The sequence below is a fragment of the Muntiacus reevesi genome, chromosome 9 (assembly GCF_963930625.1).
Source record: "Muntiacus reevesi chromosome 9, mMunRee1.1, whole genome shotgun sequence".
NCBI classification, from domain to species: Eukaryota; Metazoa; Chordata; class Mammalia; order Artiodactyla; family Cervidae; genus Muntiacus; species Muntiacus reevesi.
Genome location: NC_089257.1, coordinates 88,835,066 through 88,907,154, shown reverse-complemented (window position 1 = coordinate 88,907,154; position 72,089 = coordinate 88,835,066).

The following is a 72,089-nucleotide window of genomic DNA, read 5'->3' as shown; positions in this document are numbered from 1 at the left end:
GTACATGTGACACATGATACAAATACTGAGATTGGGGGTCATCCTGGAGACTGGAGAAATGTAACCACAGGTGCAGATTCTGAGGACGGGGTCACCTTGGAGACTGTTGACATGTGACATCAGGTGCTTCATCTTGGTGGTAGATCATTCTGGAGATTCTGGACATGTGACCCCAGGAACAGAGTCTGAGAGGGGGTCATCCTTGAGATCGTGGGGTTTTGACCCAGGTACAGCATGTTGGATAATGTGCACATTTGACACCATGTACAGTCTCTGGGAGGTGAGTTCACCCTGTTGACTATGGATATGTGACCCAAGGTGTGACTCTGGAGACTATGGATATGTGACCCAAGGTGTGACTCTGGATACTATGGATATTTCTCACCCAAACCAGGTCTGGGGATGGGGATCACACTGGAGGCTGTAGATATGTGACCCCAGGTGCAGGGTCTGCAAGAGGTACACCCTGGAGCCTGTGGATATGTGACCCTGGGTGCAGGATCTGGGTGCTTGGGTCACCCTGGAGACTGTGGTCATGTGAGCCCCAGTGTGGGGTTTTGGATGAGTCACCCTGGAGACTGTGGATAAGTGACTCCAGGTGCAGGGTCTGCAAGGGAGTAACCTGGAAACTGTGATTGTGACTCCAGGTGAAAGGTCTGGGAAGTGACGACACACAGCAGACTGTGGACATGTGATCCCCATTACAGGGTCATGGAGAGGGTAACCCTGGCTAACAGGGACATGGGAAACCGGGTTCAATGTGTGGGAGGTGAGGTAACCCTTAGACTATGGAAGTGTGACCCCAGGTACAGGTTCTGGGAATTGGGTCCATCCTTAAAACTGTGGATGCTTCACACCAGTAGCTTCTGGGAGGTGGGGTCACCCTGAAGACTCTGGACATGTGACCACAAGTTCAAGTTCTTGGAGGTGGACTCGACATGGAAATAGTGGACTTGTGACCCCAGGTACAGGATCTTGAGGGTGGAGTCATCCTGGAGGCTATGGATTTGTGACACCAGGTATAGATTTTGGAGGGTTCACACTGAAGACTCTGGATGTATGTTTCCCCTGCAGGAGAGCTCCAGTGAACCTAGGTCTGTCTGAAAAATTCTTGGATCATGTGGGGAAACACCCTGTGTGTTAATCTGGACACCCAGGTTCAAATTTGCATATTTTTCTCGGGTGGCCCTAAAGCGGTGTGACCTATCCACATCTTGAAAATCCGTCCAATTGCCATTTTCTTACTTTTGACAGAGCTAACTTTGTTCCACCCCTGGGGTTTCTGAAGCACATGGGATGCTCACAACTCCTATCTTTGGGCCTATTTACAGTGGAATGTCACCTCACAGAGGTGACCACAGTAAGGGACCCAGCACTCTGAGACATATTCCCACAGTCTGCTTCCTCATGGGCAGTACCAGTATCACCTAGACATGTGTTTGAAAGGTGGGAAAATGCACCAAGACACATGACGCGGACTCTCGAATTTAGGTCCTCTGAGCAGAACTGGAGGGTTCATGTCTTAGGAGCTAAAGAGTTCCTGCAAGAGAGAGGTTTGAAAACACACTCTCTGTGGATGCCTTTCCTTCCTTGAAGAAATATAGGTTTCCCAGTATCCTGCGAACTGAGAGTCACACAGTGCTTGAAAAGTTTTCGCTTAGACATGAGTTTTCAATGGTAATTTCCACTTGGGGCTGTAGCCAAACAGAGGGGTCCCACACTCACTGGGAAAGGTAAAGCAATATCTAAATGTCTGTTCCATCCCATTTTCTCTGTAGGAGAGCTCTAGTGTAAGTCTGTCTGGAAAATTCTTGGATCCTTTGGGGACACACCCTGTTTGTGAACCAGGATACCAGAATGAGGAGGCACAATTCGTGTTTCTCTCTGTGGGCCTTAAAGCAGTGTGGCCTAGCAACAGCTTGAAAATCCATCCAATTGCTCTTTTCTTGATTCTGAAAGAGCTTGATTTGCTCCATCCTTTTTGATTTCTGAAGCAAGTGGGTGAATTGCAACTCCCAACTGTGGGCCTTTTTACACTGGAATGCCACCTCGCAGAAGTGAGTATAGTGAGGGACCTAGCCCTCTTGGACACACTCTCGCAGCCTGCTTCCTCATGTGCAGTATCGGTATAACCTAGGAATGGCTTTGCAAGGCTTGGAAAGTGCAGGGAGACACATGGCCTTGACTCTGGAATTTAGTTCCTCTGAGCAGTACTGGAGGCCTCCCATCTGGGAAGCTAAACAGTTCCTGCAAGATAGAGGGTTGAGAATACACTCTCTTTGGATGCCTTTCTTTCCTTGAAGGAAGATATCTTTCCCTGCATTCTGTGAACTGAGAGTCACACACTGCTTGAAAAGTGCTTGCTTGGAGGTCATCTTTCAGGAGCACTTTCTCCTTGAGTCTGTGAAAATAGGCAGGGGCAAACCAACTTTCAATGTCTGTTCCATCCCATTTTCCCAGCAGAAGAGGTCTAGTGAGCCTAGTTCTGTGGAAAATTCTTGGATCCTGCCGGGACACACCCTGTGTTTGAACCTGGATACCTGACCTACAGGGCACAATTCGCATTTTTCTCTCAGGGGGCCCTAAAGTGGTTCAGCCTAACAACAGCTTGAAAATCTGTCCAACTGCTATTTTCTTACCTCTGACAGAGCTAGCTTTACTCTACCTTTTGGGGTTTCTGAAGCAAGCAGGTGGCTCACACCTTGTAGCTTTGAGCCTGTCACTGGAATGTCACCTCACACAGTTGACCACAGTAAGGCACTCAGCCCTTTTGGACACGCTCCTGCTGCCAGCTTTCTCATGGTCAGTACCGTTATGACCTAGGAATGTGTTTGCCAGACTCAGAAATTACAGAGAGACACACGGCCCTGACTCAGGAATTTAGGTCCTCTCAGCAGACCTGCTGGTCTCATGTTTTAGAAGCTCAAAATTTCCTGCAAGACAGAGGTTTGAAAACACACTCTCTGTGGATGTCTTTCCTTCCTCAAAGGAAGATAGCTTTCTTCACATTCTGCGACCTGAGAGTCACACTCTGCTTGGAAAGTGTTTGCTTGGAAGTCTGTTTTCAGTGGCAATATCTCCTTGAGGCTGTGATCATAGGTAGGGGTCCCACACTCACAGGGAAAGGCAAAGCAACCTCCAAATGGCTGTTCCAACCAGTTTTCTCTGTAGAAGAACTCTAGGGAACAAAGGTCTGTCTGGAAATTTCTTGAATCACGAGGGGACACATCCCGTGTGTGAACCTGAATACCGGGCCTAGGGTGCACAATTTGTAATTTTCTCTCTGGGTGCCATAAAGAGGTGTGGCTAGTAATTGCTTGAAAATCCATCCAATTACTTTTTTCTTACTTCTGACAGTGCAACCTTTGGCCCACCACTCAGGATTTCTGAAGCAAGCTGGTGGCTCACAACTCCTAGCCACGTATCGATTTGCCATGGAAAGTTACCTCATCTAGGTAAGCACAGTATGGTACTCAGCACTCTCAGACACACACCTGAAGCCTGTTTTCTCATGAGCAGTCCTGGCATTACTGAGAATTGTGTCTACAAAGCTCAGAAAATGCTCAAAAACACACTGCCTTTGCTCTGAAATGTAGGTCCTCTGTACCAACCTAGAGGCCTCACATCTTAGTATCTAGACAGATCCTTAATATCTAGAGAGCCTGTTTCCTCATGGACAGTCCTGGTATGACCAAGAAATGTGTTTACAAAGCTCAAAAAGTGCAGGAAAACACATTGCCCTGACTCTGGAAGTGAGGTCCTCTGGGCAAATATGGAGAATTCACATCTTTGAAGCTAGACAGTTCCTAATAGATAGTCTTGAAAACCCACTGTCTATAAATACATTTCCTTCCTCAATGGAACATAGGTTTCCAGCAATCCATGTCCATAGAATCACATACTGCTTGAAAACACTTGTTGGAAGTCATTTTTCATTAGCAATTGCTCCTGATAGTGTGACCATAGGGAAGCCCACCAAACTCACAGGAAAAGGAAAAGCAACATCCAAAGGTCAGTTCCATCATGTTTTCTCTGTAGTGGAGATTCAGTGTGCCTAGGTCTGTCTGGAAAATTCTTGGATCCTGAGTGGACATATCCTGGGTGTGAACATGGACAGTGGACCTTGGTGGCAAAATACACATTTCTCTCTCAGTTGGCCAAAAACAGTACAGCATAACAACTACCTGGAAATGCATTTAGCTTCTGGTTTCTTACTTCTGGCAGTGATCGCTTGGTACACTCTGGGATTTCTGAAACAAGTAAGCAGCTAGCAACTCGTAGCCACTGGCCCATTTACAGTGGAATGCTACATCATCTTGGTAAGTGCAGCATGGCACTCAGCAATCTCAGAAACCCTCCTGCAGCCTGTTTTTTCTTTTTTTTAAATTTTTTTTATTTTTTTTTCCAGTGGGTTTTGTCATACATTGATATGAATCAGCTATAGAGTTACACGTATTCCCCATCCCGATCCCCCCTCCCACCTCCATCTCCACCCAATTCCTCTGGGTCTTCCCAGCCCACCAGGCCCGAGCACTTGACTCATGCATCCCACCTGGGCTGGTGATCTGTTTCACCATAGAAAATATAAATGCTGTTCTTTCGAAACATCCCACCCTCACCTTCTCCCACTGTCAGAAGTTAAAAAAAAAAAGCAATTTTATGGATTTTCTAACAGTTGCAAATTTGGCCATCAAGGTTCGGTATCCACTGTCAGATCTCAGGAGGTGTCTCTGCTGTATCTACCCATATTTCACAAAGACTTAGGCTCACTGGCTGCTCCTATAGAGAAAATGTGATGGAACAGATGTTTGGATCTTGGATTGCCTTACCCTGTGAGTGTGGGGGACATCCTTACTGTCACAACATCACAAGAAATTGTTACTGAAAAATGACCTGCAAGCAAACGGTTTCAAGCAATGTGTGACTCTCAGTTCACAGAATATTGGGAAAGTACTGTTTCTTCGAGGAAGGAAGGGTATCAACAGAGAGTGTGTTTTCAGGCCTCTATCTATGAAGAACTCTCTTGATTCTAACAAGAGAGCCCTCCAGCCTTCCCAGAGAACCGAACTTCCAGAGTCAGGGCAGTGTCTTCCCTGCCCTGTAAATGCTTTGTAAACATATTCCTAGGTCACACCGGGACTGTCCATGAGGACACAAACTGTGGGAGTGTGTCTGAGTATACAGAGGGACCATTATGTGCTTACTTAGATAAGGTGACATCCCACTGGAAATAGGCAATCACCATCTGCAGTGATTTTGGAGTCCCCAAAAATAAAGTGTGACACTGTTTCTACTATTTCCCCATCTATTTTTCATGAAGTGATGGGACCAGATGCCATGATCTTAGTTTTCTGAATGTTGAACTTTAAGCCAACTTTTTCACTCTCCTCTTTCACTTTCATCAAGAGGCTTTTAAGTTCCTCTTCACTTTCTTCCATAAGGGTGGTGTCATCTGCATATCTGAGGTAATTGATGTTTCTCCTGGCAGTCTTGATTCCAGCTTGTCCTTCTTCCAACCCAGTGTTTCTCATGATGTACTCAGCATATAAGTTAAATAAGCAGGGTGACAATATACAGCCTTGACGTACTCCTTTTCCAATTTGGAACCAATCTGTTGTTCCATGTCCAGTTCTAACTGTTGCTTCCTGACCTGCACATAGGTTTCTCAAGAGACAGGTCAGGTGATCTGGTAGTCCCATCTTTTTCAGAATTTTCTACAGTTTATGGTGATACACACAGTCAAAGGCTTTGGCATAGTCAATAAAGCAGAAATAGATGTTTTTCTGGGACTCTCTTGGTTTTTCAATGATCCAGCAGATGTTGGCAGTTTGAACTCTGGTTCCTTTGCCTTTTCTAAAACCAGCTTGAACATCTGGAAGTTCACGGTTCATGTATTGCTGAAGCCTGGCTTGGAGAATTTTGAGCATTACTTTACTAGTGTGTGAGATGAGTGCAATTGTGCAGTAGTTTGAGCATGCTTTGCTATTGCCTTTCTTTGGAATTGGAATGAAAACTGACCTTTTCCAGTCCTGTGGCCACTTCTGAGTTTTCCAAATTTGCTGACCTATTGAGTACAGCACTTTCACAGCATCATCTTTTAGGATTTGAAATAGCTTAACTGGAATTCCATCACCTCCACTAGCTTTGTTCGTAGTGATGCTTTCTAAGGCCCACTTGACCTCATATTCCAGGATGTCTGGCTCTAGGTGACTGATCACGCCATCGTAATTATCTGGGCCATGAAGATTTTTTGGTACAGTCCTTCTGTGTATTCTTGCCACCTCTTCTTAATAGCTTCTGCTTCTGTTAGAGCGATAGCATTTCTGTCCTTTATTGAACCCAATCTTCACATGGAATGTTCCCTTGGTATCTCTAATTTTCTTAAAGAGATCTCTAGTCTTTCCCATTCTGTTGTTTTTCTCTTTTTCTTTGCATTGATCAGAGTAAGGCTTTCTTGTCTCTCCTTGCTATTCTTTGGAACTCTGCATTCAAATGGTGCGGGCTGTGATGGACCATGCAGAAGCATGGTCATGAGAAGCTACCTCTCGCCCAAGGTCAGAGGCAGTGGCTGAGGGGAGCCACCCCATGTCCGAGGCCAGGGGCAGCGGCCGAGTGGAGCTACCTCACGCCTGACATCAGGGGAGGTGGCTGAGATGAGCTACCCCATGCCAAGGTCAGGGGCTGTGGCCAAGAGGAGCAATCCCACGTCCAAAGAGCAGCAGCTGCACGGGTGCAGGAGGACCGAGAGGAGCTACTCCACATTCAAGGTCAGGAGGGGTGGCCTGAGGAGATACCCATTGTCCAAGGTAAGGAGGAGTGGCTGCGCTTTGCTGGAGCAGCTGTAAAGAGATACCCCATGTCCAACGTAAGAGAAACTCAAGTAAGATGGTAGGTGTTGTGAGAGGGCATCAAAGGGCAGACACTGAAATCATAATCACAGAAAACTAGCCAATCTGATCACGTGGACCATAACCTTGTCTAACTCAATGAAACTAAGCCATGCCGTGTGGAGCCATCCAAGATGGACAGATCATGATGGACAGGTCTGACAGAATGTGGTCCACTGGAGAAGGGAATGGCAAACCACTTCAATATTCTTGCCTTGAGGACCCCATGAACAGTATGAAAAGGCAAAATGATAGGATACTGAAAGAGGAACTCCCCAGGTCAGTAGGTGCCCAATATCCTACTGGAGCTCAGTGGAGAAATAACTCCAGAAAGAACGAAGGGATGGAGCCAAAGCAAAAACAATACCCAGTTGTGGATGTGACTGGTGACAGAAGCAAGGTCCGATGCTGTAAAGAGCAATATCACATAGGAACCTGGAATGTTAGGTCCATGAATCACGGCAAATTGGAAGTGGTCAAACAGGAGATGGCAAAAGCGAATGTCGACATTCTAGGAATCAGCAAATTACAATGGACAGAAATGGGTGAATTTAACTCAGATGACCATTAAATCTACTACTGTGGGCAGGAACCCCTTAAAAGAAATGGAGTAGCCATCATGGTCAACAACAGAGTCCAAAATATGGTACTTGGATGCAATCTCAGAAAGTGTAGGGAAATACAATGTTCTGACGCTGGAATTTGGGTCCTCAGGGCAAACCTGGAAGTCTCACATCTTTGAGTCTATACAGTTTGTGATACACAGAGGCCTGATAAAACACTCTCTGTTGATGCCTTACCTTCCTGGATGGAACATAATTTTCCCAGCTTTTTGTGTGCTCAGAGTCACACACTACTTGAAAACGCTTGTTGGAAGTAATTTTTCAGTAGCAACTTCCCCTGATGTTGTGACCTTAGGGAAGACCGCCACACTCACAGGAAAAGGCAAAGGATCATCCAGACGTCTGCTCAATCACGTTTTCTTGATAGGAGTGATCCATTCAACCTAACTGTCTAGAATACTCATGGATACTGTTCCTACACATCCTATGTTTGAACCTGGATACTGGACCTTGGCAGCAAAATTTGCATTTTTTTTCTCAGTTGGCCCTGAAATGGTTAGAATAGTTACTGCCTGAAAATGCGTCTAATTGCTGTTTTCTTACTTCTGACAGTGATAGTGTTGGTGCACGCTTTGGGATTTATGAATCAAGCAGGAGGCCCTCCACTCCAAGCCACTGGCCCCTTTCCAGGGAGACGTCATCTCATCTAGGTTAGCACAATATGTCACCCAGCACTCTGAGACACACTCTTGCAGCCTGACTTTTCATGGTCAGATCTGGTATGACATAGGAATGTGTTTACAAATCTCAGAAAGTGGTGGGAAACACACTGCCCTGACTCTGGTATTTAGGTCCTCTGAGAATCTTGGAGGACTCACATGTTTGAATCTAGACAGTTCATGACAGGTAGAGGCCTGATAACATATTCTCTCGAGATGCCTTTCCTTCCTCAAAGGAATATAACTTTCTCAGCATTCTGTGTGCTGAGTGTCACACACTGCTTGAAAACGCTTGTTGGAGGTCATTTTTCATTAGCAATTTCCCCTGGAGGTGTGACTGTAAGGAAGGCACCACACTCACAGGTAAATTCAAAAGCACTTCCAAACATCTGTTCGATCACGTTTTCTTGGTAGGGGCCATCCATTCAACGGAAGTCTATCTAGAAAATTCGTGGACACTGCGGGGAAACACCTATGTTTGAATCTGGATACCAGACTTTGGTGTTAAAATATGCATTTTTCTCTCACTTGGCCCTAAAACAGTGCAGCCGAGCAACTGCTTGAAATTCCATCTGAATGCTGTTTTCTTACTTCTGACAATGCTAGCTTTGGTTCACCCATTGGGATTTCTGAAGCACGTGAATGACTTGTAACTCCTAGCTGCAGGCCCATTTCCAGTGGAATGACACCTCATCTATGTGAGCACACTATTTCACCCAGCACACTCTGATACACTCCCTCAGCATCCTTCCTTAGGAGCAGACCTGGTATGACCTAGGAATGCATTTAGAAGTCTCAGAAAGTGCAGCAAGACACACTGTCCTGTCTCTGGAACTTAGGTCCTTTAAGCAGGCCTGAGCTCTCACATCTTAGAATCTGAACAGTTCCTGCTATAAAAAGCACACTCTTTGTTGATGCCTTTCCTTCATTGAAGGAACATAACTTTCCCAATATACTGTGTGCTGAGAGTCACACACTGCTTGAAAACGTTTGCTTGCAGTTCATTTTTCAGTCACAATTTCCCCTGAGACTGTGACAGTAGGGAAGTGCCCACAATCACAAGACAGGCAAGCAAGCATCCAAATGCCTGCTCCATCACGTTTTCTCTGTTAGAGAGGTCCAGTGAACCCAGGTCTATCTGGAAAAGTTTGGATCCTGTGGGGTCACATCCTGAGTGTGAATCTGAATACAGGGAAAAATTCACCTTTTTCTCTCAGTTGGCACTAAAAGAGTTTGGCATAGCAACTGCTTGAATATCCATTCAGTACTTGTTTTCTTATTTCTGACAGTGACAGATTTGGTCCACCCATGTAACTTCTGAAGCAAGCAGTCCACTTGCCACTTCTATCTGGTGGTCCCTTTCCTGTGAAATGTCACATAATGTAGGTAGCACCACATGGCACCCAGCTCTCTCAGACACACTCTGACAGCCTATTTCCTCATTGGCAGGCCTCACTGGCATATGACTTAGGAATGTATTTACAAGGCTCAGAGATTGTATGGAAACATATGCCCTGACTCGGGATGTTAGGTCATCTGGGCAAGACTGGAGGTCTCACGTCTTACAATCTAGACAGTTCCTAATAGATAGAGGCCTGGAAACACACTCTCTGTTGATTCCTTTCCTTACTCAAAAGGTCATTGCTTTCCCAACATTTTAGGGCCAACCTAGAGGAAAATGCAAATTTTCCCACCAAGGTCCATTACCCAGGTTCACACGCAGGATGTGTCCCCACAGCACTGAAGAATTTTCAAGACAGACCTAGGCTAACCCTAACCCTAACCCTAGGATCTCTCCTACAGAGAAACATGATGGAACAGACGTTTGGATGATGTTTTGCCTTTTCCTGTGAGTGTGGTGGACTTCCCTATGGTCAAACCATCAAGGGAAATTGCTACCGAAAAATGACTTCCAGGCAAGCATTTTCAAGCAGTATGTGACTCTCAGCACACAGAATGCTGGGAAAGCTATGTTCACTGGAGGAAGGAAAGGCATCAATAAAGAGTGTGTTTTCAGACCTCTATCTATCAGGATCTGTCTATATTCTAAGATGTGAGATCTCCAGGCTTGTCCAGAGGACCCATCTTCCAGAGTCTGGGCAGTGTTTCCCTGCAAATTCTGAGCCTTGTAAGCATATTCCAAGATCACTCAGGAATGACCATGATGAAACAGGCTATGGAAGAGTGTCCATGTGTGCTGTGTGTCATTCTGTCCTTACCAAATGAACTGACATTCCACTGGAAATGGGCCAGGGACTAGGAGTTATGAACCGCTTGTTGCTTCAGACATCCAGAAAGGTGGAACAAAGCTATCATTGTCAGAAGTAAGAAAACAGGTATTAAATGAAATTTCAAGCAGCTGTTAGGCCACAACGTTTTAAGCCCAATGGAGAGGATAATACAAATTTTGCCACCAAGATCCGCTATCAAGATTCACATTCAGGATGTATCCCTGCAGTGTCCAAGAATTTTCCAGATAGGACTAGGCTCACTGTATCTCACCTACATAGCAAACGTGATGGAACAGACATTTGAATGTGGTTCCCTTTTACTGTGTTTGTGGGGCTTTCCCTCCAGTCACATCTTCAGGGGAAATTCTTAGTGATAAATGACCTCCAAGCAAGTGTGTGACACTCAGGGAGCAGAATGTTGGGAAAACAATGTTCCTTCAAGGAAAGAAAGGCATCAGCAGAGAATGAATTTTCAGTCCTTTATCTATCAATAATTGTCTAGATTCTAAGATGTGAGACTTCCAGTCTTACCCTGAGGAACTAACTTGCAGAGTCAGGGCAGTGTGTTTCCCTGCACTAGCCCAAGCTTTTAACCACCTTCCTACATCATCCCAGAACTGCCCACGAGGAAACAGGCTGCAGGAATGTGTTCAGACTACTGGGTGCCATACTGTTGTTACCCAGGTGAGGTGACATTCCATTGAAAATAGGCCATCAGCAGCACTTGCGAGCCGCCTTCTTGCTTCTGAAATCCCAAAGGTGGGTCAAAAGCGATCACTGTCAGAAGTAAAAAAAAAAAAAAAAAAACAAAAAAAAAAAAAACCAAAAAAAGCAATTGTATGGATTTTCTAGCAGTTGCAAATTTGGCCATCAAGGTCCGGTATCCACTGTCAGACTCAGGAGGTGTCTCTGCTGTATCTATCCATATTTCACAAGGATCTAGGCTCACTGGCTGCTCCTATAGAGAAAATGTGATGGAACAGATGTTTGGATCTTGGATTGCCTTACCTGTGAGTGTGGGGGACATCCTTACTGTCACAACATCACAAGAAACTGCTCCTGAAAAATGACCCGCAAGCAAACAGTTTCAAGCAATGTGTGACTCTCAGTTCACAGAATACTGGGAAAGGACTGTTTCTTCGAGGAAGGAAGGGTATCAACAGTTAGTGTGTTTTCAGGCCTCTATGAAGAACTGTCTTGATTCTAACAAGAGAGCCGTCCAGCCTTCCCAGAGAACCAAAATTCCAGAGTCAGGGCAGTGCCTTCCCTGCCCTTTAAATGCTTTGTAAACATATTCCTAGGTCACAAAGGGACTGTACATGAGGACGCAAACTGTGGGAATGTGTCTGAGTATACAGAGGGTCCATTATGTGCTTACTTAGATAAGATGACATTACACTGGAAATAGGCCCGTGACTAGGAGTGTGATCTGCTTGCTTGCTTCAGAAATCCCAAAGGGTGAACCAAAGTTATTGCTCTTCAAAGTAAGAAAACAGCAATTAGATGGATTTTCAAGCAGGTGCCAGGCCACACATTTTTACGACAAACCGAAAGAAAAATGTGAATTGTGACACCAGTTTCGGTATCCAGGTTCACACTTAGGATGTGGTCCTGCAGTATACACGATTTTCTAGACAGACCTATGTTCTCTGGATCACTCCTAGAGACAAAATGTGATGCAACAGAAGTTTGGATGTTGGTTTGCCTTTTCCAGTGAGTGTGGGGGCCTTCCCTAAGGTTACAATGTCAGAGGAAGTTTCTACTGAAAAATGACCTCCAAAGAGCGTTTTCAAGCAGTGTGTGACTCTCAGCACAGAGAATGCAGGGAAAAGTATGTTTCTTCAAGGAAGAAAAGGCATCAACAGAGAGTGTGTTATTAAGCCTATATCTATTAGGGACTGTCTAGAATCTAACATTGGTCTCCGGGCTTGTCCAGGGGACCTAACTACCAGAGTCAAGGCACTGTTTTTCCTGCACTTTCCAAGCCTCCCAAAGACATCCTAGCTCATATAGGGACTGCCCATGAGGAAACAGACTGTAGGAGAGTGTCTGAGATTGTATGGTACCAATACTGTGCTTACCTAGACGAGATGACATTCCCCTGGGAATGGGCCAGAGGTTAGGAGTGGTGAGTCGCCTGCTTGATTCAGAAATCCCAAAGGATGGACCAAAGCTATCATTGTCAGAAGGAAGAAAACAGCAATTGGATGGATTTCCAAGCAGTTGCAAGTCCGTAGCATTTTCCCAAATCAAGAGAAAAAATGTTATTTTTGCCCCCAAAATCCAGTATCCATGTCCAGACTCAGGATGTCTCCATGTAGTATCCACAAAATTTCCAGACAGAACTAGTCTCAGTGGATCGATCCTACTGAGAAAATGTGATGGAACAGATGTTTGGATGCTAATTTGTCTTTCTCTATGAATGGGGAGTGCGGCATCCCCATGGTCACACCATCAGGGGAAAGTGCTACTGAAAAATGACCTCCATGCCAGCACATTCAAGCCGTGTGTGTCTCTCTGCACACAAAATGTTTGGAAAGTTATGTTCCTTCAAGAAAAGAAATGCATCAACAGAGAGTGCTTTCAGCCCTCTATCTATCAGGAACTGCCTACATTCTAAGTCGTGAGACCTTCAGGCTTTCCTAGGGATCCTAACACCCAGAGTCAGGACAGTGTGCCTTGTAAACACTTTCCAAGTATATACTGGGACTGCTCCTGAAGAAACAGGCTGCACGAGTGTATCCGAGTGTGTTGGGAGGCATACTGTGCTTACTTGTATGAGGTGCCAATACAGTGGAAATCGGCTAGTGGCTGGAGTGGTGAGCAACCTGCTTGCTTCAGAAATTCCAAAGGGTGGACAAACCTTATCCCTGTCAAAAGTAAGAAAACAGCAATTGGATGGATTTTCAAGGATTTGCTACGCTGCACCATTTTAGAACCAATGTGGTCCCAAAATGAGTGTGGGAGATAAAAATGAAAATTTTGCCACCAAGTTCATATATACAAGTTCACACTCATGATATGTCCCCACAATACCCACGAATTTTCCAGACAGACCTAGGCTCACTTGATCGCACCTAAAGACAAAATGTGATGGAGTACATGTTTGGATGTTGGTTTGCCTTTCCCCGTAAGTGTGGGAGCCTTCCCTACCATTGCACCTTCAGGGGAATTTTCTACTGACCAATGACCTACAAGCAAGTGTTTTCAAGCACCGTGTGACTCTCAGCACACAGAATGTTGGGAAAGCTATGTTCCTTCGAGGAAGGAAAGGCATCCATACGGAGTGTATTTTTAGGCCTCTATCTATCAGGAACTGTCTAGAACCCAAGGCATGAGACTTCAAGTCTTTCCCAGGGTCCTAATTTCCAGAGTTAGGGCACTGTGTTTCCCTGCACCTTCCAAGGCTTTAAACACATTCCTTATTCAAACTGGGACTGCCCATGAGGAAACAGGATGCAGGAGTATGTCTGAGAGGGCTGGGTGCCATACAGTGCTTAACTAGATGAGGTGACATTCCACTGGAAATGGGCCAGCAGATAGTAGTAGCGAGCCGCCTGCTTGCTTTAGAAATCTCAAAGGTTTGACCAATATTATCACTGTCATTATTAAGAAGAGAGCAATTGGATGGATTTTCAGGCAGTTACTAAGGCCACACTCTTTTAGATCCAACTGACAAAAATTGCTAATTTTGCCAACAAATTCAAGGATGCAGATTCACACTCAGTATGTGTCCCTGTAGTATCCGAGAATTTTCCAGACAGACAGAGGGTCATTGGATCTCTCCTAAAGAGAAAACTTGATAGAACAGATATTTGGTTGGTTGTTTTCTTTTTCCTGTGAGTTTGGGGGTCTTCCCTACAGTAACACAGTCATGGGAAATTGTTACTGAAAAATCACCTTCAAGCAAGGATTTTCAACCAGTGTGTTACTCTCATCACACAGAAACCTGAAATAACTATGCTACTTCAATGCATGAAAGACATAAAAGAGGGTGTTTTTCAGGCATCTATCTATCAGGAACTATCTAAAGTCTAAAATATGAGAACTCCAGGTTTACACACAGGCCCTAATTTCCAAAGTCATAGCCAGTATGTTTCATTGCATTTTCAGAGCCTTATGAACACATTCCTGGCTCCTATTGGGTCTGATTCAGAGGAAACAGGCTGTGAAATTGTCTAAGAGTGCTGAGAGCCATACTGTTGTTACCTAGATTATTTGACATTTTAATGGAAATGATCCAGCCCAATGGGGTTGCAAGCCACCTGCTTGTGTCAGAAATCTGAAAGATTTGACCAAACCTATTGATGTCAGAAGTAGGAAAATATCAATTGGATGGATTATCAGGCAGCTGCCAGCGCACATCCTGTTAGTGCCAAAAGAGAGACAATGCTAATTTTGCCAAGAAGGTCAAATATTCAGGTTCACAGTCAGTATGTTTCCCTTGCAGTATCCAAGAAAATTCCAGAGAGACCTGGGACCATTGGATCCTTCTGACAGAGAAAAATTGATGGAAGAGACATTTTGATGTTTGCTTGCTTTTCCCTGTGAGTGTGGGAGCCTTCCCTACTGTAAAACACGTGAGGGGAAATTTTTACTTAAAAATGATTTACAGGCAAGGGTTTCCACTTAGCGGGTTACTCTCAGGGGTTACCTGTGTTCACTCGTGGAATGAGCAGCAATGAATAGGGTGCTCTTCAGGCATCTCTCTTTCCATGACTGCTGTCTGGATTCTAAGATGTGAGAAGACCATGCTTCCACAGATGCCCTAAATTCCAGAGACACAGCCAGTAAGTTTCCCTGAACTTTCCATGGTTCATGAGCACAGTATTCTATCTTACTGGGACTCCTCATGAGGAAAGAGTCTGGAGGAGTGTGTCTGACACAGCTGAGTGCCATACTGTTTTTAAGTAGTTTAATTGGCATTCCAGTGGAAATGATCTTGCCACAAGGAGTTGCACGCTGCCTGCTTGCTTCAGAAATTCCAGTGTTTTGACCAAAGCTATTGCTGTCATTAGTGGGAAAAGAGCAATTGTACTGATTTTCAAGGAGTTGCTAAACCCCAGCCTACTGTGGCCAACACAGAGAAAATTCTAATTCGCCAACAAGGTCCAGAATCCAGGTTCACACTGAGCATGTGTCCAAGCACTATCCAAGAATTTTCCAGACAGACTTAGGATCACTGGATCCCTCCTAAAGGGGACTTCATGGAACAGATGTTTTGACATTTGTTTACTTTTCTCTGTCAGTGTGGGGGCATTTCCCATGGTAACACAGGGGAGGGGAAATTGTTACTTCAAAATGACCTCCAGGCAAGAATTTCCAAGCAGTCTGTCACTCTCAGCAAACATAATGCTGTGAAACCTATGTTTCTTTGATGAATGAAAGGCAAAAAATAAAAAAGAGTGTATTTCAGATATCTATCAGAAACTGTCTAGATTCTAAAATGTTAAAACTCCAGATTTGCACAGAGCACCTAATTTTCAGAGTCACAGCCAGTATGTTTCCTCACATTTCTGATACTAGCGAACCCATTCCTAGGTCATCCTGGGACTGTCTATGAAGAAACAAGCTGTAGGAGTGTGTCTGAGAGTGCTGAGGGTTACCTAATGAGTTTACCTGCCATTGGAAATGATCCAGTGGCAAGGAATTGAAAGTCCCATATTTGCTGCAGAAATCCAAGAGGTCTGACCAAAGATATTGCTGTCACAAGTAAGAAAACAGCAACTGGATGGATCTTCAGGCAGTTGCTACTCTGCACCATTTCAGGACCACCTGAAAGGAAATGCTGATTTAGCCAACAAGGTCCAGGATCCAGCTTCACACTCAATATGTGTCCATGCAGTATCCAAGCATTTTCCAGACAGACCTAGGATCACTGGATCTCTCCTACAGAGAAAACCTGATGGAACAAATGTTTGGATGTTAGTTTGCTTTTTCCCTGTGAGTGTGGGACTATCCTGACTGTAACGCAGTCAGGGGAAGTTCTTACTGAAAAATGAAATCCAAGCAAGCATTTTAGAGCAGTGAGTTACTCTCAGCATACAGAATGCTAGGAAATCTATGTTCCTTTGATGAAAGAAAAACATAAAAGTAGAGTGTTTTTCATGCATCTGTCTATCAGGAACTGTCTAGATTGTAAGATGTCAGAACTCCAGGTTTGCACAGAGACCCTAATTTCCAGTCATAGCCAGGGTATTTTCCTGCACTTTCTGAGCCTTTTGAACACATTCCTAGCTCATATTGGGTCTGTCCCTCAGGAAAAAGGCTTAGGAAATTATCTAAATGTGCTGAGTGCCATAATGTTGTTACCTTGATTAGTTGACAATCTATTGGAAATGATCCTGCCACAAGGAGTTGCAAGCTGCCTGTTTGCATAGAAATAGAAATAATTTGACCAAAACCATTTATGTCATAAGTAGGAAATTGTCAATTGGATGGATTCTCAGGCAGCTGTCACCCCACACCCTTTTAATGCCAATAGAGAGAAAAGGTGAGTTTTGCCAACAAGGTTCAATATCCAGGTTCACACTCAGTATGTGTCCCTGCAGTGTCCAAGACTTTTCCAAACAGATCTAGGATCACTAGATCTCTCCTGCAGAGAAAACTTGATGGAACTTTTACTCTGAAGCAGAGTCAGTCTTGTTGAGGTGCCAAGGCCACAGCTGGGAGACCTCATACCAAGGCCACAGCTGGGAGACCTCATACCAAGGCCATAGAAGTGGGGCCCAGAACCAAGGTCACCTGTGAATCTGACTGGGCCCCCTTTGCAACTGCTGCCAAAAGCACCTGATCATTGCTAATGAGCTTCCTGACTCCCTACCAGGCCAAGATGCCCACTCCAGTAAACACCCTATGGTACCCCACCCAATCACCTAATATCAACCTTCCAGCAGGAATTTTCTTTGTCTTGAAACTGTAAAAATTGGCTCTTAACCAAGGAAATCAGTCAACTTTCCCTAGTCTGTCAGGTGGTTGGCCCCCTGAGCTCACAGTGCCCACTTTATCTCTGCTCTTTGTTCTTAATACAAACTCACTCCCATCTGAAATGCTCTATGTCTGGACATTCTTTTCCAACTCATGCTCAGATGGCCTCAACAAGCCTCCCATCACCAGGGCCACTTTCCTGGATCACACTCACCACTTGCTTGTCCACTCCCAGCTCAGAGCAGAAAGGCCCCCTCAGCCTGGTCCTTCCCTCCCACGTCCCGTGCCTGGTCACCAGGAGCTCCCACCGTCCCTGGGCAGGCTGTCCTCTGTGTCCTGCAGAGGCCTCTGTGGTGTCAGGTGAAGAAACAAGAGGCACCCATGAAGCCTCCCACTCCAGCACAGCAACCAGTACCCACCTACTGAACTCTTCACTCTGGATGGGCCTGGGGGTGTTTCAGGGAACGTCCCCCATCATGTCCTTGTTCTCATCTAATTCCAGCACTGCCCACGTGAGAGTCACTAAGCTAATCTGTGATAACTGCACAGAGAGAATACTTGTTCACTCGCCCCTCCCAGGATACATGGTTCTTATGGGCAGGTGCCTCCCAGGATATGGGGCTCACCTGGGCAGGTACCCTGCAGGGCTCAGCACCCAGGAACTGTGCACAGAGCCCTCATTGCAAAGAGCCCCCAGCTCCTCTGTTGGACAGATCCAACCTTGAGACCCTCAAAGGAGGATCTGAGGTAACATACAGCAGCTTCTGGATAGCTTTGTGACCTTGGGCTTCACTGGTTGCAGCCTCCTTCCAGCAGGTTTTCCAGAGGGTCCCATAGCACCTGGGCACTGAGTCTGTCTCCACTCACCACCCATCCTCTCCCTGACCCCCGGGTCCCTCTCATTAGAAGAAGGCCTTCCTGAAATCCTCTCCCACTTATAGGTCAGATAAAAAGATTAGAAAACAAGTCAGAGCAGCAGCCCCATATCCATCCTGACCCAAAGGACCCACACCTGTTCCTGGAACCCTGGCCAGGACAATGAGGCCCATTTTCTGAAACCACAAGCCCAAGTGGGCAGATTGGCTGACTTGACTGGCCTGCCCTTTGGATGTGTGCCTGGGTTGAGGTCTATATAAACCCCCTCAAGGGCCTGCAGCTGTACCTGATGCTGTCTTTCTGCTTAGATCTTGCAGGGCTGGCTTGATAAGAGAGAGTGAGGGCCCATGGTGTTTCGGGGGATTGGGTCTCTGTTGGGCTCTGCTGGACCTTTTGCAGGAGGTGCTAGGCTGTCACTTCCTAAGGATGGGCTGTGTCGCCTGTTCCTGCTGTTGGAAATCTTCTCAGGCAGAGATGAGGAAGCAAGAAAACAGGCAATGGGAGCAGCACAGGAGGAGTAACACAGGTAGGAAAGTGCAAAGCTTCCAGGTCACCCAGGCCAGGACCATTCTGCCTGACCTACAGGAGCCACGTAAGTAAGCATGCTATCGCTGGAGTGGCTCCACTTTTCTCCAGCCTGTGAGGTCTTTGCACATATTCAAGTGTTTTATCTGTGAAGGGCGGATGAGGTTCAGGAATGGCTAGCCTGGGGGTCAGCCAACATTTACTTAGAGATGACTCCATGGAGTCTCCCAGCTTCCCAAAGAGGACCCTTCTTAGGAGGGGAGGGAGTGGGGTATGTGCAAGGGCTGCTGGCTACACATGAGTAAGTTCCCATCCCTGATCATCTTCAGAATTGCTCATCCCTGAAGCAAGTGCCCTAATTGGGCTTTCACCTGTGCAACTGGTGGCTTCTTAATTAGCAATGTGGCCATTGATATTAAATGTCCTCCATCAGGACTGAGACGTTACACCACATGTACTGGTGTAAGAACCTGGGGAGGCGTGTGCACCCAGTACCCTAGGCACAGGCTTCAGACTTGACCCCTCAACATTCTGGAGCCCAGCCAGTGCGTTAGCATTTCTGAGGGTCCAGTGCTGATTTGAAGGGTTCTGTAATCCACCCTTCATCTGCTTTAATGAGACCCACATTTCTAGGATCCTACAGAGCAGGGTCTGTGTGGCTGCTCTGTGGCTTCTCTAACATGCTCACAAGCTGGGTGGTTTAAAACAACATGAGTTCATCCTCCCCCAGTCCTGGAGACCAGACATCAGAAATCAAGGTGGCACAGGGCTGAGGTCCCTCCAGAGGCTCCAGGATAGGATCATTCCTGCCTTTTCCAACTTCAGGGGCTCCAGGGGTCCCTGGGCTTGTGGCCCCCTCCCTCCCATCTCTGCCTCTGCCTTTAAGAGGCTTCCCCTTTGTGTCCTCTTTCGTCTCTTTGAAGGAGTCTGTCAGTTGGAATGAAGGTCACCCTAACCCTAGATGACCTTACCTTGCTATCCTTAACTACATCTACAAAGACTCTTTTCCCAGATGCGGCCCTGTTCTTGGGGGACACATCTTTGGTGGACACCATTTACCCCATTCTCTCTGTATCAAATAACCCTCATTTTAGGAGATCACCACAGGCCCATAAAGATGGGCACAGAGAGCGGCCACACACATGGAGTCTGGAGAGAATGAGGCCCTTGGAGTCACCTGGAACAGATGAAGGCCTGGCTTCATCAGGTGAGGGGAATCACAGGGAGGAGAGGAGTATGATCTTGTTTAGGCTTCAAAAAGACCACGTTGGGGTGGGATGTGAGATGCACAATGGGGGTGGGGAGCTTCATCAGGGCCTGGGGGGGGGGAGGTTAGACTTGGGCCAGGGCCATGGGTGTAGAGGGGACTTAGTGTGGGTGTTGTTCATACACCCAGGAGGAAGAGCTCACAGTCACTGGGGCACACGGACCTGGGAATCTGGGAGGACTTCGTCTTTCTGAACCTGAAGAGGAAACGTTAAAATTTTACATCACCTCCTGCTCCTTCTGCCTCTGTAACTCAGCTTGCTCCTTGCAAAGTCTGGATCATGTAGGTCACGCAATCTCAGAAAGTGGGAACTTAGCATACTCGGAGCTGGAGCTCGTCTCCCTTGCCCTGGCCCTGGCCCCTGCAAACCTACATGCCTGTTTGTGATAATGAAGAGCCCGCCTCCCTGACACTCCCCTCACCCCAGGGGCAACTCCCCACTCTGCTGGAGCACCTGGCTGTTGGTGGCCACTCACAGCACTCTGGTCTCCTCAGGACCCACTAGGGCTTCAGTTTTGGGGCATTGTGGGGTTTAGTTCAGGTTGATGGAATCTGGTCTCCTCAGGACCTGCTGGGGGTTCAGTTTTGGGACATTTTGGGGTTCAGTTCAGGTTGACAGGAGATGGGTCACCACAAGACCTATGTGGTTTCAGTTTTGGGGAATTGTGGGGTTCAATTCAAGCTGATAGAATTTGATCTCCGCAGGACCTTATGGGGGTTCAGCTTTGTGACATTGTGGGGTTAAGTTCAGGCTGACAGGAGATGGGTCACCACAGGATCCATTGTATTTTGGCTTTGGGGCATTATGGGGTTTAGTTTTGGCTGATGGAATCTAGTCTCCTCAGGATCCACTAGGACTTCAATTTTGGGGCATTGTGGGGTTCAGTTGAGGCTGACAGGACTCTGATCTCCTCAGAACCCATTGGTGCTTCAGCTTTAGGACATTGTGGGGTTCAGTTGAGTCTGACGGGAGTCTGGTTTCCTCAAGATTCCTGCAACGATGTGCTGCTGAAAGAAAAAGTGAGGAAAATTGGGAAGAAGCTTCTGTGTGTGACTGTTGCTGAAAATCTGTCCTAAGAGGACCCAAGATTCTTAGGGCTTGATGTGGAAAGTTGTGGGATTTTAGTCAGTTTTTGTCTGTAGTATAAGATGGTGTCCTATATTGTTCCTTGGTGTGTGGTTTCCATTTTCCCCAGCACGATTTATTGGGATGGGGGGGGGGGACTGTCCTTTCCCGCGTGTATGTTCTTAGTTCCTTTCTTGTAAATTAATTACCATGCACCTGTAGGTTTACTTCTGAGCTCTCTTGACTATTTCTGTGCCAATTCCACATGTCTTCTGGTGACTTTAGGTCCATACTCTAGATTGAGGTCAGGGATAGACATGCCACCAGCCTGTTCTGCTTTCTCAGGATCCCTTTGGCTCTTCTGCTTCCTTTGTGGCTCCACACAGATGTGAAGATTGCTTTTGTTTCTGTGAAAAATGTCATTGAACTGTTGGCAGTGATTGCATAAATGTGTACGTTCCTTTGTTTAGAATGGATATTTTAATGGTATTTTCACCCATAAGCATGGATATCTTTTTACTTGTGTCTATTCAGTTTCTTTGATCATTGTCTTGTAGTTTTTAGCTTTCAGGTCTTTCAAGTTCTTGGTTAGATTTCTAGTTATGTGGGGGAGGGGATGCAATTGTAAAAGGAATTATTTTCTTAATTTCTCTTTCTGATAGTTCATTATTAGTGTAGAGAATCACAAATGATCTTGCAGTTCTGCTGACTTTCTTTTTTCTTTTTTTGGCCCCACAGCTCGACACGTTGGATCTTAGTTCCCTGACCAAGGATCAAACCTCTACCCCCTGCAGTGGAAGTGCAGTCTTAACCACTGGACTGCCAGGCAAGTCCGTGAATTCGCTTTTTAGTTCTGACAGTTGCTTTGGTGTAGTGTTATGCGGAAAACTAGAATTAAGACATCTCATAGTTTCAGTTCCATCTGGTCATCCACAGCACCCAGGGCATGGTGTCTACTAATATACTCTTCCTATGGTGTCTTTTAATACCATGTGGACTAGTTCAAGGCAATTAGCATCAAACTACTTTAGCTGAATTTGGTTAGGTTAAGTCTTGGCCTCTATTGCAATGTTCAATGTCATCTCTGATTTTCTGGCATGTGACTTACATGGCTGTATTGAAAAGTAACTTACTTTCTAGTAAAATTTCAAACGTGTCTACTTTATTTTTTTTTTTTTTTTTTTAAATATTATTTTATTAGTTGGAGGCCAATCACTTTACAACATTTCAGTGGGTTTTGTCATACATTGGCATGAATCAGCCATATAGTTACACGTATTCCCCATCCCGATCCCCCCTCCCACCTCCCTCCCCACCCGACTCCTCAGGGTCCTCCCAGTGCACCAGGCCCGAGCACCTGACTCATGTATCCCACCTGGGCTGGTGGTCTGATTCACCATAGATAGTATACATGCTGTTCTTTCAAAACATCCCACCCTCACGTTCTCCCCCAGAGTTCAAAAGTCTGTTCTGTACTTCTGTGTCTCTTTTTCTGTTTTGCATATAGGGTTATCGCCACCATCTATCTAAATTCCGTATATATGTGTTAGTATACTGTAATGTTCTTTATCTTTCTGGCTTACTTCACTCTGTATAATGGGCTCCAGTTTCATCCATCTCATTAGAACTGATTCAAATGAATTCTTTTTAATGGCTGAGTAATATTCCATGGTGTATATGTACCACAGCTTCCTTATCCATTCATCTGTTGATGGGCATCTGGGTTGCTTCCATGTCCTGGCTATTATAAACAGTGCTGCGATGAACATTGGGGTGCACGTGTCTCTTTCAGATCTGGATTCCTCAGTGTGTATGCCTAGAAGTGGTATTGCTGGGTCATATGGCAGTTCTATTTCCAGTTTTTTAAGAAATCTCCACACTGTTTTCCATAGTGGCTGTACTAGTTTGCATTCCCACCAACAGTGTAAGAGGGTTCCCTTTTCTCCACACCCTCTCCAGCATTTATTGCTTGTAGACTTTTGGATAGCAGCCATCCTGACTGGCGTGTAATGGTACCTCATTGTGGTTTTGATTTGCATTTCTCTGATGATGAGTGATGTTGAGCATCTTTTCATGTGTTTGTGAGCCATCTGTATGTCTTCTTTGGAGAAATGTCTGTTTAGTTCTTTGGCCCATTTTTTGATTGGGTCGTTTATTTTTCTGGAATTGAGCTTCAGGAGTTGCTTGTATATTTTTGAGATTAATCCTTTGTCTGTTTCCTCATTTGTTATTATTTTCTCCCAATCTGAGGGCTGTCTTTTCACCTTACTTATAGTTTCCTTTGTTGTGCAAAAGCTTTTAATTTTCATTAGGTCCCATTTGTTTATTTTTGCTTTTATTTCCAATATTCTGGGAGGTGGGTCATAGAAGATCTTGCTGTGATTTATGTCGGAGAGTGTTTTGCCTATGTTCTCCTCTAGGAGTTTTATAGTTTCTGGTCTTACATTTAGATCTTTAATCCATTTTGAGTTTATTTTTGTGTATGGTGTTAATGAAACTAGAACACTTTCTAACACCATACGTGTCTACTTTAAATAGTGGTACAAAGTTTTCTACATTCACACCAAATACCACAATGTGTTTTACCCAAAACATGGTCACTTTCCCAGGGAACCAGCCTACAACCCCAAAATGGGGGATAATTATGGTTTCCACATTACAATCCTATCCATAGGACCAGTTCAACTTTCATCAGCTGCCCAAACTTTGTGCAACTGTCTTTCTTCATTCTAATGCAGTTTTCTTTTTCTGGAACCATCACTGGGGCTTTCCCTCATGTTAAAAACCTTCATGGATTTAAAGTGACAAGATGACTATGATCTGGGTGGCTTTTCAGTGTGGTTTCTTTCACTGAGAATGTTTTTAGTGCTTTTCCATGTTGTGCCATGTGCCATTTTTTCATTGTGCTTACAAACATATAACAACATTTATTATTTGAGTCATTTTAAGTATGAACTTCTATAGCATTAACTGCACTCTCATTGTAAAAATTTCCCCACCATTCATCTCCAGAATCTTTTCCTTTTCCTGAAGTGACACTGTAACCATTAAATACTCATAACCCCCAATCCCTGGCCATCTTACTCTACTTGGAATTTGTCTTATATGGATATCTAATACTAGTGGAATCAGAACATTTTTCCTTTTGTGTCAGGCTTGTTTCACTTCACCTAATGGCTTGAAGTTTCATCTACATTATAGCATGTATGAGAGTAATCTTGTTTTTAAAGGTTGAATCAGATCCCACTGTGTATATACTACATCGTGCTTATCCAGTCATCTGTTGAACACTTGTGCTGCTTCCACATTTTGGTTACTATGAATAATGCTGCTATGAATATGGGGTTTTAATATCTGTTCCAGTATTTGGTTTTAAATATTTTGAGTGTATAACCTGGACCAGAATTGATGGATTCTATGTTAACTCTGTGTTTAAGTTTTTGAAAAGCCCCCTACTATTTTGTGAAGCTGTGGCATTATTTTACTATATTCCTTTATATGGCAGAGTAATGCATCTCATGGATGGAACTGCCCTATTTGCTCTTCCATTCACTTGTTGGTGGATATTTTCATTGTTTATAACTTGGACTTTCAAGAACACTGCTGCTGTAAATATTGGTGTACAAGTATATATTTGAAACCTCTTTTAAATTCTTTGGATGTATATCTAGGAGTGGAGTTACCAAAACATATGATATTTCAGTTCAGTCACTCAGTCATGTCCGACTCTTTGTGACCCCGTGGACTGCAGCACACCAGGCTTCCCTATCCATCACCAACTCCCGGAGCTTGCTCAAATTCATGTCCATCGAGTTGGTGATGCCATCAACCATCTCATCCTCTGTTATCCCCTTCTGCTCCTGCCTTCAATCTTTCCCAGCATCAGGGTCTTTTCCAATGAGTCAGTTCTTCACATTAGGTGGCCGAAGTATTGCAGTTTCAGCTTCAGCATCAGTCCTTCCAATGAATATTCAGGGCTGATTTCCCTTAGGATTGACTTGTTGGATCACCTTGCAGTCCAAGTGATGCTCAAGAGTCTTCTCCAACACCACAGTTCCAAAGCATCGCTTCTTCGGTGCTCAGTTTTCTTTGTAGTCCAGCTGTAACATCTATACATGACTATTGGAACAACCATAGCTTTGAGTACATGGACCTTTGTTGGTAATGTCTCTGCTTTTTAATATGCTATCTAGGTTGGTCATAACTTTTATTCCAAGGAGCAGGTGTCTTTTAATTTCATGGCTGCAGTCACCATCTTCAGTGATTTTGGAGCCCCCCCACAATAAAGTCTGTCACCATTTCCATTGTTTTCCCATCTATTTGTCATGAAGTCATGGGGCTGGATGCCATGATCTTAGTTTTCTGAATACTGAGTTTTAAGCCAACTTTTTCACTCTCCTCTTTCACTTTCATCAAGAGACTCCTTAGTTCTTCTTTGCTTTCTGCCATAAGAGTGGTGTCATCTGTGTATCTGAAATTATTGATATTTCTCCTGGCCATTTTGATTCCAGCTTGTGCCTCATTCAGTCCCGGGATTTCACATGATATACTCTGCATAAAAGTTAAATAAGCAGGGTGCTGTACTCCTTTCCCGATGTGGAATCAATCCATTGTTCCATGACTAGTTCTAATTGTTGCTTCTTCACCTGCATACAGATTTCTCAGGAGGCAGGTAAGTTGGTCTTTTATTCCCATATATTTCAGAATTTTCCACAGTTTGTGGTGATCTGCACAGTCAAAGGCCTTGGCATTGTTAACAAAGCAGAAGTAAATATTTTTCTTGATGTTTTTCTCTCTTGCTCTTTCAATGATCCAACGGGTGTTGGCAATTTGATCTCTTGTCCCTCTGTCTTTTCTATATCCAGCTTGAACATCTAGAAATTCATGGTTCATTTACTGTTGAAGCCTGGCTTGGAGAAATTTGATCATTACTTTGTTAACGTGTGAGATGAGTGCAACTGTGTGGTAGTTGGAACATTCTTTGGCTTTGCCTTTCTTTGGGATTGGAGTGAAAACTGACCTTTACCAGTCCTGTGGCCACTGCTGAGTGATATAATTACATTTCTATGCTTTCGAGAAAATGCTTGTTTTGCACACATTGATTGCACCATTTTACCTCTCCACAAGTAAAGTTTTGAGTTTCAATTTTGTACATTTTCGCCAACATTTGTCATTTGTCTTTACTGCTGATTTTCCTCATGTCCATCCTGAGTGCCTTATTAAGGAAGAAGTCATAATGCAGGACCCACATTTGAGGAGAGGGGAGTTAGCTTCATATACTTGATGGACAGCTGAGTCTGTATCAATTATTTAGAATCTTTCTGTGTGAGATTTTTATTCAACATTACTCATAAAACCTAATTTTTATTTTTTAACCAGTTTGGACACCTGAAAATTATTTTAAACTTTTGGGAGCTTCCCTGGTGGCTCAGCCTGTAAAAGTATATGCTTGCAATGCAGGAGACCCAGGTTCAATCCCTGGGTGGGGAAGATCCCCTGGAGAAGGAAATGGCAACCCACTCCAGTACTCTTGCCTGGAAAATTTCATGAATGGAGGCGCCTCGTAGCTTACAGTCCATGGGGTTGCAAAGAGTCAGACACGACTGAGCAACTTCACTTTCACTTTCTTTTGGCTATAATCCAGCCAATTAGACTGCTTAGTTCATTCTAGCTTTGGCTATTGAGAGCTTTTTCCATACTCTCCTGCTTTTATTTTACATAATTCAGCTTTTATGGGGCTTTTTGGTCCTTCTTTCTCACATTTTAAGATTATGTTGCTTTACATATTTACAGTCTCAGTCCTAGTATCAGACACATATTTAAAGAGTCCTTGTCCCTTTTTATTAGAGCATATTAATAAAAACTTGTATGTGGGAACTTAATAATCTCAGTAGACAATGCATGGAAATACACATGCATGTATCCAGACTATGCATACCCACGGTTATGAAGATTTTCACATGGAGTTATATGTTCCTGTATTAGGCTAAAGATAGTTTATAATGATGTCTCCAACCTGATCTCTTATGGCACAGGTATTATAACCTTCTCCTTTTGTCTGCCTGTAACTTCCCACTCCAATGGTAAGAAACCTGGCTTCCACTACTCATCACTTATCAAATTCAGGGCTTGCTCCATCAATAGCTGATATGGTAGTTTCAGTCCTGTTAGCTACAAAACCCCGTGGAAAGAACTTACAGAGCCCATTGTTTATGTATGATACATTTTGCCTTTGGCCTGCAGATTCCATTCATTTACACAGTGAACTTAGGTCAGATAATTTTGTCCTAACAGTGAAAGTGGCTTTTTAAAAATTTTCTTCTTCCTTTTAAATCTTTTGGCTGTGCTGCAGCATGTGGGATTTTAGGACCCTGACCAGGAATTGAACCCACCTTTCCTGCACTGACAACGTGGAGTCTTAACCACTGGGCCCCTAGGGAGGCCTGAAGCTTTTCATGTAGTTCTCAATCTGTTAGATTCTTTGTTAAATTCTGCATTCCAGTCTTTGCCACTCCATACCATAAATAAATAAATGTGAATAGGTAATAAATTACTTGTGTTCTGAAAACAAAAATCTATGTGCTTAGACAAATGCATAGTGGCAGGTATTCCTCACTAAAGTACCATGTGAAATATTTCAGCCATATATTCCATAAACTGTTATCATGTCTGTTTTACCTTTGCTAGAATGTCTTATAAGATCATACAGTGTGTAGCAGTTGAGGCTGGATTCCTTCACTTACTAATGTAAGTGTTAGATTCATGCTTTTCTTTATTTTATTTTTATAAATTGGTCTGTGGTTCATTCCTCTATATCTCTGAATGCTATTTTATTGCATTAGATGAGAGGAAAGATAATTTCCCCCCTAGCTTCAATGTTCTTCACTGAGATGTTCATAATGAAAGGGAGATGGATTGGAGAAAAACAATCAGAAGTTTAATATACGCCATGCATACCTTCTATATAGTTGAAAGATACCTGGGAAAACAGTCACTTTCTGAAATGGTTCAAGACTTTACCTTAAATGCTATCATCAGCTAAGAATGAAAGAAGGAGGTTAGGGAATGGAAGAAGCTATTTAAGAGAGATTTTTAGGTGAAGCACAGTAAACAAAGACATGGTGGTATGCAGATTAACTTCCAGGTCCATTCCATAGACCTTCTTGATATTTAATCAAGTCATTTAGTGAAATCAAGTCAGTCTTGATACTTAGTCCATTCTTGATATTTAGTCATCCTCTATTTCCTGGTCCAGACAGGGACACATCCTTAAAGATGGAGATATCCTTAATAGACGTAAATCTACTTCATAAAATGGCATTTTGACTTGGTTTTCAAAGATCCTCCTGGGGCGGCTGTTTGTTTGTTTGTTTGTTTTATTTAATTAATCAGGCCAAAATAACCCTTTTGTCAAATGGGCATATTTTGGGTGTGCTGTTTTGTGCTCCCCTTGAAATGTACATTCAGGGGAGGAGTGTCACCCTGGAGACTGTTGATATGTGACCCCAGGGGAATGGTCAGAAGGAAGTCACTCTGGAGACTGTGGAATTGTGAGCCCAGTTGCAAGGCTTGGGGAGGGGTCACCGTGGAGACTGTGGATGTGTGACTCCAGGTACAGTGTCTGGGAGGGATCACCCAGGGGACTGTAGATATGTGATCCTAGATATAAGGTTTGGGAGAGTGTCACCCTGCAGACGGTGGACACGTGACCCCAGGTGCATGGTCCAGTGTGTTGTGGTCACCCTGGAGATTGTGGAAGCGTGACCCCAGGTACTGCGTCTGGGAAGTGGGGTCATCCTGGAGATGTGCACATGTGATTCCAGACACAGGGTATTTCAGGTGGAGTCACCTTGGAAACTGGACGAGTGACCCCAGGTGCAGGGTCTGGGGTGAGGTCACTCTGGAGACTGTGGATGAGTGACAAATGTGCAGGGTTAGGGGATGGGGTCACCTTGGAGACTGTGGACATGTGGCCCCAGGTGCACGGTTTGGGAGGGACATAATTCTGGAGACTAGACATGTGACCATAGGTACAGGGTCTGAATGGGGTTACCCTGGACACTTGGATATCTAATCCAGGTACAGGGTCTGTGATGGGAATGACCCAGGAGACTCTGGACATGTGACCTCAGGTACAGTGTATGGAGGGGTCACTCTGGAGATAGCAGACTTTTAACAATAGGTAAAGGGTCTTCAAGGGGTGTCACCCTAGAGAATGTGGACGTGTGAGCCCAGGTGCAGTGAGTGAAATGCAGTTCACCCTGGAGACTGTGGACATGTGAATCCAGCTACAGGGTAGGGGAGGGCGGTCATCCTGGAGATTGTGGACGTGTGACAAGTACAGGGTCTGGCGGGGTGGGATCACCCTGGAAACTGTGGACAACTCATCCCAGGAGAGGTGGGGTCACACTGGAAACTGAGGACATGTAATCCTGATTCCAGAGTCTGGGAAGGGGTGACACTGGAGCCTGTGGACCTGTGACCACAGGTTCAGTGTCTGGGAAGTGACATCCCACAGGAGACTGTGGACATGTGACCCCAGGTACAGAGTCTGAGAGGGAGTCACCCTGGAGACTGGATGTGTGACCCCAGGTACAGGCTTTTGAGGGTGGGGAAACCCTGGAGACTGTAGACATGTAAACTCAGGTACAGGATTTTGGATGAGTCTTTCTGGAGCCTGTGGATATGTGACTCCAGGGTGAGTGTCTGAGAGGGGCTCACCTTGGAGACTGTGTATGTGTGACCCCAGGTACAGGGTCTGGAAGTTGGGGTAACCCTGGTGACTGTGTCCATGTGACACCAGGTACAGTGTCTGGGGAGGGTTGTCATCCTGGCCATCATGAACAAGTGACTCCAGGTACAGGGTCTGAGGTGTGAGGTCAGCCGGGAGACAGGCCAAGTAAACTGAGGTACAAAGTTTGGTGAGGTGGGGTCACACTGGAGACTGTGGATGTGTAACCACAGCTGCAAGGTCTAGAAGGGGTGTCACCCCGGAATCTATGGATGTGTGACCCTAGGTGGAAAAGGGGAGTCACATTGGAGACTGTGGCCACATGACCCCAGGTGCAGAGCCTGAGACATGGGGTCACACTGGAGACTGTGGATGTGTGATGCCAGGTACAAGAAATGGGAGTGATGTTAACCTGGAGAATGTTGACGTGTGAGACCAGGTGCATGAATTGGGAGGGGTTACCCCCTGGTGAACGTGAGCATGTGACCCCCACTTCAGGGTCTGTGAAGGGTGTCACTCTGGAGAATGTGGAAATCTGATCCCAGGGTTCCTCTTGAGTTGCAGCAGGGAATATGGGGTTTCTCTTGAGTTGCAGTGGGATACTCAGGATTCCCATAGAGTTGCATCAGGGGACTCAAAACTCCCCTAGAGTTGCGATGGGAACTCAGTGTTCCTCTACAATTGCAGTGTGGGACTCAGGGTTCCACTCGAGGCATGGCGGGGAATTTGGGTTCCTCTCGAGTTGGAGGGTTACACAGGGTTCTCCTCGACTTGTGCTGGGGCCTCCTCTCGAGTTTCCTTGGGGCAATTCATCTCTAGCAGGGATGTGCAGGTTGACTCCTTTCTTATTGCATTGTGCAGGTGGCTACTCACTAGTTTTGGCATAGCTGTGGTTGGGGTCATCTCTGTACTGTGGTGGGTTTGATTCTCTCTAGTTTTGGTATGCAAGCTCCTCTCTACCTGTGGTGTGAGGTTCGTCTCTATTAGCAGCAGAGGGTCTCCTCTGAATGTGTGATTTCCATAGAGTTCCTCTCAAGTAGTGAGGGAGGGCTTCTCTCGAGTTGCAGGGCTATATCCTCTCTGGTTGGGGTGTGGGTGGCTCCATGGGGGAGGTCCTCTATTTTGCCAATAGGGGTTCCTCACTAACATTAGTGGGATTGTTTCTCTCTAGTTGTGAAGGATGCCACTCAACTTACTCCAGGGAGCTCGTCTCTATTTGTGGCAGAGGGGCTTCTCTCTAGGAGTGATGTCCTGGGGGAATCCACTCTAGTTTTTCTGGGGGGATCTGCTTCAGTTTTATCTGGGGAGCCCCACTGTCATTATGGCTAGAAGCCCCTTTTCTTGTTATTGACTAGGGTTCCTGTCAAATTGCAGCAGGGAACTCGAAGTGCGTCTTGAGTTACAGAAGGTGAGTCAGGGATCCTTTAGAGTTGTGGTGGAGCCTCCTCTCGAGCTGCATTGGGGCAGATCCTCTCCAGTAGTGCTGTGCAGGCTAGTCCCTGTCTATCTCCATTGTGTGGGAGGCTACTGTCTAGTTGCAGCATGGGGCTCCTCTCTAGTTGCAGTAGGGGTCCACTCTTACTTGTGGGGGGTTGGCTCTTCTCTACTTGTCATTTGCAGAGTCCTATCTGTTCTGTCAGGGAGGCACCTCCTTAGTTCTGTAGTTGGGCTCCTCTCTAATTGCGGTAAAGATTTCTCAAATTGTGACGGGTGTGGCTTCTCTCTGGTTGTGATGTGAAGGGGCCATTTTCTAGTTGCAATGTGCAGGAGGCTACTCTCTAGTTGTGGCAGTGGGTGTTTTCTTTAGTTGTGGCATGGTGGGCTACTTGCTACTCGTGGCAAGGGTTTTCTGTCTAATTGTGATTTGAGGGTATACCCCTGTCTAATGGCGATCTTAAGGGGGCTTATCTCTAGATAAGACAGGGGTCTCCGTTTTAGTTGCAGCTTTGGCCTCCTCTTTCGTTTTGATCTGTGTGGGAGTTCCACTCTAGTTTTGATGTGAATGGACACTTTTTTCAAACTGTGATGTTTTGGTCGCACTCCTGTCTGTCTGTGCAAGGGTTACTCACTCTAGTTATGGCAGTGGTGCTCCACTCCAGTTGCGATTTAAGGCGGGAGTGGCACCTCCGTAGTTGCAGCAATATGCTCCTTACTAGTTATGTCTGAATGTCAACTATCTAGTTGTGGCATGTATTCAACCCTCTAGTTTTGGTGGTTGGGCTTCACTATAGTGGTGATGTGCCGGGGTGGTCCTCCATAGGTGTGCTGTGCTTGGGGAAGTCCTCTTTAGGTGTGAAGTGGGAACTCCTGTCTTGTTGCATTGTGCTGTGCAACTCTTCTCCAGGTTCAATTTTCTGGCTCATTTCTATTTGTAGTTTGAGGGGCTACACTCTAGTAGTGGTGTAGCGCCTCCTCTCTGGATGTGCTGTGTGAGATTGCTCCTCTCTAGTTACAGGGTGTGGGGCCTCATTTTTACATGTGGTGTCTGGGTGGGCTCCTCTCTAGTTCTAGTGGGATACTCGACACGATGTGCATCGGGGGAATTTGTGTTTCTCTAGAGTTATGGTGGAGACATCATTTGAGCTATGGAGGGATTGCTTCTGTCTCAATTGAAGCCAGGGAATCAGCTCTCATCTTGAGTTGATTTGGGGTACACGGAGCTCTTTCATGTTGCTACGGTGACCTCAGGGTCCCTATAGACTTGTGACAGTGTTCTTGAGGACTCTCTGGAGTTCCATCAAGGAAGTCAAGGCTCCTTTCGGGTTTGATGGGGAGCACGGAATTGCTCTGCACGCAGTGCAGGGGAATCGGGCCTCATCTCGCGGCGAGGAGGAAGTCTCATGGTTTTTCTCGAGTTGCGGTGGGAACCTGGGGTATATTGTCAAGTTACGACGGGGATGGCCCTTCAAAACTCGTGTTTGTTCAGCAACGTCAGCACATCTGTTTAGTTGCGAGGCACATGTCGGGATTCTCCACGAGGCTTGACAGGGCAATAGGAACGCCTCTCGAGGTGAGGCGGGAGACCCAGGGTCCCTTTCCAGTTTCCACTGGGATACTGGGATTCCTGTTAATTTTCAAGAGGAGTCAGGCATCGTGCCCTATTGAAGCATTGAACTCCACGTTCCTCTCAAGTTGTCAAAGGGATGTGAGGCCTCCTGTCGAGATGAGGTGGGGAACTAGGGCTTTCTCTAGCATCTCCCCAGGGGCTTCAGACATCCCTTCATCTTGTGAGATGAAAGACCAGCTTACATTCAAATCACTGCAGGGAAATCCAGCCTGATTTCGAGTTAGGGAATCTCGGTGTCCATTCCACTTGAGGCAGCAAATTCAGGGTCCCTCTCACATATGTATAGCTGAGAGAATCCTCCTCTAGAGGTGCTTGTGGAAAGTTGGGATTCCTCTTGAGATGAAGCCTCGAGATAATTTGGGGTACACAGAGCTTTTCTCTAGTTGCTCTGCTGAATTTGGTGTTCCTCTATACTTGGGACGGTGTTCTCAGGGAATCTCTGGAGTTGCCTCAAGTAAGTCAAGCCACTTGTCGTGTTTGAAGGGGAATGCGGTATGGCTCTGGAGCCAATGCAGGGTAATCGGGCCTCATCTCGAGTTGATTTGGGGTAAATGAAGCTCTTTCATGTTGCTGTGGGGCCCACGTGGTCGCTCCAGACTTGTGACAGTGTTCTTGGGGACTCCCTAGAGTTCTATCACGGAAGTCAAGGCTCCTGTCCTGTTTGATGGTGAACACGGAATTGCTCTGCAGGCAATGAAGTGGAAACGGGCCTCATCTTGCAGAGAGTGAGAAGTCTCATGGTTTTTCTCGAGTTGCGGTGGGAACCTGGGGTATATTCTCGAGTTATGACAGGGAAGGTCCTTCAAGACCCGTGTTTGTTCAGTAATGTCAGGACTCCTGTCTAGTTGCGAGGGATACCTCAGGATTCTCCTCGAGGCTTGGCAGGGCAATAGGGATGCCTCTCGAGGTGAGGTGGGAGACACAGGGTCCCTTTCCAGTTGCCATAGGGATATTGGGATTCCTATCAATTTTCAAGAGGAGTCAGCCATCGAGTACTTTTGACACATTGAACTCCGCCTTCCTCTCGCATTGTCAAAGGGATGTGAGGCCTCCTGTCGAGATGAGGCCAGGTACTAGGGCTTTCTCTAGGGTTTCCACAGGGGATTCAACATCCCTTCATCTTGGGAGATAAAAGACAAGCCTGCATTCAAGTCACTGCAGGGAAATCCGGCCTTATTTCAAGTCAGAGCATCTCAGTGTCCATTCCACGTGAGGCAGCCAACTCAGGTCCCTCTCACATACCTAGAGCTGAGAAAGGCATCCTCTTGAGGTGCTTGTGGAAAGTTGGCATTCCTCTTGAGTTTAAGCCAGGGAATCAGCTCCCATCTCTAGATGATTTGGGGTACATGGAGCTTTTCTTGAGTTGCTGTGCTGAACTTGGTGTTCCACTAGATTTGGGACGGTTTTCTCGGGGAGTTTCTAGAGTTACCTAAAGGAAGTCAAGCCTTTGATGGGGAATGCGGGATGGGTCTGGAGCCAATGTGCAAGAATCAGGCCTCACCTCGAGTTGATCTGGGGTCCATGGAGCACTCTCATTTTGCTGCGGGGACCTCAGGGTCCCTCTAGACTTGTGACAGTGTTCCTGGGACTCTCTGGAGTTCCATCAAGGAAGTCAAGGCTCCTTTCCTGTTTGATGGGGAACATGGACTTGCTCTGAATGCATTGCAGGGGAATCTGGCCTCATCTCGTGGCAAGGGGTTAGACTCATGGTTTTTCTCGAGTTGCGGTGGGAACCTAGGGTATGTTCTCGAGTTACGGCGGGGATGGCCCTTCAAAACTCGTATTCGTTCAGCGATGTCAGGACTCCTGTCTAGTTGCGAGGGACATTTCGGGATTCTCCTCGAACCTGTCAGGGCAATACGGAAACCCCTCGAGATGAGGCGGAAGACCCAGGCTCCCTTCCCAGTTGCCCCTGTGATAATGAGATTCCCATCAGTTTTCTAGAGGAGGCAGTTATCGTCTCCGTTTGAAGCATTGAACTCCGCTGACTCTTGATTTGTCAAAGGGATGTGAGGCCTCCTGTCATGATGAGATGGGGAATAGAGCTTTCTCTAGGGTCTCCACAGGGGATTCAGACATCCCTTCTTGTGAGATGAAAGATGAGCCTGCATTCAAGTCACTGCAGGGAAATCCAGCCTTATTTCACATCAGGGCATCTCGGAGTCCATTCCACTTGAAGCAGCATATTAGTGGTACCTCTTACATACCTTTAACTGAGAGAAGCCTCCTCTTGAGGTGCTTGTGGATAGTTGGCAGTCCTCTTGTGTCGAAGCCAGGGAATTAGCTCTCATCCCGAGATGATTTGGGGTACATGGAGCTTTTCTCGAGTTGCTGTGCTGAACTTGATGTTCCTCTAGATATGGGACGGTGCTCTCGGGGAACCTCTGGAATTGCCTAAAGGATGTCAAGCCAGTTGTCGTGTTTGATGGGGAATGTGGGATGGCTCTGGAGCCAATGCAGGGAAATCGGGCCCCATCTTGAGTTGATTTGGGGTATACAGAGCTCTTTCCTGTTGCTGTGGTGACCTCAGGTTCCCTCTAGGCATGTGACAGAGATCTTGGGGACTCTCTAGAGTTCCATCAAGGAAATCAAGGCTCCTTTCGGGTTTGATGGCGAACACAGACTTGCTCTGCATGCAGTGAGGGGAATCGGGCCTCATCTTGCGTGAAGGGGGATGTCTCATGCTTTTTCACGACTTGCGACGGGAACCTGGGTTATGTTCTTGAGTTACGGCTGGGATGGCCCTTCAAACTAGTGTTGATTCAGCGACGTCTGGACTCCTGTCTAATTGAGAGACATCTCAGGATTCTCCTCGAGGCTTGGCAGGGCAATAGGGACCCCTCTCGAGGTGAGGCAGGAGACCCAGGGTCCCTTTCCAGTTGCCACAGGGATATTGGGATTCCTATCAATTATCAAGAGGAGTCAGGCATCATCGTCTTTTGAGGTATGGAACTCTGCATTGCTCTCAAGTTGTCAAAGGGATGTGAGGTCTCCTGTTGAGATGAGGCGGGAATCTAGGGCTTTCTCTATGGTCTCCACAGGGGATTCAGACATCCCTTCTTGTGTGATGAAAGACTAGCCTGCATTCAAGTCACTGCAGGGAAATCCGTCCTTATTTCGAGTCAGGGCATCTCGGTGTCCATTCCAATTGAGGCAGGAAACTCAGCGTCCCTCTCACATACCTATAGTTGAGAGAAGCCTCCTCTTGAGGTGCTTGTGGAAAGTTGGCATTCCTCTTGAGTCGAAACCAGGAAATCAGCTCTCATCTCGAGATGATTTGGGGTACACGGAGCTTTTCTCGAGTTGCTGTGCTGAACTTGGTGTTCCTCTAGACTTGAGACGGTATTCTCGGGGAATCTCTGGAGTTCCCTAAAGGAAGTCAAGCCACTAGTCGTGTTTGGTGGGGAACACAGGATGGTTCTGGAGCCAGTGCATGGGAATTGGGCCTCATCTCGAGTTGATCTGCGGTCCCTGGAGCACTCTTGTTTTGCTGGGGGGACCTCGGGGTCCCTCTAGACTCGTGACAGTGTTCTTGGGATGTTTCTGGAGTTCCATCAAGGAAGTCAAGGCTCCATTCGTGTTTGATGGGGAACACGGACTTGCTCTGTGTGCAGTGCAGGGGCATCTGGCCTCATTTCGCGGCAAGGGGGAAGACTCATGGTTTTTCTCGAGTTGCGGCGGGAACCTGGGATATGTTCTCGAGTTACGGCGGGGATGGCCCTTCAAAACTCGTCTTGGTTTAGTGACATCAGGACTCCTGTCTAGTTGCGAGGGACACCTTGCGATTCTCCTCAAGCCTGGCAGGGCAATAGGGACACCTCTCGAGTTGAGGCGGGAGACCCAGGCTCCTTTCCCAGTTGCCACAATGATATTGAGATTCCTATCAATTTTCTAGAGGAGGCAGGCCTCATCTCTGTTCAAAGCATTGAACTCCGCGTGACTCTCGATTTGTCAAAGGGGTGTGAGGCCTCCTGTTGAGATGAGGCAGGGAGTTAGGGCTTTCCTAGGGTCTCCACAGGGGACTCAGACATCCCTTCATCTTGGGAGATGAAAGACGAGCCTGCATTCAAGTCACTGCAGGGAAATCCGGCCTTATTTCGAGTCAGGGCATCTCGGTGTCCATTCCACTTGAGGCAGCAAACTCAGGGTCCCTCTCACATACTTATAGCTGAGAGAAGCCTCCTCTTGAGATTCTTGTGGAAAATTGGCATTCCTCTTGAATCGAAGTAAGGGAATCAGCTCTCATCTCGAGATGATTTGGGGAACACGGAGCTCTTCTGTGTTGCTGTGCTGGACTTGGTGTTCCACTATACTTAGGACGGTGTTCCCGGGGAATCTCTGGAGATGCTTAAAGGAAGTCAAGCCACTTGCTGTGTTTGATGGGGAATGTGGGATGTCTCTGGAGCAAAAACCGTGAAATCGGGCCACATCTCGACTTGTTTTGTGATACACGGAGCTCTTTCGTGTTGCTGCGGTGACCTCACGGTCCCTCTAGACTTGTGACATTGTTCTTGGAGACTCTCTGGAGTTCCTTCAAGGAAGTCAAGGCTCCTTTCATGTTTGATGGGGAACACGGACTGGCTCTGCATGCAATGCAGGGGAATGCGGCCTCACCTCACAGTGATGGGGAAGTCTCATGGTTTTCTCGAGTTGCGCCGGGACCCTGGGATATGTTCTGCAGTTATGGTATGGATGGCCTTCAAAACTTCTGTTGGTTCAGCAACGTCAGGACTCCTGTATAGTTGAGAGGCACACCTCGGCATTTTCCTCAATGCCTGGCAGGGCAATAGGGATGCCTTGGAGGTGAGGTGGAAGACCCAGGGTCTCTTTCCGGTTGCCACAGTAATATTGGGATTCAAATCAATTTTCAAGAGGAGTCAGGAATTGTCTCCTTTTGAAGCATTGAACTCCGCATGTCTCTCGAGTTGTCAAAGGGATGGGAGGCCTCTTGTCGAGATGAGGTGGGGAACTAGGCCTTTCTCTAGGGTCTCCACAGGGGATTTAGACATCCCTCCATCTCGTGTGATGAAAGATGAACTTGCATTCAAGTCACTGCTGGGAAATCCTGCCTTATTTCGAGTTAGGGCATCTCAGTGTCCATTCCACTCGAGGCAGCAAACTCAGGGTCCCTCTCACATAACTATAGCCGAGAGAAGCTTCCTCTTGATGTGCTTGTGGAAAGTTGGCATTCCTCTTGAGTCAAAGCCAGGGAATCTGCTCTCATCTGGAGATGATTTCGGGTACACGGGGCTTTACTCGAGGTGCTGTGCTGAACTTGATGTTCCTCTAAACTTGGGACGGTGTTCTCGGGGAATCTCTGGAGTTGCCTAAAGGAATTCAAGCCACTTGTGTTTGGTGGGGAATGCGGGATGGCTCTGTAGCCAATGCAGGGAAATCGGGCCTCATCTCGAGTTGATTTTGGGGGACATGGAGCTCTTTCTTGTTGCTGCGGTAACCTCAGAGTCCCTATAGACTTGTGATAGTGTTCTTGGGGACTATCTGGAGTTCCATTAAGGAACTCAAGTGTCTTTTTGTGTCTCATGGGGAACACGGGCTTGCTCTGCACACAATGCAGTGGAATCAGGCCTCATCTCTCGGAGAGGGGGAAGTCTCATGGATTGTCTTGAGTTGCAGAGGAACCCCGGGATATGTTCTCAAGTTCCAGGGGATGGTCCTTCAAAACTCCTGTTGGTTCAGGGAATACAGGACTCCCGTCCAGTTGCGAGGGACACTTCGTGTTTCTCCTCGAGGCTTGACATGGTAATAGGGAGGCCTCTTGAGGTGAGACGGGTGACTCAGAGTCCCTTTCCAGTTGCCACATATTGGGATTCCTATCAATTTGCAAGAGGAGTTAGGCATCGTCACCTTTTGAAGCATTGAAATCCGCATCCCTCTCGAATTGTCAAAGGGGTGGAAGGCCTCCTGCCAAGATAAGGTGGTGAACTAGGGTTTTCTCTAGGGTCTCCACAAGGGATTCAGACATCCCTTCATCTTGTGAGATGAAAGAAGAGCCTGCATTCAAGTTCATGCAGGGAAATCAGGCCTTATTTCGAGTCAGGGCATCTCGGTGTCTATTCCACTTGAGGCAGCAAACTCAGGGTCCCTCTCACGTACATATAGCTGAGAGAAGTCTCCTCATGAGGTCCTTGTGGAAAGTTGGCATTCCTCTTGAGTTGAAGCCAGGGAATCAGCTCTCATCTCGAAATGATTTGGTGTTCACGGAACTTTTCTCAAATTGCTGTGCTGAATTTGGTGTTCCTCTAGACATGGGACGGTGTTCTCAGGGAATCTCTGGAGATGCCTAAAGGAAGTCAAGCCACTTGTCATGTTTGATGGGGAATGTGGGATGGCTCTGGAGCCAATGCAGGGGAATCAGGCCTCATCTCCAGTTGATTTGAGTTACACGAGCTCTTTCATGTTGCTGCGGTGACCTCAGGGTCGCTCTAGACCTGTGACAGTGTTCTTGGAGACTATGTGGAGTTTCATCTAGGAAGTCAAGGCTCCTTTCATGTTTGTTGGGGAACACGGAATTGCCCTGCACGCATCAGGGGAACCGGGCCTCACCTCGTGGTGAGGGGGAATTGTCATACCCAGGCGGGAACCTGGGGTATGTTCTCGAGTTACGGCGGGGATGGCCGTTCAAAACTCGTGTTGGTTCAGCGACATCAGGACTCCTGTCTAGTTGCGAGGGACACCTCGGGATTTTCCTCGAGGCTTGGCATGACAATAGGGATGCCTCTCGAGGTGAGGCAGGAGACCCAGTGTCCTTTCAAGTTGCCACAAGGATACAGGGATTCCTGTCAATTTGAGAGAGGAGTCAGTCATCATCTACTTTTGAAGCATTGAATTCCGCGTTCCTTTTGTGTTGTCAAAGGGATGTGAGGCCTCCTGTCGAGATGAAGCGGGGAACTAGGGCTTTCTCTAGCATCTCCACAGGGGCTTCAGATATCCCTTCATCTTGTGAGATGAAAGACAAGCCTGCATTCAAGTCACAGCAGGGAAATCTGGCCTTATTTTGAGTCAGGGCATCTCAGTGTCCATTCCACTTGAAGCAGCAAACTCAGGGTCCCTCTCACATTCTTATAGCTGAGAGAAGCCTCCGTGAGAGGTGATTGTGGAAAGTTGGCATTTCTCTTGAGTCAGACCAGGGAATCAGCTCTCATCTTGAGATGATTTGGGGTACACAGAGCTTTACTCGATTTGCTGTGCTGAACTTGGTGCTCCTCTAGACATGTGACGGTATTCTCGGGAAGTCTCTGGAGTTTTCAAAAGGAAGTCAAGCTACTTGTCGTGTTTGATGGGGAATGTGGGATGGCTCTGGAGACCATGCAGGGGAATCGAGCCTAATCTCGAGTTGATTTGGAGTACACGGAGTGCTTTCGTGTTGCTGCGGGGACCTCAGGTTCCCTCTAGACTTGTGACAGTGTTCTGGGGGACTCTCTGGAGTTTCATCAACGAAGTAAAGGTTCCTTTCATGTGTGACGGAGATCACGGATATGCTCTGCAAACAGTGCATGGGAATTGGGCCTCATCTCACGGCGAGGGGAAAGTCTCATGGTTTTTCGTCGAGTTGTGGTGGGAACCGGATTATGTTCTCGAGTTACGACGAGGATGGCCCTTCAAAACTCGTGTTGAATCAGTGACGTCAGGATTCCTGTCTAGTTGTGAGGAATACCTCAGAATTCTCCTCGAGGCTTGGCATCTCAATAGGGACACCCTTTGAGTTGAGGGGGGAAACCCAGGTTCCCTTTGCAGTTGCCACAGGGATATTGGGATTCCTATCAATTTTCAAGAGATGTCATCCATCGTCTCCTTTTGAAGCATTTAACCTTGCGTGCTTCTCGAGGTTTCAAAAGGATGTGAGGCCTCCTGTTGATATGAGGTGGGGAACTAGGGATTTCTCTAGGGTCTCCACAGTGGATTCAGACATCCCTTCATCTTGGGAGATGAAAGACGAGCCTGCATTCAAGTCACTGCAGGGAAATCCGGCCTTATTTTGAGTCAGGACATCTTGGTATCCATTCCACTTGAGGCAGAAAACTCAGGGTCCCTCTCACATACCTAGAGCTGAGAGAAACCTTCACTTGAGCTGCTTGTGGAAAGTTGGCACTCCTCTTGAGTCGAATCCAGGGAATCAGCTCTCATCTCGAGATGATTTGGGATACAGGGAGCTGTTCTCGAATTGCTGTGCTGAAGTTGGTGTTCCTCTAGGTATGGGACGGTGCTCTCGGTGAATCTCTGGAGTTGCCTATAGGAAGTCAAGCCACTTGTCTTGTTTGATGGGGAATGCGGGATGGGCCTGGAGCCAATGCAGGGGAGTTGGGCCCCATCTCGAGTTGATTTGAGTTACACAAGCTCTTTCATGTTGCTGTGGTGACCTCAGGGTCTTGTTAGACCTGTGACAGTGTTCTTGGGGACTATGTGGTGTTTCATCTAGGAAGTCAAGGCTCCTTTCAAGTTGGATGGGAACACGGACTTGCTCTGCCCTCAGTGCAGGGGAATTGGGCCTCACCTCGTGGCCAGGGTGATGTCTCATGGTTTCTGTCGAGTTGCGTCAGGTACCTAGGTTATGTTCTCGAGTTACGGCAAGGATGGCCCTTCAAAACCCGTGTTGGTTGAGCATCAAAAGGACTCCTGTCTAGTTGGGAGGGACACCTCGGGATTCTCCTTGATGCCTGTCAGGGCAATAGGGATGCCTCTCGAGGTGAGGGGGCTGACCAAGTTTCCCTTTGCAGTTGGCACAGGGGTATTGTTATTCCTATCAATTTTCAAGAGGTATCAGGCATTGTCTCCTTTTAAAGCATTGAACTGCATGTTCCTCTCGAGTTGTTCAAGGGAGGTAAGCTATCCTGTCAAGATGAGGCGGGAAACTAGGGCTTTCCCTAGGTTCTCCACAGAGGATGCAGACATCTCTTCATCTTATGAGATGAAAGACAAGCCTGCATTCAAGTCACTGCAGCGAAATCTGGCCTTATTTCGAGTCAGGGCATCTCAGTGCCCATTCCTCTTGAGGCAGCAAACTCAGGGCCCCTCTCACATACCTAGAGCTGAGAAAAGCCTCCGCTTGAGCTGCTTGTGGAAAGTTGGCATTCCTCTTGTATCGAAGCCAGGGAATCAGGTCTCATCTCGAGATGATTTGGGGTACACAGAACTTTTCTCGAGTTGCTGGGCTGAACTTGGTGTTCCTCTAGACTTGAGACGGTATTCTCGGGGAATCGCTGGAGTTGCCTAATGAAAGTCAAGCCACTTGTCGTCCCTTCATCTTGTGAGATGAAAGACGAGCCTTCATGCAAGTCACTGCAGGGAATTCCAGACTTATTTCGAGTTAGGGCATCTCAGTGTCCATTCCACATGAGGCAGCAAATTCAGGGTCCCTCTCACATACCTATAGCTGAGAGAAGCCTATTTGTAAAGTGCTTTTCGAATGTTGGCATTCTTCTTGAGTAAAGCCAGGGAATCAGCTCTCATCTTGAGATGCTTTGGGGTACACGGAGCTTCTCTCGAGTTGCTGTGCTAAACTTGGTGTTCCTCTAGATATGGGACGGTATTCTCGGGGAATCTCTGGTGTTGCCTAATGAAAGTCAAGCCACTTGTCCTGTTTTATGGGGAATGCGGGATGGCTCTGGAGACAATGCAGGGGAATCCAGCCTCACCTTGTGTTGATTTGGAGTACACAGAGCGCATTCGTGTTGCTGCGGGGACCTCAGCGTCCCTCTATACTTGTGACAGTGTTCCTGGGGACTTTCTGGAGTTTCATCAAGGAAGTCAAAGCTCCTTTCATGTTTGATGGGGAACACGGACTTGCCTTGCACGCAGACAAGGGGAATTGTGCCTCCTCGTGGCGAGGGGAAAGTCTCATGGTTTTTCTCGAGTTGTGGCGGGAACCTGTGTTATGTTCTTGAGTTACGACGAGGATGGCCCTTCAAAACTCGTGTTGGATCAGTGACGTCAGGACTCCTATCTAGTTGCAAGGAACACCTCGGAATTCTCCTCGAGAATGGAAGTTCAATCGGGACGCCTCTGAGGTGAGGGGGGAAACTCAGGTTCCCTTTGCAGTTGCCACAGGGATATTGGGATTCCTATCAATTTTCAAGAGGTGTCATCCATCGTCTCCTTTTGAAGCATTTAACCTTGCGTGCTTCTCGAGGTTTCAAAAGGATGTGAGGCCTCCTGTCGAGATGAGGTGGGGAACTAGGGATTTCTCTAGGGTCTCCACAGTGGATTCAGACATCCCTTCATCTTGGGAGATGAAAGACGAGCCTGCATTCAAATCACTGCAGGGAAATCCAGCCTTATTTCTAGTCATGGCATCTCGTTCTCCATTCCACTTGAGGCAGCAAACTCAGTGTCCGTCTCACATACCTGTAGCTGAGAGAAGCCTCCTCGTGAGTTGCTTGTGGAAAGTTGGCACTCCTCTTGAGTTGAATCCAGGGAATCAGCTCTCATCTCGAGATGATTTGGGGTACATGTAGCTTTTCTTGAGTTGCTGTGCTGAACTTGGTGTTCCACTAGATATGGGACGGTGCTCTTGGTGAATCTCTGGAGTTGTCTAAAGGAAGTCAAGCCACTTGTCTTGTTTGATAGGGAATGTTGGAAGACTCTGGAGCCAATGCTGGGGAATCGGGCCTCATCTCGAGCTGATTTGAGTTACACGAGCTCTTTTGTGTTGCTGCAGTGACCTCAGGTTCCCTCTAGACCTGTGACAGCGTTCCTGGGGACTATGTGGAGTATCATCTAGGAAGTCAAGGCTCCTTCATGTTTGATGGGGAACACGGACTTGCTCTGCACTCAATGCAGGGGAATCAGGCCTCATCTCTAGTTGATTAGTGGTACACGGAAGTCTTTTGTGTTGCTGCGGTGACCTCAGGGTCCCTCTAGACTTGTGACAGTAGAATCCTGAGTTGTCCCTCACAACTAGACAGGAGTCTTGACATCACTAAATAAACACGAGTTTTAAATGGCCATCCCCGTCGTAACTCGTGAATATACCCCAGCCTTCTGCCGAAAATTGAGAAAAACCATGAGACATCCCACTTGCCACGAGATGAGTCACGATTCCCCTTTACTGCGTGACTTTAATGCAGGCTCGTCTTTCATCTCCCAAGATGAAGGGATGTCTGAGTCCCCTGTGGAGACCCTAGTGAAAGCCCTAGTTCCCCGCCTCATCTCGACAGGAGGCCTCACATCCCTTTGACAACTCGAGAGAAACACAGAGTTCAGTGCTTGAAAAGGAGACGATGGCTGACTCCTCTTGAAAATTGATAGGAATCCCAATATCCCTGTGGCAACTGGAAAGGGACCCTGGGTCTCTTGCCTCACCTTGCAAGGTGTCCCTATTGCCCTGTCAAGCCTCGAGGAGAATCCCGAGGTGTCCCACTAGCCAGCCATCCTGATGTCGCTGAACAAACACGAATTTTGAAGGGCCACCCTCGTCATAACTGGAGAATATACCCCAGGTGTCCGGGCTTGTTTGACGGGAGGATTCCTACGTGCTGTCTCTCATGAGTTCTTTGTCTCTCTTCAAGTGGAACAGCATGCTGCTCCCAGGGACTGAGGTCATTGTGTGAGGCAGGCTTAGGTCTCCTTTCATAAACATTCTCTTTAGGACAAAACTGCTTATTCTTGTTCCCCTTTCTTGAGATATGGATTGTCTCCTGACCTTATGACTAACATTATCCCTTCTTCTCTTGGTAACGGTCGCTGTACGTTTGGTTTTCTGATCTCTATCATTCCCGAAAGAAGTTTCTTGTATTGTAGCCTGTATATACTGATAGAAAAATCATTAAATCACATTTGCTCCATCAGAACTTCGGTCCCCGGGTCATTTTTGTCTCTCTCTCTCTCTTTCTCTCTCTCTCTCTCTCTCTCTTTCTCTCTCTTTTTCTGGCTGACTCTCTGGAGCATGGAAACCTGTCATGCTAACTTTTCTGCCCTGGCTTCTAAGACCCCTCAAGAGGGCCCCTGGTACTTTCGTGAGTGATGCAAGTCCTGTCTCAAGGACTTTATAGGTCCTCTGCGTAAACCTAGGGATATCAGCCTCTTTCTTTCTTTTACTTTCTTATCGTTGGCTCTGTACCACATGGTTCCAGTCCATTAAGGAACCCCAACAAATGTTGCCATGGAACAGGGACACTGGGATACGTGGCCTATCGGGCGGAGTGACTCAGGGACCTATTGAGGTCAGTAAGTATGAAGGCATGGGTTAAAAGGCTGGCCGGCCCCATTATTTTTCTACTTTACTTCACCATTTGTTTAAATTTCAGGAACTTCTGGTTTCATGCCAATGAATAGAGGCTTGCCTTCAAACAGTAGTTGAACATAATCCTTAGTTTCCTGATAAATGCAGTTTTGATTTATAAATTTGTCTCTGGGTCAAAGAAAATGTTAAATGAGCAGCCACACAATTGGAAAAAATATTCCAATTGATCTCTAGCCCCTATGAGCTCTTATTAAAGCCATAATTCTGCCATTTCAAGGTACATTCTAGCCCTTCCAATATTCAGCAACTGACAAAACACTTATTACATAAATATAAATTATCTAAAATTATCTATGTCTCAATGTATGTCTTTGTTTTTAGATAGTGTGGAGTTAATGAGCTCTATTTGGATTCAGCTTTACATGAACTGAAGGGTGTTCAATGTTGGTATAATGTTTATTTAAACATGAATGTGATTTAAATATAATTATTTGTTAACCTAGTTGGGACATGTCTTGAGTCATCAACATTATATAATATTTTTGTTATGCCTTGGTTTGGGGCAAGCTAAGTTTGTCAACAAAAAGATAAATCTTTATATATATATATATATATATATATATATATACACACACACACACACACACACACACACACACACACAAATATATAGTCGAGATGAAAACTTTTAGATAAACTCTATTAAAAATAATTGTATTTTTGACAAAATGGTCTATTATCTATCATCTGGAGCGGTCTCTTGGGATTAGAGTGACTTAGGTTTCTGGAGTTGTGCTGAACTAAGTAGTAGAAGTTTGTTGAATGGCTGGGTCATTTCCAAATGAAGTAGGATTTTAAAGCATTAATTGCTGACCATTGGCTTACTCTTACAGGGGGGTTTTCTTGCAGAAGAGCTGAAGAGATTTTGAGTTGTTAATGAATATAAATATATATTTGTATAGGAATGGATGTATATATAATATAATATGACTTGATAAATATGTTCAATGATCTATAAAATGCTAACATACAAGACATTTCACAGTTGCTATAGAAAAGTAAAATATACGCTTTTAATAAAAAGATATAAGAAATGGCAAATAAAGTGATGAATACAAAATTTTTTTTTAATTGTTGAAACATTTATTATAGAATAAGGTAGTATTTGCATAGGGTTTGCTAGGCTAGTTTTTCATTGTTGTTCTAGCTACAGCAAATGTTCTTTCTCCAAATTAGGCCAAATTAGAAACAAAAAAAATTCGGAGAAAACAACATTTAACAGAATTAACTTTGGTCAGCAGATACATTCAGACTGCAAATATATTGGAAAATGCAGTTGAAATGCTTTGGTGGATCACAATGAAAACCACAAAGTATGATATGTTTATCTGAAATAAACATTGCATTTGTTTATTGTGCTATCATATTTTGTTTCGGCCTTTTAACTTTTAGGGATGTTTAATGCTAGAATTTTAAAAGGGCTTATGACAAATGAAGAAAAATTTTATGGCAAATAGATGTAACTCATTGTCATGAACTTTCTTCCTCTTCCTTCTTACATGTCTTGATCAATACAAATTCTTCTTTTCTAGGGGCAACACCTCTCTAAGGTAAGACTACACAACATGTTATAACCAACTTATCAACTTACTTCATGATAATGAGAACAACTAATTCTATAAAAACAGACAATGACTCTGCCTATATTTCTAAGCTGTTCAAACAATTTTTACATTCATTCTCTATTAAACAGATTGCAGACATTCCTTATAGTCCACAAACACAAGACATGATTGGACAAACACATTACACACTGTAACTGCAAATAAAAAATTAAGTAAGAGGAAATACACAGGAACAATTTTGTCTTCCTTGTCCAGAGCAAACTTTACTAGATTCTGGTGTAGTGTAGTCTTTAAGCCTATAACTATTGTTGATGTGACTTTATTTCTGTTTCCAATCTGTAAGATTCTTAAAGCAAGGGGAAAATGGCATAAAAAAGACACCGTTTCCTGAATGGATTATTTGTTTCCAAGAATATCAGAAATGTGGAATGTTCGCATTCTTTCCAGGTCTGTCGTGGAAGTGTAGTCATACTCTTTAACACACTGAACAGTGAGATTCAACAGTTGCTAAGCTGCATTTCTTTTTCAAGGACAAGGTCAAATATATTTGAATATGAGCAACATTTCATTTGTCAAGTTGTTCTGCATCACCTTTTCAATAATTTCACTTAGGAAAATATATTTGAATGGTTACTCCTAATCCTTTGCCCCAAATAACACAAACCACAGTCAAATACCAGTCCCAAACAGATTTCTGAATGATTTTTTCTTTTGGATTAAAATATTTCCTAAGAATATTTTCATCATTATCCCTTCCTTTTCTTTGTTTAACTATTGTTAATATAGCCTTATTTGTTTTAAACTTTTTAAACTTACCGCAAAGAGATGTTTTGACAAAAGCAAAAAACTCAAAAAAAAAAAAAGTTTTGAGACATTAAGGGACACCTCCTTTCCTTTGCCCATTTGATATCAAGACGGATTAACTAATCAATGGAAATCTAAAAAACTAATCTTACAGGGAAAAGATATGCTTCTGTTTCTCCAGATGGATCCAACGAGCTCACATGACTTCCTCTTCAGAAGATTCAACATAAGGGGGCCCCCAGCATTCAGACTAGAGATGAAACAGCAAAAAACCCAAGAAGAAAAAATTCCAATACAAGCCATGGCGACATTAAAAATTTCCAAAAAAACTCTGCACTCGATGTCATCGACCTTATGATCTCCCTACTTGGGGACAGATAAAAACCCTTACTAATCAAACTGAAAATCTGATTTCTCAACAGGGAATGCCTCGGAATCCTGAAAATATTTTTCTTCACTATGCTTTGCTTGCTTTTGCTTCCCCTGCTCAGGCTGACCTGATTGATCACAGTTATTGGGCTTATATACCTAATCCCCCCTTTTTATTTTAGGTTGTAAAATAGACAGATATAGGACCAATCATATCCACTAATGAGTCAACACACATGCCCCCTCCTTGGAACTTGGAGGGACCCTCTCATCCTGAAGAAAAAGAAAAGCTAATTAATATCGTTCTAGGTTATGAAGTCCTTCCTTTATGTATGGGCCCAACAGAATTATGTATAAACGTTAGTCGACAAACTTGGGCTTTTGTCCTGCCTCCAGAAAAGGATTTTTGGACACTACTTGGATTATTTACTGCCCTTTCTTTGTCAGTGAACCATGTTTATACTACTGAAGCTTTAGGGAAAGAATTAGGGAAAGAACAAAGAACAACATGCCAAGGGTTTAATAATAAGAACTTTAAATATATTCCTGTTCATTGGGACAAATGTCAGGCTAAATCAGAAAAATTAATATTTTTAGCCAATCATACAATTGTTGATTGGGGACCCCACAGTATGTGGTTATCTAACTGCTCAGATGAAATTAACAGTACTGTATGTGATTACATTACTCGAGTAGCACAGAAGGTTACCAATACTACAATAGGACATCACCATGACAGAGGACTTCTTGGATGACATGACAGTGGAATGTCCCCCCCCCCCCCCAACCTGTCCTCGAATCGTCCTTGATAAACAGGCTGGGCCTGAACAATGGGATATCTGGAAGCTTGCTGCAAACACTGAGGAACTTGAGACTTGGACCGGACATTTCACAAAGACCAATCATAGCCATAGCAATTATTTCTTTCACTATAATCAATTATATTTTATACAAGCCTGCATTCCATTTCCTTTTGTTATAGCTATAGGAACTTAAAATTCAATAAGACTATATGTTCTGTAACTTGCATAAATTGCAGATTATAAACTTGTCTTAACTCCTCTATTTCCGTAAAATATGATTCTCTTTTAATTCTTCGATCTCGACATAGTCTATGGTTACCAATAAATCTCCAACGGCCCTGGGAAGAAGGTCCCATGGCTGGACTTGCTTCCTGGTTGCTTACTAAATTGCTCCAGCGATCTAAATGATTCACTGGATGGCTGATTTTTAGTATTTTGTGATTAATAGCCATTTGCACCACTGCTGCTCTCACTGGTGTTGCTTTACAAACCTCTATTCAGACACATAATTTTATCCAAAATTGGACTAAAGATGCTCATATTATGTGGGCCACTCAGGCTCAAATAGATGAGGATATTAAAAAAAAAAAAATACAAGAACTGAGAACAGCCATCAAATGGGTTGGAGATCAATGAACATATGTACAAAAACAGATGATGCTAAAATATGATAGAAAGTCTACTCAATTTCATGTTACTCCTGTTCATTTCTATAATAGTGGCTACAACTGGAAACAAATCAAGTTTCATTTTTAAAACATATATGATAATGCCTTTCTGAATGTACAGTTATTACAAAAAAGAAATATGTGAAACCTTTTCTAATAATCTGCCCTCTTCCACTAGTATGGAACTTTAGCTAAACAATTGGCTGATCAATTATCTGGGCTAGACCTGCATGGATGGTTTCAGAGCCTTACTCATAACATTGGGTCTAGAACTATAATTTTGGTGATCATCTTAACAATTATATTCGTTGTCTGCTGTTGCCTTCATTCAAAGATTGTTAAAACTGAATAAACTCTGATGGTCAGAACTCTTCTTGCAAATATTATAAATAAATAAGGGGGAATTGTCAGGGAATGTTTGATGGGAGGATTCCTACATGCTCTCTCTCGTAAGTCCTTTGTCCCTCTTCAAGCAAAACAGCACACTGCTCCCAGGGACTGAGGTCATTGTGTGAGGCAGGCTTGGGTCTCCTTTCGTAAACATTCTCTTTAGGACAAAACTGCTTAGTCTTGTTCCCCTTTCTTGAGATATGGATTGTCTCCTGACCTTGTGACTAACATTACCCCTTCTTCTCTTGGTAACAGTCGCTGTACTTTTGGTTTTCTGATCTCTATCATTCCCAAAAGAAGTTTCTTGTACTGCAGCCTATATATACTCATAGAAAAATCATTGAAGCAACTTTGCTCCATCAGAGCTTAGGTCCCCGGGTCTTTTTTGTCTCTCTCTTTCTCTTTCTCTCTCTCTCTCTTTTTCTGGCTGACTGTCTGGAGCCTGGAGACCAGTCATGCTCACTTTTCTGCCCGGGCTTCTAAGACCCCCTCAAGAGGGCACCTGGTGCCTTCGTGAGGGATGCAAGTCCTGTGTCAAGGACTTGATTGGTCCTCTGCATAAATCAAGGGATACCAGCCACATTCTGTCTTTTACTTTCCTATCGTCGACTCCGTACCACAATGTTCCAGTCCATTAAACGACCCCAACACCCAGATTCCCGTCGCAACTCGAGAAAAACCATGAGACTTCCCCCTCCCCGTGAGATGAGGCCCAAATCCCCTGCATTGCGTGCAGAGCAAGTCCGTGTTACCCATCAAGCACAAAAGGAGCCTTGACTTCCTTGATGGAACTCCAGAGAGTCCCCAAGAACACTGTCACAAGATTAGAGAGACGCTGAGGTCCCCGCAGCAACACGATAGCGCTCTGTGTAGCCCAGATCAACTAGAGATGAGGCCTGATTCCCCTGCATTGGCTCCAGAACCATCCTGCATTCCCCATCAAACACAAGTGACTTGACTTCCTCTAGGCAACTCCAGAGATTACCCGAGAACACCGCCCCAAGTCTATAGGAACACCAAGTTCAGCACAGCAACTCGAGAAAAGCTCCGTGCACCCCAAATCATCTCGAGATGAGAGATGATTCCCTAGCTTCGATTCAAGAGGAATGCCAACATTCCAAAAACACCTCAAGAGGAGGATTCTCTCAGCTATAGGTATGTGAGAGGGACCCTGAATTTGCTGCCTCAAGTGGAATGGACACCAAGATGCCCTGACTTGAAATAAGACCAGATTTCCCTGCAGTGATTTGAATGCAGGCTCTTCTTTCATCTCACAAGATGAAGGGATGTCTGAATCCCCTTTGGAGACCCTAGAGAAAGCCCTAGTTGCCCGACTCATCTCGACAGGAGGCCTCACATCCCTTTGACAACTCCAGAGGCATGCAGAGTTCAATGCTTCAAAAGGAGATGTTGACTGACTCCTCCTAAAAATTAATAGCAATCCAATATCCCTGTGGCAACTGGAAAGGGACACTGGGTCTCCTGCCTCACCTCAAGAGGCGTCCCTATTTCTCTGCCAAGCCTCGATGAGAATCGCGATATCTCCCTCGCAACTAGACAGGAGTCCTGACGTCACTGAACCAACACGAGTTTTGAAGGGCCATCCCCAATGTAACTCAAGAACATACCCCAGGTTCCCATCGCAACTCAAGAAAACCAATGAGATTTCCTCCTCGCCGTGAGCTGAGGCCCGATTCCCCTGCATTGCATGCAGAGCATGTCCGTGTTCCCCATCAAACATGAAAGGAGCCATGACTTCCTTAATGGAACTCCAGAGAGTCCCCAAGAACACTGTCACAAGTCTAGAATGACCCTGAAGTCACCACAGCAACACAAAAGAGCTCTATGTACTCCAAATCTTCTCGAGATGAGAGCTGATTCCCTGGCTTTGTCTCAAAAGGAATGCCAACTTTCCACAATTACTTCAAGAGGAGGATTCTCTCAGCTATAAGTATGTGAGAGGGACCCTGAGTTTGCTGCCTCAAGTGGAATGGACACCGAGATACCCTGACTCGAAATAAGGCAGGATTTCCCTGCAGTGATTTGAATGCAGGCTCGTCCTTCATCTCACAAAATGTAGGGATTTCTGAATCCCCTGTGGAGACCTTAGAGAAAACCCTAGTTCCCCGCCTCATCTCGACAGGAGGCCTCATATCCCTTTGACAACTCGAGAGGAACTCCTCTTGAAAATTGATAGGAATCCCTATATCCCTGTGGCAACTGAAAGGGACCCTGGGTCTCCCACCTCACCTTGAGAGGCGTCCCTATTGCCCTACAAAGCCTTGAGGAGACTCCCGAGGTGTCCCTCGCAACTAGCCAGGAGTCCTGACGTTACAGAACAAACACGAGTTTTGAAGGGCCATCCCCGTCGTAATTCGAGAATATACCCGAGGTTACCAACGCAACTCGAGAAAAACCATGAGACTTCCTCTCGACTTGGCAAAGGGATTTGAGGACTCCTATCGAGATGAGGTGGGGAACTAGGGGTTTCTCTATGTTCTCCACAGCAGATTCAGACATCCCTTAATCTTGTGAGATGAAAGAACAGCCTGCATTCAAGTCACTGCAGGGAAATCTCTCCTTATTTGGAGTCTGGGCATCTTGATGTCCATTCCACTTGAGGCAGCAAACTCAGGGTCCCTCTCACATACCTATAGCTGAGAGAAGCCTCCTCTTGTGGTGCTTGTGGAAAGTTGGCATTCCTCTTGAGTTGACACCAGGGAATCAGCTCTCATCTCGAGATGATTTGGGGTACATGGAGCTGCTCTTGAGTTGCTGTGCTGAATTTGGTGTTCCTGTAGACTTGGGATGGTGTTCTCGGGGAAACTCTGGAGTTGCCTAAAGGATGTCAAGCCATTTGTCGTGTTTGATGTGGAAGGCAGGATGGCTTTGGAGGCTATGCAGGGGAATTGGGCATTATCTTGCAATGAATGTGGAATCTTGTGGGTTTCGTGAAGTTGTGGTAAGAAACTCGTGGTTCCACTCGAGTAACTATGGGGACAGCAGTGAACCTCTGATGGTCTCTCAGGGATGTTAGGCCTCCTTTATCGTTGCCAGAGACACTTTGGGATTCTTCTTGAGTTGTGGCAGGGGAATCGGGACGCATCTGGAGTTGAGGAAATTCCAGCTTCCGTTTCCTGTTGTGACAGGGATCTTGCGGTTTGTATAGATTTTCCAGGGATGTCAGGCATCGTCTCGTCTTGAGGCATGGAAGCCCTCTTTGGTCTCAAGTTCGAAATGGGGTGTCAGGCCTCATTTCGAGATGGGGTGGGGAACTCGGGCTTTTTCTAGAAGTGCAACAAGGGAGTCAGACCACCCTTAGTGTTGCGACAGGAAACTCAGAGTCGTTGTCATGGAATCAGTCCTTATGTCGAGCTGAGGGGGATCACGAGGTCCTTTCGACTTACAGCAGGGACCTCGGGGTTCTTCTCGAGTTTCAACAGGTGAGACAAGGCAGTACTTCCAGTGTGAGTGGAACATCGGGATTCCTCTCCAAAAGAAGAATGGCAATCGGCCCTCGTCTCGAGATGATTTGGGATGCACGGAGCTCTTCTTGAGTTGCTGTGCTGACCTCGGTGTTCATCTATATTTGTGACAGTGTGCTCGGGAATCTCTGGAGTTGCTTAAAGGAAGTCAAGACACCTTTCATGTCTGATGGGGAATGCAGGATGGCTCTGGAACCAGTGCAGGGGATTCGGGCCTCATCTCGCACTGAGGGGGGAAATCTCATTATTTTACTCGAGTTGTGATGGGAACCTGGGGTTTCCTCTCGAGTTAACATGGGGATATTCTTTAAAAACTCGTGCTTTCTCAGCAAAGTCAGGACTCCTGTCTAGTTTCCAGGGACACCTCGGGATTCTCCTCGAGTCGTGGCAGGGCAGTAGGGACACCTCTTGAGTTGAGGAGAGAGACCCAGGGTCCCTTTCCAATTGCCACTGGGATATTGGAATTCCTATCGATTTTAAGAGGAGTCAGGCATCTTCTCCTGTTGAAGCATGCAACTCTGCATTCTTCTTGAGATGCCAAATGGGTGTGAAGCCTCCTGTGGAGATGAGGCAGGGAAATAAGGCTCTTTCTAGAGTCTCATCAGGGCATTCAGACTTCCCTTCATGTTGTGAGAGGAAACCTGGGCTTGCATTTGAGTCACTGCAAGGAAACTAGCCCTCACCTCAAGTGAGGGGAACTCGGTGTCCATTCCACTTGAGGCAGCAATCTCAGGGTCCCTCTCACATACCTATAGCTGAGAGAAGCCTCCTCTTGAGGTGCTTGTGGAAATTTGGCATTCCTCTTGAGTCAAAGCCAGGGCATCAGCTCTCATCTCGAGATGATTTGGGGTACATGGAGCTCTTCTTGAGTTGCTGTGCTGAACTCGGTGTTCCTCTAGACTCGTGACGGTGTTCTCGTGGAATCTCTGGAGTTGCCTAAAGGAAATCAATCCACCTGTCATGTTTGATGGGGAACGCGGGATGGCTCTGGGGCCAATGCAGGGGAATTGTGCCTCATCTCGAGTCGATTTAGGGTACACAGAGCTCTTTCATGTAGCTGCAGTGACCTCAGGGTCCCTCTAGACTTGTGACAGTGTTCTTGGGGACTCTTTGGAGTTCCATCAAGGAAGTCAAGGCTCCTTTCGTGTCTGATGTGGAACACGGAATTCCTCTACAGGCAATGCAGGTGAATCGGGCCTCATCTCGCGGTGAGGGGGAAGTCTCATGGTTTTTCTCAAGCTGCGGCAGGAACCTGGGGTCTCCTCTTGAGGAAAGACGGGGATGGCCCTTAAAACTTGTGTTTTTTCAGTGACGTCAGGACTCCTGTCTAGTTCCGAGGAACACCTTAGGATTCTCCTCGAGGCTTGGCAGGGCAATAGGTGAAAGGTTGTTGCTGAATGATAAGACACGGGATTCTTGGCCTCCGGACTAGACGAATTCAATCCGGGACCAGAGGCAAGGCTGGATCGCTCAGAGCTTTTTTGTAATAAAGTTTTATTAAAGTATGAAGGAGATAGAGAAAGCTTCTGACATAGGCATCAGAAGCGGGCAAAAGAGTACCCCCCTCCTAGTCTTTAGCTGTATGTTATATAGTCACTCACAGTCTGTTAATGAAAAGAAAGTAATGTCATAAAATTTAGAATGGCACCAGATAATTCATCCCTGGCCATAAAACTATTGACTTGAATCTTGTAGAGGGGCAGAATACCAACAAATACTTTCTTTTACGTAGATTAGTGGAACAATACCTGAGTGAGTAAGTTAGGCCAATTGGCGGAACCAACTTGAAGATAGGGTTTGGGGTACATTAACATAGCTTAAGACAACACTTCCTTAAGAAAAAGAAATGTATTGGTTAACTCAAAGTTTGAGAGTAGTTAGCTTCAGGTGGGACCAGGTGTCATGGCAACACAGCATTTTAAGAGAAACCTCATTTTAAATTTGTATAGAAAAGGAAAAACATATCTCTGGTTTGTTTCTTCATGCCTCTTAAGAGAGATAAAAATGACTGGCACTTGCAGCCTCTTTCCTCCATTTGGGGACCCTTGGCCTTCCTGCCAGTTACCCTCTCAACAGGAGACCTCACAACCCTTTGACAACTCCAGAGGAATGCAGAGTTCAATGTTTCAAAAGGAAACGATGCCTGACTCCTATTGAAAATTGATAGGAATTCCAATATCCCAGTGGCTACTCGAAAGGGAACCTGGGTCTGCCTCGTCAACTCGAGAGGTGTCCCTACGGTCCTGCCATGACTCGAGGAGAATCCCGAGGTGTCCCTGGAAACTAGACAGGAGTCCTGACTTCGCTGAGAAAACACGAGTGTTTAAAGAACATCCCCATCATAACTGGAGAGGAAACCCTAGGTTCCCACTGCAACTCGAGAAAAACCATGAGATTTCCACCCTCACCGCGAGATGAGGCCCGAATCCCCTTCATTGGTTCCAGAGTCATCCCGCATTCCCCATCAAACACGACAGGAAGCTTGCCTTTCTTTAAGCAACTTCAGAGATTCCCCAAGCACATCGTCACAAGTCAAGATGAGCACTGGGGTCAACACCGGAACTCAAGAAGAGCTCCATGTACCACAAATCATGTCGAGATGAGGGCCGATTCTCATACTTTGATTGGAGAGGAATCCCAATGTTCCACCCACACCAGAATCGCTGCCTTGTCTCACCTGTTGAAACTCGAGAAGAACCCTGAGGTTCCTGCTTTAAGTCGAAAGGTCATCGTGTTCCCACTCAGCTCGACATAAGGACTGATTCCATGACAACGACTCTGAGTTTCCTGTCGCAACACTAAGGGTGGTCTGACTCCCTTGTTGCACTTCTAGAAAAAGCCCGAGTTCCCCGCCCCATCTCGAAATGAGGCCTGACACCCCATTTCGAACTTGAGACCAAAGAGGGCTTCCATGCCTCAAGACGAGACGATGCCTGGCTCCCCTGGAAAATCTATACAAACCACAAGATCCCTGTCGCAACAGGAAACGGACGCTGGAATTTCCACCTCAACTCGAGATGCGTCCTGATTCCCCAACCACAACTCGAGAAGAATCCCAAAGTGTCTCTGACAATGAGAAAGGAGGTCTGACATCCCTAAGGAACCATGAGAGCTTCACTGACGTCCCCATAGTTACTAGAGAGGAACCACGCATTTCCTACCACAACTTGAGTAAAACCAAAACCTTCCACATTCAATGCAAGATGACACCCAATTCCCCTGCATTGCATCCAGAGCAATTCCGCGTTCCACATCAAACATGAAAGGAGTTTTGACTTCCTTTATGGAACTCCAGAGAGTCCCCAAGAACACCGTCCCAAGTTTAGAGGAACACCAAATTCAGCACAGCAACTCAAGACGAGCTCCGTGTACCCCAAATCATCTCAAGATGAGAGCTGATTCCCTGGCTTCGACTCAAGAGGAATGCCAACTTTCCACAAGAACGTCAAGAAAAGGCTTCTCTCAACTACAGGTATGTGAGAGGGACCCTGAGTTTGTTGCCTCAAGTGGAATGGTCACCGTGTTCCACTCAATTGATATAAGGCCTGATTTCCCTGCAGTGACTCAAATGCAAGCACGTGTTTCCTCTCACAACATGAAGGGATGCCTGAATCCCCTGTTGAGACCCTTGAACGAGCCCTAATTAACCGCCTCATCTCCACAGGAGGTTTCACACCCTTTTGACATCTCATGAGGAATGCGGAGTTGAATCCTTCAACAGGAGACGATGCCTGACTCCTCTTGAAAATCGATAGAAATTCCAATATCCCAGTGGCAACTGAAAAGGGACCCTGGGTCTCCCGCCTCAACTCGAGAGGCATCGCTACTGCCCTGCCATGACTCAAGGAGAATCACGAGGTGTTCCTGGAAACTAGACAGGAGTCCTGTCATCACTGAGAAAACACAAGTGTTTAAAGAACATCCCCATCATAACTCGAGAGGTAACCCAAGGTTCCTACCACAACTCAAGAAAAATCATGAGATTTCCCCCCTCAGTGCGAGATGAGGCCCGAATCCCCTGCATTGGTTCCAGAGCCATCCTGTGTTCCCCATCAAACATAACAGGAAGCTTGACTTCCCTTAAGCAACTCCAGAGATTCCTCGAGGACACCATCACAAGTCAAGATGAGCACCGGGGTCAGCACAGCAACTCGAGAAGAGCTCCGTGTACCACAAAACGTCTCAAGATGAGGGTCGATTCTCATTCTTCGATTGGAGAGGAATCCTAATGTTCCACTCACACCAGAAGCATGTCTCACCTGTTGAAACTCGAGAAGAACCCTGAGGTCCCTGCTCTAAGTTGAAAGGACATCATGTTCCCACTCAGCTCGACACAAGGACTGATTCCATGGCAACGACTTGAATGGAACTCCTAGTTTCCTGTTGCAACACTGAGGGAGGTCTGACTCCCTTGTTTCACTTCTGAAAAAAGCCAAAGTTCCCCGACCCTTATCGAAATGAGGCCTGACACCCCATTTCGAACTTGAGACCAAAGAGGACTTCCATGCCTCAAGACAAGACGATGCCTGGCTCCCCTGGGAAATCTATACAAACCACAAGATCCCTATCACAACAGGAAACGGACGCTGGAATTTCCGCCTCAACTCGAGATGCGTCCGGATTCTGCTGTCACAACTCGAGAAGAATCCCAAAGTGTCTCTGCAAACGAGGAAGGAGCCTGACATCCCTGAGAAACCATGAGAGCTTCACTGACGTCCCCATAGTTACTCGAGAGGAACCACGCGTTTCCTACTGCAACTTGAGTAAAACCACAAGATTCCAACTTCAATGCAGGATGATGCCCGATTCCTCTGCATTGCCTCCAGAGAAATTCCGTGTTCCACATCAAACACGAAAGGAGGCTTGACTTCCTTTATGGAACTCCAGAGATTCCCCGGGAACACCGTCACAAGTCTAGATGAACTCCGAGGTCACTCCCGCAACTCGAAAGAGCTCCGTGTACCCCAAATCATCTTGAGATGAGGGCCGATTCACTTGCATAACCTCGAGAAGAATGCCGACTTTCCACTCGCACCTGAACAGGAGGCTTCTCTTAGATATAGGTATGTGAGAGGGACCTTGAATTTGCCCCCTCAAGGGGAATGGACACCAGGATGCGCTGACTCGAATTAAGGCCTGATTTCCCTGCAGGGACTTGAATGCAGGCTCGTTTTTCATCTCACAAGATGAAGGGATGTCTGAATCCCCTGTGGAGACCCTAGAGAAAGCCTTGGTTCCCCACCTCATCTCGACAGGAGGCCTCACATCCCTTTGACAATTCAAGAGGAACACGGAGTTCAATGCTTCAAAAGGAGATGATGACTTACTCCTCTTGAAAATCGATAGGAATCCTATTATCCCTGTGGCAATTGGACAGGGACCCTTGGTCTCCCACCTCACGTTGAGAGGCGTCCCTATTGCCCTGCCAAGCCTCGAGGAGAATAACAAAGTGTCCCTCCCAACTAGACAGGAGTCCTGACGTCACTCAACAAACACGAGTTTTGAAGGGCAATCCCCATCGTAACTCGAGAGGAAACCCCAGGTTCCTGCCGTAACTCAGGAACAACCATGAGACTTCCCCTTCCCTGCAAGATGAGGCCCGATTCACCTGCATTGCCTGCCTCTAACTAAAAGAAAAAATTGACCTAAAAGAATTTCAGATTCACATGAATGGGGATATAGACAGTATTAAATATCTAGTGTATACACATACACACACACACACACACACACACACATATCTTTCTTAAATCCCCCGCAACTCTACTGTAGACATGTCTAAGAGTCATTAACATGAAGGCCAAAATTGTCATTGTGCCTAGGATTATTATAAGTTAAACATCACTATATTGTCATATCTGTCACAAGTTTGTCAACAAGGAAAGTACCTCTGAAAACAATAACAAGGAAAATTCCTCAAAAATGTAAATGTGATATGACCTTTTAGATACACTCTTAAAAATCATTATACTCTAAGATACCTGTCAATAATAGTCTTGACTGAAGGCAGAGGGGAAGGGGATGACAGAGGATAAAATGGCTGGATGGTATCACTGACTCGACGGACATGAGTTTGAGCAAGCCCCTCGAGGGGGTGATGGATAGGGAAGCCCGGCGTACTGCAGTCCACGGGGTCACAGAGAGCCAGACACAAATGAGCAGCTGAACTGAACTGAACTGAGCTGACAATAGCTTCTCCAGATTCTGGTCACCTGAGTTTCGATCCTTCTGCTAAACTGAGTGATGACAGTGTATTGAATAGCTAGGGCATTTCCAAATAAATTAAGCTTAGTGTTTGACAGGACACCAGGACATGAATGGGGAGATCAGCACGGATGCATAAACACCAACCTTGGTAACTAAACAACCAGTGGGAATTTGCTGTCTGACTCAGGGAACTCAAACTGGGGCTCTCTGATGGCCTAGAGAGGTGGGAATGGGCGGGACGTGGGAGGGAGATTCAAGAGTGAAGGGCCACACGATTACAAAGAAATAAATAAAAGACTATAAACATTTTAGAAAAACAACAAATCTCTCCATGACTTTTGGTCTGGTGATGAGTTCTAACACACAAGAAAAAAAGCCAACTTCTCCAAATTGTGAGTATAAGTTATTTCACACATTGACTTTTACAATTTTGGGCATTTACTCTGTGAAGGACCTTATTCGAGAGAAGCAAAAGACAAACTGGTAAATGAACCACTGACCACCAACCATGGCCAGGCGTCAGAGAAGGGAAAACACTTCCAGGAGTCATCTTCCAACGGGAAGTCCTGGTCGGGATCAATGAACTCACAAGCTACCAGCAACCAGGATTCTGGAGAGGTCGAAAAGAGATGGGAGACTCCAAACCAAAGGTCCTACCGACTTCCCAGGAACTCCTCGCTGGAATCCATTTCAGCTGAGTGGTGTGTGTTCCCCCAGGAAGGATGCCAATTCAGAATGACTGGTAAGAGACAAGCCAGAAAGGAACCCAATGACCATAAACCCTGAGACTGTGAGCTTCCCTCCATTTCCCTCTGGCAAGAGCAGTTTCTCTCCCGTTTCCCTCACACTCCTGCACGCCAGGAAGGATGAGTTCTGGCTCTTGCTGCTCCTTCTGGCTGTGCCCCACCCCTGACCGAGCTCCCACACAGGAGCGGCCCCTGCTAAGGGGCGCCAGCCCGGGCCAACCCACCCCCCAGACGCTCTCTGTGCGCCCCACCCTCACACCCACTTCCAGCACGGGCCCACAGGCCTGGCTCCTGCCGCCAGGTCAGACACCTGAAACACTAGAAGATCCACCCCACAGAGACAATCTAAGCTTTTTATCTGCTGATCTGTCTATAATTTGGTGATCAAACTACGTCTACAGAAAGGAAAGCTGACCTGGCCTAGGATGGCCGTGATACTCTATAGAACCAGAGACAACTGGTAACAGAGAAGACTGTTTTCCTCTTAGAAACAGTAAATCTGGTTCATTTGCATATGCAATTATTCAAAACTATTGCTTCTTCCAAAGGCCTTCCTAGGGCCAGGCAGGAAGGGAATCCGTTCCAGGGTCTTGGGGGACTTCTGTGGTAACTCAGGCTGTATGTATGTAAAAGCTTTGCACAGACAGTGCCGGAGATCTCGGTTCGACCCCTGGCTCAGGAAGATCTCCTGGAGAAGGGAATGGTATTCTTGACCATCCCCATCGCCAACCCCAGACCACCACCAGCCACATGTCCCCAAAAAAGAGGCTCAAGGGGACATTTTAAATCTCAGATGGAAGACTAGAAGATCTCTGTTTGTCTGTCTGTCTGCATTTACCTATGTCTCCCTATGAGTCTTCTGTTTTTTCCTAATATTGCTGAAGTTGTGAGTTCCTATCGAAATGGTCAGAAGAAAAAGAAGCCCTTACAAGTCAAACAGCTCTACCTACAAGAAAAATTGACGCAAATGTCTTTCAGATTCACATCAACTGGGAAATAGTCAATATTAAATATCCAGTGGGTATATGTATATATATATATATATATATATATATATATATATATATGTAGTAGAGTCACAGGGGATTTGAAAAATATATTTTTTAAATCCCCCGCAACTCTACTATAGACATGTGGAAGAGTCATTAACATGAAGCCCAAAATTGTCATTGTGCCTAGGTTTAATGTAAGTTAACAATCGCTATATTGTCATATCTGTCAGAAGCTTGTGAACAAAGAAAGTATCTCTAAAAACAGTAACAAGGAAAATTCCTCAAAAATGTAAATGTGATATGACCTTTTAGATAAACTCTTAGCAATGATTATACTCTAAGATACCTGTCGATAATAGTCCCGACTGAAGGGAGTGGGGAAGGGGACGACAGAGCAGAAGATGGCTGGGTGGTATCACTGACTCGATGGACCTGAGTTTGAGCAAGCCCCTCGAGGGAGTGATGGACAGGGAAGCCTGGCGTCCTGCAGTCCATGGGGTCACAGAGAGCCAGACGTGAATGAGCAACTGAACTGAACTGAACTGAACTGACAATAGCTTCACCAGATTCTGGTCACCTGAATTTCTATTGTTGTACTAAACTGAGTGATGATAGTGTATTGAATAGCTAGGTCATTTCCAAATAAATTAAGCTTAGTGTTTGACAGGACACCAGGACATGAATGGGGAGACCAGCACGGATGCATGGACACCAACCTTGTAACTAGACAACCAGTGGGAAATTGCTGTCTGACTCAGGGAACTCAAACTGGGGCTCTCTGATAGCATAGAGAGGTGGGAATTGGTGGGACGTGGGAGGGACATTCAAGAGTGAGGGGCCACACGTACCCCTACGGTAAATTCAGGTTGATATATGACCAGTCAAACCAACATTGTAGAGCAAGAATCATTCCACTAAAAATAGATAACTGTTAGAAAGAAAGAAAGAAAGGAAAGGAAACAGATGGAATGAAATGAACAGAAACACAAACTTAGCAACTCACACCGTAATTCAATTACAAAAAAAAAAAACAAAAAACAAAACTATAAACATTTTAGAAAAACAACAAACCTCTCCATGACCTTTGGTCTGGTGATGAGTTCTAACACACAACGAAAAAGCCAACTTCTCCAAATAGTGAAAAGAAGTTATTTCACACATTGACTTTTACAATTTTGGGCATTTACTCTGTGAAGGACCTTATTCGAGAGAAGCAAAAGACAAACTGGTAAATTAACTACTGACCACCCACCCTGTCCAGGTGGCAGAGAAGGGAAAACACTTCCAGGAGTCATCTTCCAACACGAACAAGCAACTCACAAGCTACCAGCAACCAGGATTCTGGAGAGGTTGAAAAGAGATGGGATACTCCAATCCAGAGGTCCTACCATCTTCCCAGGATCCTCCTCGCTGGAATCCATCTCGGCTGAATGGTGCGTGTGCCCCCAGGAAGGATGCCAATTCAGAATGACTGGTAAGAGACAAGCCAGAAAGGAACCCAATGACCATAAACCCTGAGACTGTGAGCTTCCCTCCGTTTCCCTCTGGCAAGAGCAGTTTCTCTCCTGTTTCCCTCACCCTCCTGCACGCCAGGAAGGATGAGCTCTGGCTCTTGCTCCTCCCTCTGGCTGCACCCCGCCCCCGACCCAGCCCGCACACAGGAGCGCCCCCTGCCCAGGGGCACCAGCCAGGGATCGACCTGCCCCCCAGGCACTCTTGGTGCACCCTGCCCTCACACCCACTTCCAGCACGGGCCCGCAGGCCTGGCTCCTGCCGCCAGGTCAGACACCTGAAACACTAGAAGATCCACCCCACAGAGACAATCTAAGCTTTTTATCTGCTGATCTGTCTATAATTCGGAGATCAAACTACGTCTACAGAAAGGAAAGTTGACCTGGCCTAGGACGGCCATGATATTCTATAGAACCAGAGACAACTGGTTACAGAGAAGACTGTTTTCCTCTTAGAAACAGTAAATCTGGTTCATTTGCATATGCAATTATTCAAAACGATTGCTTCTTCCAAAGGCCTTCCTAGGGCCAGGCAGGAAGGGAATCCGTTCCAGGGTCTTGGGGGACTTCCGCGGTAGCTCAGGCTGTATGTATGTAAGCTTTGCAAAGACAGTGCCGGAGATCTCGGTTCGACCCCTGGCTCAGGAAGATCTCCTGGAGAAGGGAATGGTATTCTTGACCATCCCCATCCCCCTCCCCCACACCAGACCACCACGGGCCCCATGTCCCCAGAAAAGAGGATCTAGAGGACATTTTAAATCTCAAGTGGAAAACGAGAAGATCTCTGTCTGTCTGTCTGTCTGTCTGCATTTACGTATGTCTCCGTGTGATTCTTCTGTTTTTTTCCTAATATTGCTGAAGTTGTGAGTTCTTGTCAAAATGGTCAGAAGAAAAGTAAGCCCTTACAAGTCAAACAGCTCTACCTGCAAGAAAAATTGATGTAAATGAGTTTCAGATTCACATGAACTGGGAAATAGTCAATATTAAATATCCAGTGGGTATATGTATGTGTATATATATATATATAAATATATATATAGTAGAGTCACAGGGGATTTGAAAAATATATTTTTTAAATCCCCCGCGACTCTACTATAGACATGTGGAAGAGTCATTAACATGAAGCCCAAAATTGTCATTGTGCCTAGGTTTAATGTAAGTTAACCATCGCTATATTGTCATATCTGTCAGAAGCTTGTGAACAAAGAAAGTACCTCTAAAAACAATAACAAGGAAAATTCCTCAAAAATGTAAATGTGATATGACCTTTTAGATAAACTCTTAACGATGATTATACTCTAAGATACCTGTCAATAATAGTCCCGACTGAAGGGAGTGGGGAAGGGGACGACAGAGCAGAAGATGGCTGGATGGTATCACTGACTCAATGGACAGGAGTTTGAGCAAGCCCCTCGAGGGGATGATGGATAGGGAAGCCCGGCGTCACAGAGAGCCAGACGTGAATGAGCAACTGAACTAAACTGAACTGAGCTGACAATAGCTTCTCAAGATTCTGGTCACCTGAGTTTCTATTTTTGTACTAAACTGAGTGATGACAGTGTATTGAATAGCTAGGTCATTTCCAAATAAATTAAGCTTAGTGTTTGACAGGACACCAGGACATGAATGGGGAGACCAGCACGGATGCATGGACACCAACCTTGTAACTAGACAACCAGTGGGAAATTGCTGTCTGACTCAGGGAACTCAAACTGGGGCTCTCTGATAGCATAGAGAGGTGGGAATGGGCAGGATGTGGGAGGGAGATTCAAGAATGAGGGGCCACACATACCCCTACGGTAAATTCAGGTTGATATATGACCAATCAAACCAATATTGTAGAGCAAGAATCAATCCACTGAAAATAAATAACTGTTAGAAAGAAAGAAAATAAGAAAGAAAACCAAACAGATGGAATGAAATGAACAGAAACACAAACTTTGTAGCTCACACCATAATTCAATTTCAAAAATATATATATAAACATTTTAGAAAAACAACAAACCTCTCTATTACCTTTGGTCTGGTGATGAGTTCTAATACACAACAAAAAAGCCAACTTCTCCAAATTGTGAATGTAAGTTATTTCACACATTGACTTTTACAATTTTGGGCATTTACTCTGTGAAGGACCTTATTCGAGAGAAGCAAAAGACAAACTGGTAAATGAACCACTGACCACCCACCCTGTCCAGGTGGCAGAGAATGGAAAACACTTCCCGGACTCATCTTCCAACACGAACAAGCAACTCACAAGCTACCAGCAACCAGGATTCTGGAGAGGTTGAAAAGAGATGGGAGACTCCAATCCAGAGTTCCTACCAACTTCCCAGGATCCTCCTCACTGGAATCCATCTTGGCTGAGTGGTGCGTGTGCCCCCAGGAAAGATTCCAATTCAGAATGACTGGCAAGAGACAAGCCAGAAAGGAACCCAATGACCATAAACCCTGAGACTGTGAGCTTCCCTCCGTTTCCCTGTGGCAAGAGCAGTTTCTCTCCCATTTCCCTCACCCTCCTGCACCCCAGGAAGAATGTGCTCCATCTCTGGCTCCCGCTTCCATCTGTGCCCCGCCCAATTTATCCAAATTATGAATATAAGTTATTTCACACATTGACGTTTACAATTTTGCACATTTACTCTGTGAAGGACCTTATTCGAGAGAAGCAAAAGACAAACTGGTAAATGAACCACTGACCACCCACCCTGTCCAGGTGGCATAGAAGGGAAAACACTTCCAGGAGTCATTTTTCAACAGGAGGTCCTGGTCAGGATCTAGGAATTCACAAGCTACCAGCAACCAGGATTAGGGGACCCACACTCACAGGCAAAGGCAGAACCACACACACACGTCTGTTCCAGCCCCTGCACCTTCCAAGAGCTCTGCTGAGCCTAAGTCTGTCAACTACCTCCTTGGCTCCCCCAGCAGCACAGCCTTGGGTGAAGAGGGTAGGCCCGACCTAGGGCCATGATGGGTCTCTTTCTCACCATGGTGCCCTGGGGCTGCTGGGCAAGCAAGGGCTGGACCATCAGTTCAGTTGCTCTTCCCTTCCCTCTGACAAAGCCCCCACGGCTCTAGGACTTGGCAGTGTGGAGACAGCCGGTCCTCACCTCCTCTCCTAGGAGGCCTGGGGCGTAGCTCGAGTGGAAAATCCCTAAAGGAGCTGACCCCAGGTAGGCCCCCCCGGGCATGTCGGACACACTCCCGCAGCCTGCCCCTTCATGGGGCGGTACCACTTGAAGCCAGCAATGTCATTGTAAAACTGACCAAGGGCAGGAGCGTGCTGTGCTCTGACTCTGGCATTTCGGGCCTCTGAGCAGAACTGGCCTTCTCCCCCGGGCACACCTCCCTGGTGTCTTCCAAAGGCCGGCTTTCAAACACGCGCCGACTGGATGCCACCTCTTCACCAGAGGAGGCTCGCTTTCCCTGCATCCAGCGCACTCTGCTTCCAGGCCCGGGAGAACAGCGCTTCGGGGAGGTCTTCTCTCAGGGCTCTTTCCCCTGAGCCTTGGGACCATCTAGGGGACCCACACTCACAGGCAAAGGCAAAACCACATGCACAGGTCTGCTCCAGCTCCCTGCATCTTCAGAGAGCCCTGCTGAGCCCATCTGTAAGGAAACTCCTCAGCTCCCCCAGCATCAGAGCATGTGTGTGGAGGGGCAGATCCAACACAGGGGCACAGTGGGCCTGTTCCTCTCCATGGTGCGCTGGGGCTGCTGGGCAAACAATGGCTTCAACATCCGTCCAGTTGCTCTTCCCATCCCTCTGACAGAGACCCTATGCCTCTAGTCCTTGGCAGTGTTGAACCAGACAGTCCGCACCTCCTCTCCTAGGAGGCCTGGGGCCTAGATCGAGTGGAAAGGCCCTGGCGGAGCTGACCTCAGGCAGGCCCCCCTGGGCGTGTCTGACACACTCCCTCAGCCTGCTCCTTCATGGGGCAGTACCACTTGAAGCCAGCAATGTCACTGCAAGGCTGTGCAAGGGCAGGGGGCATGGTGTGTTCTGACTCTGGCATGTCGGGTCTCTGAGCAGAACTGGCCTTCTCCCCTGGGCACACCTCCCCGGTGCTGTCCAAAGGCCGCTTGCAAATGTGAGCTGGCTGGCTGCCTCTTCTGCCCGGGAGGAGGCATGCTTTCCCTGCATCCTGCACACTCTGCTTCCAGGCCCGTGAGAAAAGCGCTTTGGGGTGGTCTTCTCTCAAGGCTCTTTCCCCTGAGCCTGGGGACTTCTTTCACTAAATGTAATTATATGAGAGAACACTTTATTCTCCTCTTTGAAGCAGAATTTTGTTATGGTTTGATTACATTCAACACAGTTTTGTCCATGTTATGATTTACTGAGCTTTTCTCTTTGGTTACATAACATTAATTAAACACAGTATTAATTCATGAAAATATTTACTTCATTTGAATTTCACCCTGGCCCAGAAGATCCCACACTACATCAGAATAAAAAGTGACATTTACTTGTTCCAAAAGAATTCTTTTTCCATTGATAAGAGGATGGGGAGAACTTATAAGCCTGAGCACCCCTTTGGGATATGTTGCTAGAAGCAGAGGACTTTGTACTACTCTGGTGCCAAGTGTCCAATTATAATGCTCACTATCTTTCTGGAATGAAATGGAAGACATCATTCATCATCAATATAATTGATTCAATTGCCTTGCAATACTCCTTTGATTGCTACGTTAATTAATGCATTTGAAAGTAAAGAAAAACTTGCAGAAAAAAATAACCAACACCATAGGCTGACATGGTAGATGATCAGGAATTATTTACAGTTCATAATGATGATAATAATAATGATAATTAATAATGATAGAGTTTTAGTTCTAAAACATGTTGGTGGTTATCTTATTTACCTATTTTATAAACATTTTAATTGAGACAGAATTTGAGAAATTAAGATTGAGAGACAGAACCAGTCATATGGTTAAAGCAAACTTCATCTCCTCATCAGCCCTTATTTATATTTATTCAAAACAGAATTGGAAGAAAACCCTAGGTACCCAGAACTGATTTGGATGCTAACTGTAAGGATGATAAAATTCTAAGTGAGCTTAGTAACTGTTATTAGGCAAGCTCAGGATAGAGGTAATCTAAGTGTGAACCCCAGGCCTACTACTCACCAGTTATGTGACCAAGAGTGATGCACTTATACCCACCAAGTCTTAGTTTCCCTATCCATAAAATGAAAATAACTTTCCTTCCTCCTACAATTGTTGTGAAGATTAAATGAAATGACATATACAGAAAGTTTTAATACATCTCAATAAAAATTAGTAAGACAATGAAAAGAAAAAAATAGAGATACAGTACCTGTCCTTGTGGAATTTATACCCTCATTTCAGAGGTAATCAAAACTTGCATTAACCTGTACTTATAAAATATGACTTTGTTGGAAAGGAAAATAACAATGTCAGACTATATCAGAAGATCTAACATAATGTGAAATCAGAGGAGACATATCTGAGGAGATGATATGTGATTTAAGAGCAGAAGGATAGTAACAGGAATTATCTAGTCAAAGTGGGTGATGGTAGAGTGGGTGACAGCTTCAAGGAGGATAGGGAGAATAGTCCTACAGAGGTTACAGGAAGTACAAAGGTACTAGTTGAGAAAAAGCACTGTAGATACCAAGGGGTAAAGGAAATTCATATGGAAGAACCCAAAAGAGTTAAGAGAATAGAATTGAATGAGGCTTGAGAGGTGGGCAATGCCTCACAGCATAGAGACTGCTATCCATTCCTGGGTCAGGAAGATCCGTGGAGAAGGAAATGGTAAGCCAATCCAGTATTTTTGCCTGGGAAATCCCATAGACAGAGGAGCCTGGCAGGCTTCTGTCCATGGTGTGGCAAAAGAATCAGACATGACTAGAGACTAAACAACAACAACAGTCAATGTTTATGATTCTGGAATATACTCAAAGGGCAGTGAGGAGGAGCCATTTATGAGTTTTAATCATGTGCATGGAGTGTTCAAATAAAATCCTAAATAAAACTCTCTTTATATATGGAACTTGATGACAAAAATTTTGAGCACCCAAATATCTCTGAAATTTCTTTGTTTTTGAAAATCCACTTTCTCTTCTCTCAGGAAGGAAAAATATTTTAATGACTGTCTAGGGTAGTTAACGTGGCAGGAGGCATCTATATCTTTTCAATCCTTGCCTTCAACACTCACCTTTGTTTCTAAGTTCTAAGAGATTTTCCAACACAACCCAGATGGGGAGTACAAGGACTTCTCTGGGAACACACAAGTATATACCTGAGGGTTGGTTGGATTGTATTAATTGTAATAAGCAAGGTCTGAGGAGTACTTAGGGGATGAATACTATAGGAAGTGGAACAATATGAATAAACCATAAAATAACATCAACAAATCCCTATCATCAGTACAGTTGAGATGTAAAATCAGAAGACAACTAGCTAAAACCTTATGAAAATATTGCCAAGAGGACTATGAAGATATAAAAAAGGATATACTGAGATTTCATCACAGACATTGTGCAGAAAAAAAGGAAAGTCCTAATTGAAGGGTCACTGTTTTTCATAAAAAAGAATTTCAATTGAGTGATTGAATCATAATTATGAAAGCAATCATCACTAGAAGCAATCATTTGGAAAGCAATCATTTGTGCTTTCCTATATTCTTTTTAATGACACTTCAGTTCAGTTGCTCCGTCATGTCCAACTATTTGTGACCCCATGAATTGCAGCACGCCAGGCCTCCCTGTCCATCACAAAACTCCCGGAGTTTACTCAAATTCACGTCCATCGAGTTGGTGATGCCATTCAGCTATCTCATCCTCTGTCGGCTCCTTCTCCTTCTTCCCCCAATCCCTCCCAGCATCAGAGTCTTTCCCAATGAGTCAACTCTTCAAATGAGGTGGCCAAAGTACTGGAGTTTCAGTCCCAGCGTCAGTCCTTCCAATGAACACCCAGGACTGATCTCCTTTAGGATGGACTGGTTGGATCTCCTTGCAGTCCAAGGGACTCTCAAGAGTCTTCTCCAACACCACAGTTCAAAAGCATCAATTTCTTGGTGCTCAGCTTTCTTCACAGTCCAACTCTCACATCCATACATGACCACTGGAAAAACCATAGCCTTGACCAGATGGACCTTTGTTGGCAAAGTATGTCTCTGCTTTTTAATATGCTATCTAGGTTAGTCAAAACTTTCCTTCCAAGGAGTAAGTGTCTTTTAATTTCATGGCTGCAGTCACCATCTGCAGTGATTTTGGAGCCCAAAAAAATAATGTCTGACACTGTTTCCACTGTCTCCCCATCTATTTTCCATGAGGTGATGGGACCAGATACCATGATCTTAGATTTCTGAATGTTGAGCTTTAAGCCAACTTTCTCACTCTCCTCTTTCACTTTCATCAAGAGACTCTTTAGTTCTTCCTCACTTTCTGCCATAAGGGTGGTGTCATCTGAATATCTGAGGTTATTGATCTTTCTCCTGGTAATCTTGATTTCAGCTTGTGCTTCTTCCAGCCCAGCGTTTCTCATGATGTACTCTGCATAGAAGTTAAATAAGCAGGGTGACAATATACAGCCTTGACGTACTCCTTTTCCTATTTGGAACCAGTCTATTGTTCCATGTCCAGTTCTAACTGTTGCTTCCTGACCTGCATACAGGTTTCTCAAGAGGCAGGTCAGGTTGTCTGGTAGTCCCATTTCTTTCAGAATTTTCCACAGCTTATTGTGATCCACACAGTCAAAGGTTTTGCCATAGTCAATCAAGCAGAAATAGATGTTTTTCTGTAACTCTTTTTTTTTTTTTTTATGATCCAATGGATGTTGGGAATTTGATCTCTGGTTCCTCTGACTTTTCTAAAACAAGCTTGAACATCTGGCAGTTCTCAGTTCATGTATTGCTGAAGCCTGGCTTGGAGAATTTTGAGCATTACTTTACAAGTGTGTGAGATGAGTGCAATTGTGTGGTAGTTTGATCATTCTTTGGGATTGCCTTTCTTTGTGATTGGAATGAAAACTGATCATCTTTCATTGTCATATCTTTCTGCTTTTTCATACTGTTCCAAATTTGACTTTGGAAGCCAGTGGGATTTGATTACAGAAGTTACACAGTACTGGCCAAACAGACTCTTGGAGGGCACAAACAAAACCTTTGCACACCAGAACCAAGAAGAAAAGAGCAGTGACCCCAGACGAGACTGACCCGGACTTGCCTGTGTGTGTCTAGGAGTCTCCGGTGGCGGCATGGGTTGGTGGTAGCCTGCTGCAGAGTTGCAGGCACTGAGTGTGGCAGTGTGTCCACAGGACATTTTGTTGGAGGTCACCATTACCTCTAGCATAGTTTGGTCTAAGGCCAAAGAAAGTTTGGTCCAAGGTCAAAGAACAGGGAGGGAACACAGCCCCACCCATCAAAAGAAAATTGGATTAAAGATTTGCTAAGCATGACCCAGCATCAGAATAAGACCCAGTTTCTCCACAGAAAGTCTCTCCCATCAAGAAACTTCCATAAGCCTCTGATCCTTATCTTTCTGGGAGGGGACAGAATGAAAACCACAGTCACAGAAAGTTGATCAAACTGATCTCATGGACCACAACCAATGAAACCAAGAGTCATGGCATGTAGGGTCACCCAATAGGGACAGGTAATGGTGGAAAGTTGTGACAAAATATGGTCCACTGGAGAAGGGAATGGCACACTACTTCAGTATTCTTGGTTTGAGTACCACATGAACAGTATGAAAATGAAAGAGAGGCATATATTTTGGACCTTAGAATAACCATAATAGTTCCAACAACACAACACACAAAGATACTAATGGGATGTGCAGCAGGAGAAATAACAGCAGATCTAATACCACTCTCCCCTGATAAGAAAGCTTGAAAAGGTTTTCCTTAACAAGAAATGAAAGAAATAAGAAACCATTCACTTATTGTGATGCCTTCAAAGTGTTGTAGCTTGAGAAAGAAAAGGCTTGAAATGGTAGAATTTAAGATTGGTCAGAAAAACTATATATATATATATATATATATATATATATATATATATATATATTTAGTTTACTAGTGTGTGTGTGTGTATATATATATATATATGTAAAATATTTCAATGATTTCATATTAAAAAAACAAAACTTATTACAGGTTGTTTTTATTTGCTTTATCTATTATCAGGGAAGATGAAAACAAGTATTTCAAGTGTCACAGGTTAGACAAAATTATATTTGGTTTAAAAATGTTATAAGTATGAAACTAGGACACATGCATCTATCACCTCAACTAATTGCCTTTGTAAACAATGGCAATAAAGTAGGTGTAACATTGATAATTAAGCTTTTAACATTTTCATTCAATTTATAATCCTCTGTGAAAACAATAGTTTCTATGAAACAACTACTATATATGTTCTCCCAGCCACACTAATTTCAAGGATTCTAAAACAGAAAATCCAT